The 72,089-nt window shown below is 37.7% G+C and overlaps 1 protein-coding gene across 1 annotated transcript; it reads right to left on the bottom strand.

Moving 5' to 3' along the window:
• Nucleotides 1-10,886: 10,886 nt before the first annotated feature.
• LOC149225638 (NADH-ubiquinone oxidoreductase B18 subunit) lies at nucleotides 10,887-54,677 on the bottom strand. The gene is made up of 2 exons (XM_089377216.1): nucleotides 54,203-54,677; nucleotides 10,887-11,167 (listed from the first exon to the last, which is right to left on the bottom strand). The coding sequence occupies exon 1, from the start codon at nucleotides 54,510-54,512 to the stop codon at nucleotides 54,210-54,212; it is 303 nt and encodes a 100-aa protein (XP_089233342.1). The 5' UTR covers nucleotides 54,513-54,677; the 3' UTR covers nucleotides 10,887-11,167; nucleotides 54,203-54,209.
• Nucleotides 54,678-72,089: the final 17,412 nt, after the last annotated feature.

Raw genomic sequence — 72,089 nt, forward strand, 5'->3', positions numbered from 1 at the left:
ATGGCATTGTTTTTAAAACTTTTGTTGAATATCATGATTATCATAAAATTGTTTTAACAAAACCTTAAGCTTTTGAAGAATCTAGTTTATTCAAAGTACCATATTCAAAATAAGAGGAAATGCCCTTTAACCTTCATATATTTCAAATAAAACAAATTATAAAACCTCACTGGTTTTTATTTATCAAAAATACCTAATATCTAAAACCTATATGTCAAATTAAAAGAATGGCTCTTAATCGTAACATAAGTAATTCAAATAGTTCACTAAACTCATAAACTCAAAAAGCCTCTCAATTCTCATTGTTCTAGGGTAAGTCATAGGGTTCACCTAAGTTGGCTCTTTAAGTTCGAATTATGGTGAATTTGAAAGCCGTCAAAAAAATTCGTCAAACATTTATATCAATTCGGCATTGTCTTACACATGTTTTCAAAGGGTGGAAAGTTGACTCATGAAGTTTTCGAGAACTTGAAGCATGCAAGTTGAGCGTGGATTGAGAAAAGGGCCTACACAAATGAAGGTTAAAGTCGAGGTTGAATTGTGAAGATATGAGTTGTTTTTAGTGTGATTTTTTGGAAGTTTTTTGGGTGTGTTTTTTTGGTTTAATAATTCTAAAATCTAGCAGGAATTTATTGAAATTACAAGCTTGATGGGTAATCTCTGCACAATCAATGTGCCCTAAGGGTTTTTCACGTTGTTGAATTCATACATACAATCAAAAAACCAGTTTAAATAACACAAATCAAGATTTCACCTCAAATTTTTCCACTGGATTTCGGCGCCGAAAAGTCCAAAAAATCGCACTAAAGACAACTCCGTGCAAATATGGGTGAATTGCGAAGAGATCGATCACAAATTAAGCACTAAACAAGACACCAAGTCAATAAAGTTTTTATACGGTTAACATATTTGTAATGGTAACTATTGTGTTTTAAATTTTTAAGGGATTAATATGTTTTACAAATATGGTTAAGGAACCATATAGATAAGCTAAATACAATTTGATACAAATTATGATATGTTAAGTTATATACAATTAATACATTAATATATAGGTGTAGTCTAATTAATAGATGAAATGGCTTTTTTCAAGGCATTTTTTCTAGTTAATTTTAACCAAAATCTGTTGAGATTTTTAAAAAATTGAGTTTAAATTGTTTAATCTGTAAAATTTCACTACCGCAAAGGACATCCAAGGTGGTGAATTCATTTATGCATTCAAAAATATATGTTAAACAACAAAAAACCACAATCTTGCTTGAAATGGATTCCGTTGAAATATGTCATTTAATTTATAAGTTAGATTGTGACATAATTACATAGGCTAACTATTAGATGAAATGGTCTTTTTCATATCATTTTTCCTAGTTAATTTTAACCAAATCTAGCAAAAAATTTAAAAACTTGAGTTTAATTTGTTTAATTTATGGAATTCGAGTGCTCAAAGGGTTTTTCACGACGTTGAATCCATTTATGCATTCAAAAATGTATTTTAAACAACAAAAAATCACAATCTTGCTTGAAATTATATCGTTGAGTTTTGACAACAAAAAAAAATCATTTTGTCTATAAGTTAGACTACGCCATATATAATTTGTGTATTAAAAATTATATATGTTATAAAATTCAAATATAAAAGCCCCAAGGTTTAGCTCAGTTGGTTGAGTTCCTGTTGCTAAGTACCTCGCTAGTTGGGAGGTCACCAGGGCAAATCTCCTTGACGCCATTGGTGTTAGGCCCTACTTGTTTGGCGGGCAGGTAGATCCCTTTGGGTTGATCTGCCTAGATTTTTCCCATAGATATAATGGATACCCATTGTCTGTGTACCACCCTTATATATATATATATATAACAGATTTTGTAACAATCTATATAGAATATAATGTGTTCAATATATTGACATTATTTCACAATTGCTCATAGCTTATGCTACTAGAATGTTCTCAAGACTAAATGTGAATAACCCAAAATTACCAAGACCAAAAATGTTAATAAATTAAATAATGACAAAAGAGTCCAGGAAACACTTGGACAATTTGTTCATCATGCACATGATATGTGTTGGAAAATTACATGGCCCAAATAACATTATTGACCATCATGTAACCCTTGCTTAGTTTTAACCTGTTGTCTTCCATGAATCTTATTCTTGAATCCAGACTCAATGGTGCCTAGCTTTAAAATCCAACATAGTGGGATACCATGCACAATAAAACTGATAATTTATATAAATGTGATTATTGATTGTGGATATAGCGATTCCCCTCATTTATAATATCACAACTCCTAATCTGTAAGGTAAGAATAACAAGTGTGATATGCAGCGTTGTTGATTAGTCCCTGCTTCTTATGCAAAAAGTAATTGATCGCTAAAATTATTATCACTGAGACAAAATGAATTTTAAGATATTATAAAAAAGATTTACTATATATATATATATATATATATATATATATTGAAAGACATTTTGCTTACATTTTTGTCTCGTCTTTTAAAAAGTACCACTTAAAATTACTATTGGTCTTGTTGTAAGTTTTTGAAAGACCCTTTATTTATGTTGTTGTAAGTTTGAAAAATTCTTTAATTAATTTTTTGCTAAATCTTGATTGTCCTAGAATATTTGTTCTTTTTAAGATTTCCAATAGCTTCAGAATCCTTTATAAATTTATTTTTGATTGAGCCCAACTAATTCATCTTTTTGGCATCTTTCTAGCAATTGTGATGACCACATAGGATCTCAAAAAAGTGAAAAATTATACCTTATAAAGAATGTCAAGTGGTCGCTAGTTTTTGGAACATTTTATCCATAAATTTAAAATAATTAGAAGAATAATTGCAAAGTAATTAATCTTCGGTTGGAGATTATGTATTGAATTTTGAAAAGCAATCTATAAAGTTGAGATTTAAAATTTGAAAATGGAAATAGTTTATCTTTAAATCTAACTTGTTATTATGTTTAGATAACTCTATAGTTTGCAATTTTTATTTGTTTTAATAAAAACAAGTAAATATTTTCATTTAGAAAAATAATTAAAAAAACTAATATGCAAAATAACAGGAATGAAAAATATTTATTAATAACTTCATTACAAAGAAATTAAAATAGTAAAATAAAAAGGCACGGTCTAACTAATAGATGTTTCGTTTTTTAGTCTAAATTTAGTGATAGAATTTTCTCAAGAAATTGTGAATTTTCATTGTTTAAAATGCATTTTTGAATGCATATATAGATTCAACGCATTGGAAAACCTTTAAAACATTTGAATTCTAAAAACAAAACTCAAACTTGGTGGTTTAAGAAACCCTTGCTAGATTTTGAGCAAAATCTATATAACAAAATCCTTGAAAATTACCCCAATAATCTGAAATCTAAAACATATAATAAAAGTAAAAAATTACCTTCTTATAAATAACTATTTAATTATTTTAAATAGCATAATTTTTTCTAAAATTAAATAATGATTATACGTAGTTATTAATAAACAAATTAAATCACAATTAAATAATGATTATACTTATTTATTAATAAACCAATTAAACCATGATTTTTCCAATAAACAATTATCAATTTAATTATAATTAATTTGATAATATTAAAACTTTTTTGTTTTAACCATTTCTAAAAGAATATTTCCATATTATTTGGATTTTACTTACCAAACATGGTTTTAATTTTTTTGGATTTTACTTACCAAACATGGTTTTAATTTTTTTTAAATTTAAAATTATCGATAACAATTAACCATTGATAAAAGGAGTATTTGAACTTACAAGTGGTTAGTAGAAATCCTTGTATTTTCAATAACAAAAAAATAGAGAAATTGATACGATCTATATGTAGACAGAAAGTGATTGTACAAGTATTATAACTGCAGGGAACATGTTGGTGGCAGCGTCGTAATGTACGTCATCGGGTAGGCAACCTTGAAAACCTTCCAATATTTGTTAGGAAGGCACGTCTAAATGGCCAGCTTTAATTGCTATGTTATAGGCTCGTAAATGCGTTGGGGCAATATATGCCCACCGTTAAATCGAAACAAGTACATTATCTAGCAGTGTGCATATACTGCTCAGGCGCATTTACGAGTCTATAGCATAGCAAATAAAGCTCGCCGGTGTAAATTCCCAAAATAATTTATTTAAATTGTGTACATCACTATGTATATGTACAACAATAAAGACTATGAGCCTGCGTTGACAACCTTCCAATATTTGTTAGGAGGGCATGTCTAAATGGCGAGCTTTCATTGCTATGCTATAGGCAATAAAGACTATGAGCCTGCCTTGACAACCTTCCACTGTTTGTTAGGAGGGCATGTTTAAATGGCGAGCTTTAATTGCTATGCTATAGGCTCATAAATGCGTCTAGGCAGTATATGCCCACCGTTGGATTGAAACAAGTACATTATCTAGCAATGGGCATATACTGCCCAAAGACATTTGCGAGTCCATAGCATAGCAATTTAAGCTCACCCGTCTAAATTGCCAAAATAATTTATTTAAATTGTGTACATCACTATGTATATGTACAGCAATAAAGACTATGAAGACTATGAACCCGTACAACAATAATTATTGTGAACCAGGTATAGCTAGCATAGCAAATAAGGCTTACCCTTCTAAATTGCTATTTAAATTGTATATTATTTAAATAGTGTACATCACTATGTGTGTATGTACAGCAACAAAGACTATGAACAAGTACAACAATAATTATTATGAATTAGGCGTAACTATAAAGCTTTTTATATATTTTATAAATAATAAAATAATTTTTATACAAATTTATACATAATTGTGTACATCATTATTTAAATGGTGTACATCACTGTGTATGTACAGCAACAAAGACTATGGGCCGTTACAACAATAATTATTGTGGACCAGGTGTAGCTACAAGGCTTTTTATAAATTTTATAAATAATAAATTGATTTTTATCTGACAAATTTATACGATAATTATTGTGAACCAGGTATAGCTTTTTTTATAAATTTTATATGGTATACATCACTGTATATGCACAGCAACAAAGACCATGAGCAGGTACAACAATAATTATTGTGAACTGAACCAGATGTAGCTATAAGGCTTTTTATAAATTTTATAAATAATAAAATGATTTTTATCTGACAAATTTATACCATAATTATTGTGAACCAGGTATATCTAAAAGGCTTTTTATAAATTTTATGAAAAATAAAATGATTTATCTGACAATTTTATCTTAAACCGGATAAAAATTGTCAAGTCAATGTTTTGCACCAATTAAAAATAAGAAACTTTAGAAAAGTTGAAAAAAAAAATCAATTTTTAGAAACATTATAAAAACTTCATAATATACTTTAGATTTAATGGAAGTCAAAGTAATTTGACTTCTAACTGATTAGAATATAACCTGCTTTCAGCAGGTATAATAATCCCACATATCCTTACATGTCAAATAATACTAATAATAATAAAAATAATAACCTCACATCTCCAACATTTAGAATAATAAAAATCTAATTTTAGGTCGCGCTCTAGCCAAACAACCCCCTCCAGGTTCGAACCTATCTACACTAACGTATGATTAATAGAAGGACCAGTATTCATAAAAGAAATAATTTGCCGAACTCTTAAACTCTCTAAATTCAATCAGGTTCTTGAGACGAGGATAACTGATAATGGCCTACGTAGATTTCATGTTTACCTACTGCAAATCCCAAATATAATATGTGCTGCTTAGAAAACTAATATTTCTTCAAATTTTAATATCACTTTGTGCTCCTGGAATGCACTCAATATTTAACCCTGAATGTTGTATATCCTTTTTCTGATAATCATTAATATCATTTAAATACGCAATGACAGAAGAATCAAGGAAATGTCTCAGTACTTCATTCACCAAGCACATAGAAATAATACATAACCAAAGTGACAATACCAACCATTCATATAATCCTTAATTTTAAAAGTTTTCTGCCGTGTATCTTCTTCTGGAATGTGGACCCATTGGTACCAAGATTTTAAATCCAACTTGGTAAAATACCTTGCACCTTAACACTGATCAATTAAATCATCCATCCAAGGAAACGATAACACTGATCAATTAATTCATCCATGCAAGGCAAAAGAATATACAATCTTCGCAGTGATTTTGTTCAATGCACACAAATCCATTCACGGTATTGATGCAGCAGCATCTCTTCAAAGTCGACAAGACCTCCGCAAGGTCTTACCAGATTTACGAAAGGGAGTGAATCCCCTTAATTTAATTTATGAAGATAGGACTAAGGGGTTTGTTTTCCAAAAAAAATGGAATAGCTAATCTGATAAAGATTGATACAGAAATGAGACATACAATCTCGCCGTGATTTTGTTCAATGCACAAAAATCCATTCACGGTAGTGATGCAGGAGCATCACTTCAAAGTCAACAAGATCAAATTTACTAAATGGAGTGGATTCCCTTAATTTAATTAATGAAGAAAGAATTATGGGGTTTCTAGTGGTTTCGCTTAATTTAATTAATGAAGAAAGAATTATGGGGTTTCTAGTGGTTTCGCTTAATTTAATTAATGAAGAAAGAATTAGGGGTTTGTTTTCCAAAAGAAGATGGAATAGCTAATCTGATAAAAGATTAATAGAGAAATGAGAGATTTATTTCCCATCGACATTTAATTCACTATTTCAAGTGTCTTGTTAAGAGATTTTGTAATTTCAGGTTGGATTAGATATTTTCCCTAAATAGATGATTCTATCCATTTCTAATGGATCATAGCCAAACCATCATATTGTTTATAGAGGCAGTGCGAGTTCTAAAATAGGCAGAGGAGACTGTGAGATAGTAGAGAGTGTGTAAGAGGGGAAAAGGTCCAAGGAGACCAGAAGGGGTAACAAGGCAATAACACTACAATCTTGTAGACATCCACCCTTTGTTTCAATCAATGAATAAATGAGAGAGTTTGGTTGTATGTCTGGTTAAAGGGAAATTTATGTGATTGTATTCATATGAATTCCACTAAGCTATTGAACTCTCTTACGTGTGATTGTTGGGTTGGTATTCCTCTGTTGAATAATCGCTTTGCACCAAGCATTGAGGCCCATCGGGACTCCATACCCAGGAGAAGTTATGGTAGCGACAGTGCTAACCAGTCAAGGTTCCAACTTCGAAATCCAGCATTTGGTTTTATTTGCCTATCAGATAACCATTTACCGCGCAGTTCCAAATTTGGGGTTTATATGTAGTCCATCCATTGATAAGTGAAGGCCTCTGTAAAGGCACAGAGCTCTTTCATCTATCGGGGAAAACCCTGAAACACATAAATTCATGTTTTTCCCAAGTTCCAGTGGAGTTTCAGTTTACTAACGGAGGATTGTATCAAAAATATTACCGACAGCTGCCACCAATCTACCAGAGCCTGACCTTTTGATAGCAAGATTTTAGTGCAGGCTTCTGCCCCAGCCTTGGCAGTTCAGTGATTGTTTCCTTTGTATTGAATTTCAGGCAAAATTCCAATACCTGATGTCTGTCGTTGTTAACTGACGGAAACTCTCAACAAAAGATTTGATAGGCAGAGTTACGTCGATCGGACCAATATCATATATCGGAGATTTGTTGAAGTTTTGTTAAACGTCCATACCCATACCCAGATGTACATTGATCACCAATACCCCAAAGGAGTTGACCTTCCGGTGCTGTCAAGTGATGTAAAGCTGTCTAGAGGCGTTAGTTAATGGGCAGTTAAACCAGGCCCATATTAAGAAGGGTTATGTGTCAAGTCCAAAACCCTGCCTCGCCAATATACCGATAAAATAAAAACTTGGGCACGATACTTAGTTCTGGGTGCTTATTTGGTTAAGCACTTGCTGCTAAGGTCCTAAGAGTCCTTAGTGTTTTTGCGTGGTTATAGTGTTAACTGTAGAACAAGTATGGTGCTCAGTACAGTATGATTGGCGCTTAGTGCTAATCTTATAGGGCTTGGCAATACTTACTTCTGGGTACTTATTTGGTTAAGCGCTTGGTGCTAAGGTCCTAAGAGTCCTTGATGTTTTTGCGTGGTTGTAGTGTTAAGTGTAGAACAAGTATGGTGCTTAGTACAGTATGATTGGCGCCTAGTTCTAATCTTATAGGGCTTGGCAATATAATGTGGGTTATAACTTATAAGGTTGGGCTGGCGCTTAAGCACTCTAACAATGTTGAAGCAGGAATTAGCTCCCAACCAGTTGATAAAAGGAGGGAACTTTGATGGGAACTAGATGTCAGAAGGTAAGTGTGGTGCACCCAGCATCAGGTATCATGTCACATCCTTCTTCGGCCCCATCATATCAATTGATCGACGTATTAAGCAGAACTTGGTTTAACTACCCCTATTCGAAAAGTTCTTAGACTTTTAATCTCTTCACATCTAGCAACAAGTTGAAGCACTTACTGCAATACAAACCGAGGTTCAAAACCCAACAACTGCACTTCTATGAAAATGCAATAGGTTGAGTCTCTTCAAGGTTTGGGTCATTTTAAAGCAGGCACACTGATTTCGTGACAGAGCGGATGTATTGTTAATGGTGGTCCTCTTGCCACTGCAGTCTTGTTTGCAGATGAGCCCAAGTGCAATTCTTGAGTGATTCAGAGTCCAGACAAAGTAGATGCACCTTTGTTGCAGCTTCATAGCCAAAGTTCTAGATACAGAGATGATCTTGTAAGGAATTCCATACCCTCTTCAATTGAAGACTGATTTACCAAACCAAAAAAAATGGTTCAATATCTAGTAATGAATTCCATACCCTCAAACACCAATTTACCAACCATAACAAAAAAAAAGGTTCTATCAAAAATTAAAACCCTGGTTCAAAAATTTTGAATCAAATAATAGATCAATCTCGTGTTAACAGATCCACCACCCCTGTGTGTAGGATCTGCCCCTCGAACAGATCACATGTAAAATAAAATAGATCCTGAAATTTCAAAACGAATCTTGAAACTTCCAGTGCTATTTTGACTCACCGATCCCAAAAAATATTGATTATTTTGTTTAAAAATTTTCCAAAACCCTATACCCCATTCCTAGTGATCTGATCTATCCTTATGTTAATAGCTGCTCTGAAGGTCTGATCTTTCAAGGTCTACTCTCAAGATCTGCTCTATCAAGGTTTGATCTATCATTTATGGTCAAAGTCTGCTGTCAATGTCTAATCTATCCTTATGTGCTATGTTGTTGCTCACTTCACCCACATTATTATTTAGTCTTGCCGTAGCCTTCAAGAAAACAACTTTATTCACCACTAGTATGGACATGGAGATGAGACTCTCACAAAAATTAGTTATGACCTGCTCATGTTGAATGGTCTTCAAAATTATCTATAATCAATGAGAGATATAAACTAATCAAATTATCAGGCCAACAGTATATGGATGTCAACTCTCCTTTTTGGTTATAACCAAAAGATCTACTATTGTGATTCCCGAATGGTTTTGGTTTTTGACTCTTTTTTATTTATTATAAAAATAAAAAATTATACTTTTTTGTACTTGCCATTTCCCAGAGTGTCCAGATCCGGGCTTTTCACAAAATTGGCGGATCCATATCCATATCTTGGTAACTTAGGATCAATCTCATTTTGAATTTGCACTTTCCAGAGGCAACACTCTTGGCTCCAAGAAACCATTTTTGTAGTGTACCAACAAAGATTGCATTTATTATCGTTGCTCTAATGTATGTCCATAAATCTGATCCACTACAATCTGCTTTCGACCTCCACCCATCATAAAAATTAACAATTCACATGTGGTTCTGTGCCGTCAACATTGATGAGAGTTTCTCTTTTCCTTGATTGCAATTTGCCAAATATGATTTCCTATCCTTTTTAAATAATATCAGTTTGAACACCTAATGAAAATGGTATCTCTGCCCCCCCATTAAATTGGACAACCCATAACCACTTCACAAGCATTGCAGGGAACAACTTCACAATCTATTTCATCAATGAAATTGGCTGAAATTGCAAATTTGAACTTACAATGCTTAGTCACCTCTAGCTTGATATGTTCGTGAAATTATCCTAATGAATATGGTGATGGATGTTTTGTAGGCTGCAACCCAAGCTTCTTCACTAGCACAACATCTGAAATCAGATTTATTTGACCACCAAATGAAGTACTGTCATCACTATTGTCTTCTTGATTTGAATTTTTCCATGGACCAATTTCTCCCATCCGTTTGCATCTATAATTGGTAGTTGCTAAGACACTAAATCCAACTATTCATGATTCTTTTTCTCTGTTGATGACTTGCTCTTTGAGCTCTTCTATATCCTCCACTTCAGCTACCACAATCTCTCTCCCTATCTTTGGTGTATATGAACTTATCCATGTTCACAAAATTGACATATGTGCTGCTTTTGCTCCATCTTATTGTCTTTGATTATTCTCTTTCAACTTCTTTCAGGTTTCTGTAATTGTAATGAAACACTACTAGATGGATTCTAGGTGTGCATGATTGTAGCTGTCATCAACCATTCCTCCAAGACATACATAGAGCCATATGTCAAAATTATTTTCTACAAAAAAAATGAGTGAATTCAGTTCCTTGAAAATCCAAGACTCGCAACATCATATATGCTGATAAAAGTTAAAGCACTTGACAGACACAAGCAATCCATAATGTATAGAATTACAGGTCTTAGCTACAGTAAAACTTGCCTGCAAAGCTCGTGGATACCCACTGGTTGATATACATAGATTTAGCCCTTCGATGCCCAATGTGGGTACAGGATCCAGTACAGCCCACATCATTATGGAATGAAAATTATCTAATTAATAGTTAGCATAAACACAGGCCCTATTAAATTCTTGAATTTCCTTAAGTAGGATAGATCATCTATAAAACACAATTGAGTGAAGAAGAGCTGAGCAGAAATCTTCTAACATTTCATACATTCGGGAAATATCAGAGAAGAAAAAACTGTTTCAGAGAACTTAGCAGAAAAGCGGTTTCAAAGATGGTCCCAAACATTATTTCAACTGCCATTTTATTCCCCCAGAAAATATAGTCTTTCAACTAAAAATTGGCTGTCTAACATCAAGTAAAGTTGCTGCCATTTTCACACATCAACTTGTAAAATAATCTCAGAAATCATAATATCTTGAAGCAGATACATGCTTAGAGATGGATCCCGAGCAACGAATATCTGCAAAGCAGAAGACATCCAAATAATCAGTTTCAAGTACTTTAAAACTATAAAAACCAATGCTAAAAAATTCAAGAGAACAATACCAGCAAAGATATAACTGACAGCTTTCATATCAAGAGGAATGAAGAATATCAGATATATTATGCATACAAAGGCAAGATGTAAGATGCCCGTGTGAATTTAAAAAAAAATCAGAATCTAGCAATAAAAATACCCATGAACATGAAAACTATTTTCTATTGATAATCCATTGTTTATTGTGACAGCGCAACTTGGAAGTAATTCAGTGGCATGACTTAATTGTGATGCACATTAATTAAACTTATGAAATAAATGCAGGTTACTGATCAAGGTCTATTGCCATCCCTTCTCTTAAAACAGTCAGCCATCCAAATCCCTTAACATATAACCTTTGGAGTCAATGTACATGTTACCCACCACCAGAGAGTGACACTATAGGAGAATTTTTCTCCTAGATTTGTCTTCAGCCGGCAGCCGGCAGCCCCTGACAGCCACCAGTGTAGCCAGTGTTGTGCCAGTTGATCTCCGCTCCTTGAGCCAGTCATATGTCCCCTCGCCCATATGTCAAGAGCGTATGTTTGAAGGTGGGTCATCCAATCCTAAAGGTATGTCGTTCACTATGTGATCGGGTGCTTATGCTTGTTTTTCTTTGGGCACACTTGGGTATGAATTATTGAGTAACTTGGAAGGAGGAAGGGTTTTGACTATAGTCTTGTTCCCTCACCTTAAATAGGGAATTATTCCTCAACCCTCATCCCGTGGGATCTCCCCTATTGGCTTATAGCTTCAGAATGGGCACTACTTGGGAAACCCTGATTTTTATAGTGCGGCCCCGTTTTCCTGTTCCACATTTTTCACTCCCCTCTGCACAATTGCATGCCCTATTTCATCATCTTCCCCCTCTAGGTCCACAAGGCTCTGGCACTCTCATCCCCTTGTCCACATGTCTGGGTCAAGCCTGGAACGTAGCCCCGAAGGTTGATGTAGTTAAAAAATAAAATAAAGGCATAGCATAGCCACATACAAAAGGAAATAATACCACAAAATGCAAAAGATGGTCGAGACAATAAAATTTAGCACATGGGCAAAAGCCAAACATGAGCTCTACCAAGGTCCCCCTTGAGTGCCCCCTGAATCATTAAGGAACCCATGTATGTCCAAACCCCTGGTGGGAGATAAACTGCCCCACCTTAAGGGGATAATCAAGGCTTGTATCATACACAACACGCTCTCATCCCCTGGAGCACCAAACAGTGTAATAAAAGAAAAATAAAAATAAAAAAGGCAAAAGGAAAATGAAATAGGGTGGAAAAGCAAAGGTCGGGGTAACTCATGTACCACAATTGCTCCCTCCTACACCTATACACCCAAATATGTGGACATCCCTCATCATTACCACTCATGAGTCCATGGCATTTGGCCTTGAGACCCTTGTGACCGAATCCACCTCATCATTATCCACATGACACCTACCACTTGAAGGATGTAACTTGGACATGTCTTTCCCTTTAGGGGCTAGGAACACATAACAGGGTTGCTTATTAGCCACTCCTACCTAGGGAGGTAGCACCATTACATGCTCAAAGCCCTAAATTTGGAAGGGAAGCCCATTATGAAGTCTCATTTGTGCCCTTGATTAACAAGCTTGATTCACTTAGATGCACTAATGAATTATTATACCTAAGGGTGAGGAGACGCATTGGATCTTATGCGTAATTGGCAGGTGGTTTCGTCATGAGCTTGGCAACTTAACTGGGGCCCAAGCCCACTAGAGTATCATATTGGCACTTGTAGGGGATGCACATTAAGAGCCTTGGGACTCTCTCTTGTGATATGGAATTATCTCATCTTATGGGCACCCTCCGCACCTTCACCAGATGATGCACTTGCACCAGCAGTGCCCCCAATCAGGTTAGGAGTACATACAGGGTTTGGCAGTTGATCTAACGCATAGAGGAGGTTTGTCTCATCCTTTAGACATAGGAGGGCAAGAACCATCTTTTGTGCCCTCATTTAGAGTAGTCTACAGCAGTGTTTTACAACCAGGCCGAGTCAACTCCGAAACGGCCGTTTCGAACCGAGCCATTACCAAAATCTTTGACCCGGCCAGCAACCCGGCTCGGTTGACCGAGTCATAGTTGACTCGGTCAACCCGGCCGGGTCCGTATTGACTCGGCCGAGTCAATGAAACGACGGCTGGGCAGCGTAAAACATGAAATTTATTCACTTTTTTTGTGATTTTTGGTAAAGTTAAAATCAGTTTATGGATTCCAAAGGGTAATGGTAAATTGTTAAGTGCTTTTGGGGTCCATTTCCCCCTCCCAAACCCTATTTAAGACAGCCAAATGCTCTCATTCACTCACAGCAGTCTTATGCATTTGAGTGAGAGTCTTCTTTGAGAATTAGTGAGCAGTTCTTGAGCTTGTTTTGGAGCAGCAGTGAGGAGTCTTGGAGGAGCATTGTAGCTGGAGTGAGGAGCTTCTTGGGCAGCCATTTGGAGCAGCATTGAGGAGCTGATTTTTGGAGCAAGCTTGAGGAGGCAGTTTGTGCCTGGAGGTATTTTTTTCCACCTCTACAAATCTGTTTTTGCTTAGTAAATTTTAGGTGCATATCAAGAAAGCTTAGAGAGTGTTTTTTGTCAAATAAATGAACATTGAATCAATTTTTTTATTTTTTTTTCATTTTCAGATTGTTTTCCTAGTCAAAAAATGGCACCTAGAGCAAAAGATCCTGCTTGGGCATATGTTGAAATGGTTGATAGTCAGATGTGTTGCAAGTTTTGCCATAGGAAAATTAAGGCAGGTCCTGGGGGGATTCATAGGCTGAAACAACACTTGGCAGGGATTAAAGGCCAAATTACCGCATGTCCCTCTGATGAAATTGAGGAGATTAGAAAGAATTTGTTGGCCAGCTTTGAAAAATTTAAAGAAGATAAGGCTAGGCAACAAGAGATACAGGCTGAGATTGGGAGGAAGAGGGAGATACAAAGAATGATGGCTACCAACCCCCACTATGATTTTGAGGGTTCTTCCTCTATCCCTCAAACTAAGGCATCCAACCCTTTCCGTTATGTTCCTCCCTCTTTTGGTTCTGTTCAAGATAAGGGAAAGGGTAGAATGAAGGGTGATGTGACTATCAAAAGTTATTTCACTCCCTCCTCTCCATCAGATGCACATGGTCCTGAAGTTAGTAAAGGTCAAATTCAGCCCACTTTAGATGACCATTGGAAGAAAGAATTGAGGGAGACTGCTTGTGACTACATTAGCTAGATGGTGGTATGATGCTGATATCCCCTTTAATGCTGCTCGTTCACCATATTATGAGCCTATGTTTGATGCCATACATGCTGCTGGAAAAGGCTTCAAAGGCCCTACTATGCAAGAGCTAAGGGGGTTTCGTTTGCAGAAAGAAATTCAATCCATTAATGAGTATTTGCAAGAGTTCAGGGACTCATGGGCAAGAACAGGGTGTACCATCATGTCAAATGGATGGACTGATCAAAGAAACCGTACCATCATAGACTTTCTTGTCTTCTGCCCACAGGGAACCATGTTTTTAAAATCAGTTGATGCATCTGATAAGGTAAAAGATGGCCACTTGTTGTTTCAGCTATTGGATGAGGTTATTGAGGAGGTGGGGGTGGCTAATGTTGTTCAAATCATCACAGACAATGCCTCTAACTATGTTCTTGCTGGTAAACTGTTAGAGGAAAAACACAAGACCATCTTTTGGACCCCATGCGCTGCACATTGCATAGACCTCATGCTTGAGGATATTGGAAAACTAGATTGGGTCAGAAACACTGTAGATAATGCCAAAAGCATAACAAAATTTATCTACAATCATATACTGGTTTTGAGTCTCATGAGGAAACACACTGGAGGCAAGGATATTATTAGGCCTGCCATCACTAGATTTGCTACACATTTTTTGACATTGCAATCTATGCTTTCCCAACATAGAAACTTGCAAAAGATGTTTTCCAGTGATGAATGGAATCAAACCAATCGGTCTAACAAACCAGAAGGCAGAGAATTGAAAAGGAAAGTCCATGATGAAACTTTTTGGAGAAAGGCAGCAGAGATTGTGAAGCTTGCTGAGCCACTAGTTAAGGTGTTGCGGTTGGTGGATGGGGAAAGGTTGGCTATGGGCTTCATTTATGAGGCTATGGATCAAGCAAAGGAGCAAATAAAGACAGCATACAAGGATAGAGTGGCAAAGTATGGGCCCATTTGGGCAATCATTGATGAAAGATGGAACAATCAACTCCATCGCCCTATACATGCAGCTGGGTATTTTTTGAACCCACGGTATCATTATAGAGCTAAGGAGTCAGGAGCTTTGAGGGGGGAGGTCAGAGATGGACTGGTTGATTGCATTGAACGCATGATCCCATCGGAGTCTGATCAGCTGCAGATACATCAACAGGTCACATCCTTCAGCAATGCAACAGGTACCTTTGGGAAGAACCTAGCAAAGATTGCAAGAGAAGCAGATGAGCCAGGTAAACAAAAATTTCAATTTTCAATTTCTTAATGGTTTTACAGTTTTACTTTTTTTATTAAAGACTAAAGTTTGTTAAATCATTTATAATTTGAAAGTTAGATATAATTTGTAATTTTGTTGAGCTTCAGCCTTCATCTAACTCATAATTCATTACACTCCTATGTTTTTTGCAGCACAATGGTGGGAGGCCTTTGGTGGCCAGTGCCCTCAATTGCAAAAGTTTGCAATTCGTATTTTGAGTCAAACTTGCAATGCGTCTGGGTGTGAGCGCAATTGGTCTGTCTTTGAGAGGATTCACACAAAGAAGAGAAACTGTTTGGAGCAAAAACGGTTGAATGATCTAGTTTTTGTCCAATACAACCTTCGGCTCAGACGGAACCAATTGCTGAACAAAAGCCCTGATTCAGATCCCATTGTGTTGGAAGACATTGATCCAACATCAGATTGGGTAGTGGAGAGTCGTGCACCAGAGTTTGATCCTGATGAGGATCTTGATGAACTTTAACTGGGTCTGGAACATCAACTTCAGCCTGTTCAGTTGAATGCAGATCCCGATCCACCAGCCTCAGTCTCACAGCCAGCAAGGACTCCGAGGAGTAGGACTCCAGTTGTAGGTGCTTCCTCTGCTCAGCCACGACAGAAGCGCAGCTGCATATCTACTCTATCTCAGCTTGCATCTGCTGCACAGCCTGCTAGTGGTACTGGCACCACTTCTACAGTTGCAGTTGGAGACGATGATGATGAGGAGGAGGCATGGGGCCCCTTGTCTGACTCTGATGATGATGATCCAGAGATTGGTCGAGATGATCTTGGCTCCTCTGGCAGTAGCTACTAGCCAGTAGTACTAGTATTGGAGTCTGGTCACCATCACAGTTTACTTTTGTTGTAGAGGCCATTTCTAGCCTCCTTGGTTATTTGTATTTTGTTTTGAGTCTTTGATCATGTATGACAGTTGACTATGTATTGCCAATTTGCCATTGGGTACCATTTTGATATAATGGATTGGTTCATGAGCCTACTTTGATCATATGTTGTCTTCCATCTATATTATAATGCTGTGTGTTTGGAAACATGAATGAAAATCTTTAAAATTATGTTTAAAATATTTAAAATTATGTTTTTTTATAAAAAAAAAAAAATATTTAATGTAATTTTTACAACGACCGAGTCATTGAAATCAAGCCGGCCAAGTCATTACCGAGTCGGAGTCGGAGTCGGAGTCGATCCTCGGCCGAGTCGGAGTCGGAGTCGAAGTTGTAAAACATTGGTCTACAGGCTTATTTTTAACCAGGAGACCCATGAGACCATTACTTGTGCCCTGGAGCCACTTTGGAGCACCACATGATCATTTACATGGACACTAAGGGGCCAGCCCTTTATCCATCATTCATGGAGCCCTCTCCTTCATTATGGCACCTTGAGGACTTAACTCGGCCTTCCAACAACCCTTCCACATCACGATTTCAACATTTCGGCTCACTTATGGATTCTCTCTTGTAGAACTTCGCACTTCTTCTTGGATGTCTATTGGAGATCTATTGATTCATTTCGATATATTTGGGAGTTGAAATATGTGTTCTATCTTGGAGCTACTTCTTGTTTTATGGTTGGTTACATCTCTTGTCATCTTGTAAGTGCTATATTTTGTTGAAGATCTATCTTGAATAATGTCTAATGTTTGGGATAATGGGATTGTTGTAATTAATTAATGCTTTTTGTGCCCTAATTTTATTGAATATCATTATAAAAGGTTATTTGATTGGCAATTACACATTTTACTCATTGTATGGCAAGTAGATAAATGTTCCTAGTGGTTTAGAATTGAATTTCTTCCATGAAAATCAATAGAGCTTGGATGGGTAATTGTTAAAGAATGGTTGCTAGGGCATCGCCTTTTAGCCTTCCTTGAAGACAATTTTGGCGAAATTTTAAATCATCATAGACTCCATAGCCCAAGGATTAGGCATTGATCCAAGTATAATTGGTGGTCACCATCTCCTCACCTTTCTTTTTCTCTCTCCAACAATTTTTAGCCCCTCCTAGATGACCAACTAGGGCTGCTTGCGAATTGCAATAGAGGAGGTGTCTAGCAAATGTTATTGGACAAGAAGGTGACTCCAAGTTTAAAGCAATTCCCACAGTCAGTTTGCTAGAAAACTCAAGCCCTAATTGCATCTTTGGAACCCCGTCTTCAATGTCTTGGGTTGGTGATCTTCTTGAGGGTCATTTGGACATAGAACTCAAAGGAATTGATCATTCTTGACCCTTTCCCTATCTTATCTTGACCTAGTGAGCACAATGGAGGAGTTCTTCCCACGATCACTCATAAACCCTAGGTCTCACATAGGCTTCTTTCTAGGTCTCTTTAGTGAAGCGAAATTCCTCTTTCAAGTGACAAATCACCTTGTAACGCTTCCAAAGAGGTCCTATATCACATTGGAAGTCTTGACCCTAGGCATCATCATCATCATTGAATATATTTATGCTAGGTCTAGACCTTCCTCCTAGGTCTTTCTTGGAAAGCCCTTAGCTTCTCTCAAAGCATTGAGCCCTAATCGAGTCTCTCCTTGAATGGGTCTTGGGAATCACTTCATACCTTATCATTAATCCCATCATTATTAGTGATTCCCTTCATACCGAGACCCATCTGTGAAAGTTTGTAAAGAGCAAGGGACACTTACTGAGGTGATAGTGGGTCTTTGTCCCATTGTTGTCATTTCGTCTAGCAGTAGTCCCATAGGTTCACCTCCTAGGACCCCTGCTAGATTGTGTGGCAACAATACACATAAATGTTAACCCAAGACACAAGCAGAAAAAACTTACGAATGTTATCAACGAACTATCGTTGAGGGACTAAATAGGAAAGCAAGAACTTAGATGCCTCTAATTTCCCTGCATTTGATTTTTTAATTTTTTTAGTTTACACTTTGAATGATCAGCAAAAAAATCATGTTTTTCTCCCACATTCCCTCCATATCAGAGTTTCTTAACTGGAATTATCCCAATTTTCATCCCCTCATTAATAACTCTGAAATAGTAATTTGGGAAGGAGTAAATATCTCATGTCCATCTCCTCACGTGGAAATATTTGATGTTATTTTACACGTGAAAAATTGTAGGTGTTATAAAACAACTTATTTTATGTCATAATCAATCTTGAAATCCATGGTAATTATGTGGTCTTTTTGCTGTAAATATTTCAATATTCAACATGACTAAGAAATGTTTTTAAATAACATTCAGATTCAAAAGTCTCCCCTTTGAACCTTAAATGTCATGTTCTACAAGCCTTTGCATTTGTTTCTTTTGAGTGTCCTTTTCTCGGTAATGTTGTTGGGATTCAATATTCAATAATCCCTTAAATCCTTTAGCAAACTGCCAACTCTGCTTAGAGGCAATATTCTTATTTTATCCTAAAACATAGAAAGAGTCATGATCTAGAAGAATGATGAGTGGACTGTTGATGCAGAACAAAGCCTCATCCACTTGCAGGTGCCACACATCCAAATTGTGTTAGTTTTCTAAAACCCAGCTAGCTAATCTGCGAATTTTTGCTATGTAAAGAGTTGAAACTAAACTTTAACCTTAATTCACAATTATGATGAGTTTCCTAACTATCATGCAGCGGAAATAAGGAACAATTGAAGACAAACATACAGGTGAACAATACACACAAATTTACCCAAGAAATCTTGGTGTTTTTATATTATTCAACTCAACAAATCTTCAAAAAGAGATTACAATCATGAGGGAAAAGCTTTCCTTTGCCTCTGCAAACCCTCTGCGCATTGATTTACGCCCTTCTCACAAACTCGGCCTCACTTCTGCGCCCCTATACGAACTCGTATGGCCTATACGGCCTCCTCTGCGCACTAATTTCAGCCTCTGAAGAAGTCTATGAACTGCTGCAAGTGATCTGAGGTTGATTCGACCTCTCTTCTCTCTCTAATTTGTTGATCTGAAACCCTAGCGTTGAGTTGAATACGCCTCTCATTCGTTGAGCTGAATACCAAGACCTTCTAGTGCATAATGACCAAGTTTTGCGCCCTTTTCCCTCTTAAAAGTCGACTTGGGCCCACCACTGCCAGGAATGGCTGAGATTAAATATCCTTGGACGACTAAGATCACTCTAGTTTTTTACTACAGGAAAATTTAAATTTTCTTAAGTCAAAAACAATAGAAAGTAATTTTTGCGCCTTCGCCCCACTTGTGGGTCCCTCTGCCAAATTTAGCACACCTGCTAAATCTAGCAAAACCCTTCCTCCTTTAACTTCATTTAACACCCGCTCTTAGAGAGGAGGGTGTTCTAAACTACACCCAGTTTGTCCCTGAAATAGACAAAGATCCCTCTAGTCAAATCCTTAGTCAATTTATCTTCTTTGTTGTAGGAAAGTACTGAAGTCTGATCTTGCCCCTCTAAGCACAGTCTCTGATATGATGGTACATGATCTACATGTGCTTGGAGCAGTCATGGAACATTTTATTGTCATAGAGCTTAATGCAGCTCTGATTATCACAATGTATGATTATAGGCTCCAACCTCTGACTAAAGAGTCCAGCAAGCAACTTCCTCAACCAGATGGCCTCACAAGTTGCAAAGTTGTCAGACATGTATTCAACCTCTGCTAAACTCAGTGCCACTGATCTCTGCTTCCTGTTGAACCAAGAAACAGTTGTTGACCCAACAATGAAGGAGCAACCTGAAGTACTCTTTCAATTTGTGTAACCCCCTGCCCAATTTGCATCTATGAAACCTTCCAACTTCACTCCATCAACATGTCTATACATCAACCCATAATCCACTATGCCTTTGACTGTGATGTGGCTTAAGGGGTTGGTTGAGCCTCCTGCATAGGAGCTACAAGCTCCTCCACATGTGTTGTAGCCTGCTCACGCTCTAAGGACTTCATAAAAGTCGTTTCCTCCTGAAACTTGACATCGCACCTAATAAATATATTCCTTTGTGTTGGCATGTACACCTTGTATGCCTTGGATGTCTAACTGTAGCCCACAAAAATCCATTTTTTGTTGTAGGCTCCAACTTCTTCCGGCTCTCAGAAGGCACATGACAGTAAACCATACTACCAAAAATCCAAAAGTGTGAGACATCTGACTCCTTGCCAATAAATGCCTCCTCTAGTGTAACTCGTCCAAGTGCCTTATGTGGACTCTTATTCTGCAGTGTTGCACGCCTCTGCCCAAAAAAATAATGGCATTCCTTGGTCATGCAATATGGCCTTGGCAGCTCCAACAATGCTCTTGTTTTTTCCCTCTAAGCAAAGACTTAGTCCAATACATGCCAGTGTGTTTTCACCTATGATAGGTGGGAGATTTTCTTCATTGATGGCTGGTATGTGGTCTCTATTCAACAAAAGTAATAGCCAGAACAACGTATGATATGTGGTTGACTTGTCCTAATACTTACAAGTGTCTGGAGTTGATTGATGTATGTGATACCCATGCTTGGCCATTTTGATTGTTTGTTGATGTTTTGGAGCCTAGGATGGGCTGATTCATTGTGTGATAGATTGATTTGTGATGGCAACTTTGCTCAGTTTCAATGGTTCTTGCAAAGGGAGAGAGCTTCTAACATTACTCGTCAGGTATAGTATTGGTTGAAAATCATGTACTCTTGCGGAGAGATTGATCATGGATCATTAGCTAGAATATGCTAAGCTATTGGTGATCTTGTGCATCTGTATTTGTGGTGGTGGAATCAGTGATTGATTCTAAGCTTATAGTTGTTGGGAGTAGTAATGAGTACTAGGGACAAGGTTGTTGGATTCTCTTAGCCCGAGGGAGTTGACCATAATGTTACTCTTGTTTAGAAATGCCCTAAAATAAAGGGAGTTGACCATGATGAGGTTGTTGCTTCAGTGGTTGGCAATGTTGAGATGTACAAAAGGGATTCTCATGTTCACATTTGATTATGACTATTTTCTTGTTGTTGCTTGTTTCCCTTGAATCTAATATTTCAAGTTTGATGAGTAGAGATGTATGCAGATTCCATCTTGTGCTTTGATGGATCCAATGTTGGACATTGGGTTCAACACGCCCTGTGTGTTTCGCGACATGGACAAACTACCTCTCGTGGATCCTAACTCTAGCAATTGTAGAAAAGATAATGCCTACGGGTTTGGGTTTAACAACAATCGTGATTCCAACAGCGCTAGGGGGGAGATTGTTGGACATTGGGTTTGGTGCTCACCGTGTGTTTCGCGACATGGACTAACCGCCTCTTGTAGATCCTAACTCTAGCAATTGTAGCTGAGATGTATGCCTACAGGTTTTGGTCCAACGGCAATCGTGATTCCAACATCGAATACATTTGTCTTGGTCTTGTATAAAGACATAATAATCATTGCAAGAGGTCATGAGCAACTCTTGATGTGGTGCTAGAGGACTTTGTCTCATAATGACAACTTTAGAGATGTCAGTGCTTTTGACAAGTTATTGTTGTTATATTCTTTGTTCTAGAGTGATTTCAAAGTTCAACGAGAAGCAATGATCCAAGATTATGTTTCTTTAGTTTCACAACCAGTCATCGTTCTTTTGGAGCCCCTAGTAGAAGTGAAGAGGGAGTAGTTTGGTTTGATGGAGTAAACCAAGTTATCTTGTGATATTTTACTTAAATGTTCACAATCAAAAAGTTGAGTTGCAAAGTGCTTGGTTGATTGCTTGGAGAGAGGCACACCTTTCCAACTAATGATTGCTTAGACGCTAAGGCGTGCATACCTATACTTATGGGTGTGACTCTTGTAGAGTAGGTATGGTGTTTGATCATGGTTCATGATGGAGTATTATTTCAACTTTTTAGAAACATAAGAGTTACATGTTGCAATTTCGAAGGGAGTTGATGGGTGTTAAAAAAAACACTTCTCTTGTAAGGAGGTAATGTTAATTGTTAAGGTTCCTCCAAAAGTGTTTTCACCTTGCTAGGATGCCATTGTGTTTTAAAGCCCCTTGGCAAAGCTTCAAGGACATGTGTATGGCTTGGTTTGGGTGGAGCCTTGACCTTAGTTAGAGTGTTGATATGGATTCTTACCTAGGAGATTGATACCCTCATCAACATCTTTACTAACAAATTGGGTGCACAAAATGCGGGAATTGGTTGCTTGATCAATGGAGCTACCTACTTAGGAGGAGTGTTTGGGACTTGGAGGAGGGCACATAGCCCTTTGAACTTGGGACCATGTGATATTTTGGAAGTCAGACACTTAAGGATGCTTAGGTCAATGGACCTGCACATATATGTTGAGGAAGAGCATTGGAGCTTAGCAGCCACATCAATACACACAAAAGTAGCCTTTGGCACATGAGAGGGCGTGTGGCACATGGAGGAGGAGTGTCTTACATGAAACCCTTGAATAATATTTTAATAGACAACCATGGAAGTGGGAGTGTTGGCCTAACACCTTGTTACATAGTGGACCCTCTTGAAGGAGGGAGGTTGAGCCCAAGATTGCGACTTGAAGAATGTTTCACTTTGACAATTGGATAAGCCCTAGTTTGACACATGCATCCTTGTATTGTACAATGCTCCATGTGGGCTTGCCTTGTTGCATATTTGTATGGACATGTCTCTTTATTTTATGTTAACCTCCCTCAACTACTTGTATACATAAGGCTAGAGAGAACTCTTGTATTCATTCATTATGATTCTACTCTTCTTTGTACATACCTTGGAGACATTAAGGTTCATGAGAAAAATCTAGAAGTCAGATGTTAGGATTCATGAGGAAACCTCGAGAGAATAGCTTAGGTGACTCTAGAGTTTGCTCTTATTGTGACTAGGGCTTGTTCTATACATGTAAGACCCATATCCATAAGTATTAGATCGTATTGATCCATAAGTGTCATTAACAACAACATGAAGCAAATAAGAACTTGTTTTTCCAAGGTGAGTTCTAGTTGCTAGACCATCACTAGCATATCGACCAGCTTAACAAACAAGATATCCCTATATATGTTGTCAATATCAATATGGTGGTAATCATGGCTATGTTGTTGAATCAATTACATAACCAATTGAATCAACAAGATCAATTGGACCTGCTACAAGTGGATTAGCGAAAAACATGAAGATAACGGTTCTTATGGCACTTGTTGTAGCACTAGGGTTTCTACCCTAATAGAAGACATGGAGAGTGGAGCTAACAAATTGCATGGTTTTGAAAACTTTTTCTTTTGGGATGTAAGGCTAGGGAAAGATAAGGAGTTCATGTATTATTGAAGATCCAGAGACTTTGTACTTATGATGATGCATTAAGTGGAGGCCTCAAACCCTAAGATGGACATATAGAATTGGAAGTTAGCACTAGAGTTGTCTTGCCATGTACTTGTGTGATGCAACATGGCTAAGGTTTGAAAACCCTTGCAAAGAAATTGTGCTAGTGTGTAGAGCTTGTCTAATACAACCTTTTTGTTGAAGCCAAGAACTTGCCATTTTGATGCTTGCTTGTTGGCGAACTTTGGTAGTGGCTAGGGTTTCCATGGTTTCCATATGTGAATTTTAGGCAACAATGGTATGTTCTATGCTTTAGAGCAATTTTACTTCTTATTAGCCCAATATCAATATCCAGTTTAGCAATCACATCAACATGATAGTAAAACATAGATAGAACACGAACATAAACAGCAGAAGAAAAGCCAAGACAAGAGGACACAATATGTGGCACCAGCCAGTGAAACAGGAATCGCCGATTCTGGTGATTAATCGCGAGTATGACTCGGCTCCGCGGCAAAAAGGCTCGACTTGAAACTCCGCGAGTCAACTCCCGTTGACCGAGTTTGACTCGTGGTCAACGCGAGTTTGACTCGCGATTCTGCCAATTTACGCGACTCTGCGTTTTTTTGGCGAGTCCCGCCAATTTTGCGTCGGGTTTTGGGTTCCGGTTTGTGACTGACGCGTTTATAACGTGCGTCGTGAACGGTTTAACGGTGATACTGATGCGCTGTTTCATTGGTTTCTCGGTGATACTGATAGCGCTGAGGCAGAGTGATACTGATAGCGCTGTTTCATTGGTTTCTCGGTGATACTGATAGCGCTGAGGCAGTGAGCGTGCGTAACTGGTGAAGGCTGTGAAGCATTTCTGCGGCAAGGATATTCTGGTAGCAGTGAACTGTGATTCATAGTCCCGACTCCCGAGTCCGCAGTCTTCAGTCGACAGACTCGACACCGCAGAGCCACAGAGCAGCTGCCAGCATTCGAAGCCGCAGAGCCTGCATGAGCCTTCAGCGGCCAGCCTTGACGTAACAAAGAGGTAGCAGTTAGCAACTTAGCACTTATCTTTTGTTCAGCGAGCTTCAAAGGACTGTTTCGGGTTTCCTATATCAAGCCTTTTATTGCCATTGTGATTGGTTACGCCTCCTGTCATCAACCGCGTCTTACTCGTCAAAAACAAAAATAGAAAACAGATCTGCCTCAATAATTCATTTATTTAATAACGTCTGGACTCTGAATGCGAAGTACACAAAACACAACACAGGAAACAAATCTTTCATGGCAATACCCAGGTCCCAAACTAATACTAACATCCATTTAGCTCAGATGTTAACATAATGAGTTATTGTTCCATCAAGAAACTCTGGACCTGTGCACCTTCCGAAACACTACGAAGCTTATAATTCATAGGTCTACATAAAATGCAAAATATGTATAAATAGAAATCTCCAGATAACATTATATAACCGCACCAGGCAATCTGATGTACAGGTCGAGTTCTCCTAAAGAAGGGAATGCTCAAGCACAACATATGGAATACATCATCACTTTTCCATTCATCGCTAGTTACAGATGATTTTATAATATCTAGAGTCAATAGGTTCCCAGGGGAACGTACTGGACCAGCTAGATCAAGAGATGAAAAATGAAATCTGCAGAGACCAAGACTGTGAGTCTCGGTTTCTTTCTTATCCACTGATCCATAAGGTAGCTTACCCCACACACTAGTTATATGGGTACTGGGTACTGGAAGAAACTCGTGTAGACAAAAATAATGTGTCGTTGTGACTCTGATTGGTTACATTGGTATGATTAATGATATCATTTGAGATTCTGACTGCTAGAGCCTAGTATGGAACCAAGACAACCAATGCTATTGGGGTGGTGAAGAAGTGGAGGTGGTCCTCCAAGTTTACACTAATATAGGGTTGGAAATGGTATATCTATCCCAAATTCCAATGCCTCCTAATGCCCCTAGTAGAAGGGAGTGCCATTAAAAATAAGAAAATAAAAGTGATTGACTAATTGGAACTTGGAAGTTGGTCCAAGAAGCACATGTGGATGCAGCTGGAGGATTAGGTACCTGAGCTGAAGGGTATCCTTTAAGACTTGCACCAGACTTTAAAAACCCTCACTGCCAAGATAGATCATCATCAATCTTTTAAAGCCCACGACCAGACAAGAAAAAATATTTATTTCAGGCCCTTTGTTATTAAATTTCAGATGTGATAATCCTTAGAATAATAGTTTCAGATCTGGGGTGTTAGGCCCTTTTGAAAGCTTATGAGTCATGACCAACCTCAGAGCTCTGTTGTGCTCCATTGAATAAAACCAGGGTTCTGTTGCCTGCATGTTTTCTGGTTTTATTGAAATTTGAAAGGCAACATTTCTATATGTATTATGTTCACTGACATCTGTCTTGACTCTTCATTTAATTTTTTTAATTTCTATCATATTTTAAATTTTTGGATAATTTTTAAATTTGATTTTTTGTTGTCTTTCACAGGAGCCACAAATTAAATAGAAGCCAGACTCCAAATCTTAACAGAAGCCACAAATTAAACACAAGTTCAAAGCAACAACAATGCCGAGAGAGCGGGACTTTGCTTGGGCTTATTGTGACAAGATTCCCGGAAAATCCTTGCTCCTTTGTAAATTTTGCAAAAAGGAATGCAGTGGAGGCATTTATAGATTCAAGTTCCACCTTGCAAAAATACCTGGCCATGATATAGGTATTTGCGGCAGCGTTGACGACAATGTCCAATACCAAGCAGCCTTGGCCCTTGATATGTTAGAGCAGCATAATGCCAAGAAAGCAAAGAAAAATGTTGAAATAGGAAATGTTGGAGTTGATACTTTTTCTGCCACTAGCCCCATGTCACCTCAATCTGTTGAATCCTCAATGCCGTTCCCAAGTTTTCCACACATGCCTCCAAGGCCAAGTCAAACTCAAAGCCATGCCAGTCCTTCAACTCCTTCCTTCAACACTGGAGGTGGAAACATAAACACCTTTTTTGCTCCCCGCACAAAACCCGGTTCCCAACCTACCTTGGATGGCACTGGTTGGAAAAAAAATATCCATAGTCAGGCAAGGAAGGCCATTGCTAACTTTTGGTACTATTCTGACATACCTTTCCACTGTGCCAAAAGTCCTTATTGGCAAGCTATGATTGATGCAATTGTTGCTGCAGGTTCAGGGTTCAAAGCCCCTACATCAGAGAGCCTTAGGACAGATATGTTGTTAGAGAGTGTTGAAGATGTCATGCTTGTGCTAGCTGAGTTTCGTTCATCATGGGTAGAAACAGGGTGCACCATCATGAGTGATGGATGGACAGATCAAAGGAATAGAACTTTAATAAATTTCCTTGTATCTTGTCCCGCAGGCACAATGTTTCTCAAGTCAGTGGATGCTTCAGATAAGGTTAAGACTGCCCAACTTATCTGTGAAATGATGGAGGAAGTCGTTCAAGAAGTGGGAGAAGAAAATGTTGTACAAATTGTCACCGATAATGCAGCGAATTATATGGCTGCTGGTAGACTTTTTGAGATGAGGCACCCCACTATTTTTTGGACCTCTTGTGCTGCCCATTGCATAGATTTAATGCTTGAGGACATTGGTAAGCTTCATTGGATACATGAGGTTGTGGAGAAGGCAAAATCCATAACCAAATACCTATACAACCACACTATTGTCCTAAACACTATGAGAATATATACTGAAGGTAAAGAAATTGTTCGACCTGCAGTGACTAGATTTGCAACAAATTTCATATCTTTGCAATCTGTGGTTGAGCAAAAGATAAATCTGAAGAGGATGTTCTTGGGACCTTAGTGGATGGGATCTAAACATTCCAAATACCTATACAACCACACTATTGTCCTAAACACTATGAGAATATACACTGAAGGTAAAGAAATTGTTCGACCTGCAGTGACTAGATTTGCAACAAATTTCATATCTTTGCAATCTGTGGTTGAGCAAAAGATAAATCTGAAGAGGATGTTCTTGGGACCTGAGTGGATGGGATCTAAACATTCCAAGACCCCTGAAGGCATCGAAATTGCTGCACTTGTGTTTAATGATGGCTTCTGGAAAGATGCTGAAGAGATTATTGTTGTGACGGAGTCCCTTGTTAGAGTTCTCAGGTACTTTTAGTCTTTTAACTTTTTCATTTTTTAAATTTCATTTCAAGCTTCTTTTTATTTACAATGTTTCATATTTCTTTAAATTTGAATGCTTGAACTTTCAGGATGGTTGATGGTGACAAACCCGCTATGGGTTACATTTATGAGGCGATGGATCTCGCAAAGGAGGCCATCAAAAGAAGATATGGGGATGATGAGACAAAGTATATGCCTCTTTGGGACATTATAGATGCACGTTGGGATAGGCAATTGCATTCCCCCTTACATGCTGCTGGGTACTTCTTAAACCCACAATATTTTTATGATAAGAGCAAATTTAATGAGGATGGGGAGGTTGGCAGAGGACTTATGACATGCTTGGAAAGGTGCTTCCCTGATCCAGAACAACAAAGTCGTGTCTTTTCCCAACTACAAGATTGTAGGGCACCATCTAAATTGTTTGCCTATACCAGTGCTATAAGACAAAGGTCAAAGATGTTGCCAGGTACCCAGCTTGAAGGCTTCATCAATTCATTAAATTTGTTTAAACTTTATTTTGTATGTTAAATGTTTTATTAAATTTTCTTTTCTTTTTAAGTTTTTACTATTTACTAATTTGGTACTTCTAGTCTTCTACTCACAAACCCTTACCACTTGCTAGGTCTTTGGTGGCAAAACTTTGGTAGTGATACGCCAGATTTGAAGAGATTTGCCATTCGAATCTTAAACCAAGCATGCAGTGCTTCAGGTTGTGAACGCAACTGGAGCATGTTTGAGAAAATACATTCTAAGAAGCGCAACCGATTGACACAAAAACGCTTGAATGACCTTGTATTTGTCCATTACAATCTACGACTTCGCAACAAACAAATACAAGGTGAGATTCGAGAGCTTGAATTTGAAGGTTTCATAATCTAGTTCGTACTTTAAAAGTTTAAAGTTCAAACTTCAAAGTGAAATTTTAATTCACATTTCAATGTCTCATGATAATGACAGGTATGGATCATTCACCAATCGACCTTGAAGAGTTAGATTTGCAAGCTACAAATGCGGCAGAATGGGTTCAATTAGATGAGCCGCCTCTTTTCAGCTTTCATGACTTGGAGAACTTTGAGAGTCAAGCAAGCGAAGGAGTGGAAGGAATCGCTTCTAGTTCTCACTCTTAAGAGCCTTAGACTCTTAGTTGCTGATTTTTTTCTGATTAGTATGCAGTTTTTAACTTTTTTGTAAACTTTTAGAAGCATATGCTTCTAAGGACTCAAGACTCAGTGCTTTGGATCATGTGTGGACTCATAACATATATGAGATACTTATTTATTCATGATATTTTGGACATCTATTGATATTATGCATTGTTTGGACATACCTTTACCCAATATTAATGAAAAATGGTTTTTTTAATTCAATATATGTGTATATTTTTATTTAATGAATTTGCCGATTTTTTCCCGATTTTTTCCCGATCCAATTAAAACTCTTCGCTCTTTTGCCTCGCCAATTTTTTGCCGATTCCGAGTCTGGTAACATTGGCACCAGCCAAGGACAAACCCCAATGTGGGGAAACCCTTGATCAATTTTTCTTTTATTCTTCAATAGTTCATCAAAGAGAGATAGTACAATTTACAAATCTGATATTTTGTAACAGCAGTAAACGAGCCCTAAACAGAAAAGTCAACATTGGTCAACAACGCAGATTTGAGCCTCAACAAAATGGTCAACTTCAATCAACTTCGACCTCCAAACAGCAAGATGAATCAGCGCTCAAAACAACCCAAAACAGTCCAGTCAAACCTGGTCAAACAGCCAACCCTGCAGTCAGCCCTAGCTGCAGTGAACGCTGGACAAAGTCAACGTTTGACCTAGATTTATGTGCCCAATAATGTGGCCTGCCCAAACAGAAGTATCTCACCCAAAAACGCAGTCAAACAGGTCAACGCTGGTCAACAGAATTTCGTCATCCTTTCCTTCACAGGTGTGAGAGAGAAAGCTGCCCAGAAAATGCGTAACCAACCAAATGAGGAGAGAGAGAGATGTGTGAGGATGAATGCGTCCAAATGAGGCTGAGTCATCATGTATTTATAGCAAACGTTGAGGATGAATAGACATGACTGTTGGGCTTCTGAGCCTACATAAGTTTGCTGGCTGACCTTGACAATTTGTCCATAATCAAAATAAATTCATAACTTCATTTGTACATGTTGGAATCGTATGATCTTTAGATCAATCCTACACCTCTCGGAGAGAGGAATCCAAGAAAAATATCAGCTGTCATAAATAAGATGACCTATGTGGAGTTTGGCCCTAGTTGCCAATTTTAACACCCTAACTAGGATTTTGGAGAACTTGAAAGAATGTACCAGTTAGGTGATTATATGTATATATATGAAATTTCCAGCTTTCCAAAATTGTCACACATAAAAATTTGATTTTCAGCATTCATTATCTTCCTGAATTGGTAATTTTCAGCAAATATTTTGTCATGCTGATTTAATATAAGTGAAGTTTGAAATTGTTAAGTGATTTGACACTAATACAGAGGATAATAGGTCAGTTTTAGTGCTGTAAATCTGCATCAATTGTAGTGATTATATATCACATTTTATGTTTGGGCATTGTGGGCTGAAACTTGTTGACATATGTTTGGTATCCTTACTCTTGAATTGCCTCATACATTGGGAGTTGAAGTGAATTGAAATATTGTCCGTTGTTTGCTGCTGTAATTCACATTTCAGATCAGCCCTAACACTGCATATTCATAGAGTTTGGATCTGGGAAACCTCCAATGTGAGGTGAAATTTCAGAATTGCATTAAATGTGACGATTCTGAAATTTCTGCAATTACATGGGCACTCTTGTTGCTGCACTTCCTTGCCATGAGTTACTAGTTTTATATCTTCTTGTTGACACTCTTAGAGCTGAAATCTTCATTGTTTGTGCCAAAGTCTTCATCCTCAATATTGTCTTAAGGGAACTCAATGTCTCCTAGCTTGGAGCTCCCACTTGTACTGCAGGATCTCCATCCTCCTACATCTTCCTATTTTCTTGTACATTCTCCATTCGGTCTTCCATGACTTATTTCTAACCTCAAGAGCCTTTTCTTGCTCTCCTTGAGTCATATATTTGGACTTGTTAACAATACACTTCAACCTGATAAATTTTGTTGCAGAGGGGTTCTTTTATTGGAAGGATTTGCAAAAAATGATTAGTTCATCTAGGCATCTAAGTATGATATATAATAGAAGCAGAATTTTATTTATTTTGAGTGTGTATTTGTTTTTACAAAGCTATTTTCAAAAGGTTTATAGGAAATTCTTGGATCAGTCCCTAGTTACAGGGTCAATATGTGTTCTCTTGGGCAAAAGAATGTATGTAGGATTGCATTGTAACAAAGTTCAGATTATGCAAGAGCATTTTTTCAATTTTTTGAAGACGAAATTTTGAATCAAGGAGACTTTTGCCGCATCGAGCCAAGAAGCGTGAGTCGTCAAGAAATTAAGTATGCCATGAGGTTTGTTTTTCCAAAGGGGGTTTGCCAAGCATAGCATCACAAAGGGCACCAAAGCTCACCAGCATTTGCCTCCAATAATTTTTGAATTTATTTATTTTCTTCAGTGTGCAACTTCTGAAATGTGTTTTAACAATTTCCAATACAAGCTCTTTCAATTTTATTTATTTCGTTTTTGAAATGGGTTCAAGTGATATTTTTGGTAGTGATCCATGATATTTGTATTCATAATTGTTAGCTTTAGAACCCTTAAGCCATGGGTTCTAAACCCTTTGAATTTTTATTTGTATAACCTTTGGTGGTGAGCCAACCTACTTTGGTCATTGTATTCTTTGACTCATTGGAAGTTAGGATATAATGGCAAAACAAACTCAACATGCACATGCGGTGGTCCAAGACTCTCCTTTCCCGTGATACTTATAGAGTTTATTCTCTACTTATATGTGTTTATTCCAATGTTGTGAAAAGCGCGAGCGGGATTAAATCGGCGCGGGGAACAAATCGGAAAAAATCGTTTGGTACAAAAATATTCATTTTTTTTCAATTTTTTTAATATCTAAACCATCTACAACATAAAATAAATACATTGACACATAAATATGATTAAAAAACTAATATATAAGATGTTTAATATCATTTCTAGTGCTAAAATCACACATAACATTGAATCATGTCCTGAATAATAAGTCCTGACCCCTGAGTCCCAACTCAGCCTCAAAATATCAACAAAAAATATGATAATGTATCTCATCATGTCATAATGTCATATACAATAAAATGAGGTCTAATCCTATTGATTTCCTCTGCCCCTCTTGCGAGAAAATGCCACAGCTTTCCCTTTCCCTCTAGATGTAGATGCTGGTGCTTGTGCTGGTGGAGATGGCAGTGGAGTCTGATGTGCTCTAGAAGCTGAAGAACTAGAAGTAGGAGCTATAGGAGGTAGACCACGTCCTCTATTGGTGGCAGGAGTAGCCCGAGCAGGTGGTGTCACCTGGAAACATTACAATCTCCCAATCCTGAAATCCTGAAAAACTGATAAGTCTGCTGGATTTTAAATGAAATCTAAAATTCTACTTTCTCCATATGAAATCCAATGACGCTGGAACTACTCTCAAACATCCTGAGTCATTTCATGGTAATGTTAAAAATTTAAGTAAAAGGATGAAAATGAAGATTAAGGAGAACGTCACTTTTACTTTAAGAATTTAACATTACCATGAATAGCATATCCATACTAGGGCCTAGACTTGATCATTAAGCTGCCCCACTGAAAAATTATTTGTTTCTTTCAAAAAAAATTGCATGAAAAAACCCAAATGACCAAATGAAAAACCAAAAAAAAAAATATAAAATCGTGTTGTCCCTGCAACCCCGTGCTTTTTTTGGAAAATCGCGCTTTTTTCGAAAAAATCGGCAAAAAAATAGCCGATTTTTTCGTATAAAAAGCGCGATTAAATTGGCGCGGGGAAAAAAGCGCGATTTAATCGCGCTTTTCACAACACTAATTTATTCTCTACTTATATTGTGACTCAAGATGTGGATTGACATTATAATCAAAGACTCACTCACTTTCTCAACTCGTGCCTTTACAAGAGGCTCGCTTATCCACCTTATCCCATGGTAGAATTAGTGTATATTTTGATTTGGGTAAACTACAATATCTTGTAGTTGCCATAAAATGATTGCCATTATGTTGCAAGGGGTGCCTTTACAAGAGGCTCACTTATCCCCCTTATCCCATGGTAGAATTAGTGTATATTTTGATTTGGGTAAACTACAATATCTTGTAGTTGTCATAAAATGATTGCCATTATGTTGCAAGGGGACTCTTTTATTGGACGGATTTGCAAAAGTAGATTCGTTCATCTAGGCATCCGAGTATTATATGTAATAGAAGTAGAATTTTATTTATTTTGTGCGCTTTTATGAAGCTATCTTCCAAAGGGTTTATTGCAAAATTCTTAGATAAGTCCCTAGTTAAAGAGTCAATATGTGTTCTCTTGGGAAAAAGAATGTATTCAAGGATGCGTTGTAATGAAGTTCAAATTACGTAAGAGCATTTCTTAAATTTTTTGAGAGAGTATTTTGAGTACCAAATCATTGCCATTTGCCCACTACACAAGCTTTCCTAACATTTATCCCCTACTTCCGTCGACAGGAATATTGAATCAGGGAGATTTTTGCCACATCGAGTCAATAAGCGTGAGTCATTAAGAAATTACCTATGCCATAAGGTTTACTTTTCCAAAGGGGGATTACCAAGCATAGCATCCCAAAGGGCACTAAATCTCACCATGCTCACCAACGTTTGCCTTCAATATTCTATGAATTATATCATTTTCTTCAATACGCAACTTCCAAAATGCATTTTCACTGCCAATGCAGGATCTTTCATTTTATCTATTTCGTTTTTGAAATGGATTCAAGTACTTTTGGTAGTGCTCTGTGATGTTTGTATTCATAAATGCTAGTTTTAGAACCCCTTGGCCATGGGTTCTAAGCACTTCGAATTTTTATTTGTATAACCTTTGGTGGTCGGCGAACCTACCTGTGTTATTGTATTCTTTGACTCATTGGAAGCTAGGGATATGACAACAAAAAAATACCAACATGCACATGAGGTATTTTAAGACTCCCTTATCCATTATACTTATATTATTTAATCTCTACTTATATTGTGACTTGAGATGTGAATTGATTTATATACATAGCTATGTTGTATGTATGTTGGGCCTGAGCCCGTTTCTGGGCAAAAACAATACACAAACGCATTTGGTACGGCCTGGAAACGTGTTTCAAGTCGTACTACCACATTTCACCTAGGGGAAACATGGCCCAGTACGGCCTGAAACGCGTTTCCAGGTTGTACAGCCATGTTTCTACGATAGAGTAACTTTTTCTCAGTTTTTTTTTCATTTTTTTTTCACTCCCTGCCAATTCAGGAGTCATAGAGGGAGCTATTGAAGATTGGAAACAAAATTTTTGGTGTGTGGCAGCCTAATGTTGAAAGCCTATGGCCCTAGTGTTGATACGCAGTTCATGGTAATGTTAAATTCTAACATTCTTTCATCCTTTTACTTAAATTTTTAACATTACCATGAAATAACTCGAGATGTTTGAGAGTGGTTTTGCCCTCATTAGATTTCATATGGAGAAAGTAGAATTTTAGATCTCACTCAAAATCCAACAGACTTATCATTTTTTTCAAGATTTCAAGATTGGGGGGATTGCAATGTTTCCATTGGATTTTGTCGTATACTAAGGTATGGAACTTGTATTTAACCAAGAGAACCAAGCCCTCTATGTAGGGGAAACTCCCAATAATCAAGAGCACCTAGGGTACTAGGGTCTGGAACTTGTATTTAATCAAGAGCACTACAATCATTCGACTATGCAGGAGGAGACTCCCAATCAAGCACAAGACAAGAAATTAGAAATTTCTCGTGGTTGATTTTGGATATTACTATTTTCATTATGTGATCATTCATAAGTAAATGTGATGTAAATTTAGAGACTTATAATTTATGCATTAATATTGGACAATTTAATCATAATGTAATAAATTATAATGTATCATGTATGCTCTATGGTTGTACATGAACCCGTTTTGGAACCCCGTGCCTGTTTTGGAAAATCTTGCCCGTTTTGGAAACTCGTGCCCGTTTCCCCGTATCATGCAACTTAGATAAATAGAGACTCGCTCGCTCTCCCAACTCGTGCCTTCCCAAGAGGCTTGCTTACCTACCTTATCCCATGGTAGAATTGGTGTTTATATTTTGATTCAAGTAACTACAATATCTTGTAGTTGTCATAGATATTGTAGTTGTCATAAAAAATGATTGCCATTACATGCTTGTCCCTACTTTACTTTATTTCATGGATTTATTTGCATTTGCAGCGAGGTGTTAGTCTTTCATTGTTACAAGAGAATACTTGCAGATAATCTTTACTATCATTGAATAAAAATATAAATTGATGGTTTATAATATCACTTGGACAATGTGCTATATAGCATTTAACTAGTCACGAGTGAGAGGGTACGGTATGCACCCTTTACTAACTAATTATTTATCATTTATTGTTTTATTTATATCATTAATTAATTAATTAGTATTTTATATGTAACAATGCCGCCCCCTTTAGAATTGCTTTGTCCTCAAAGCAAGGGTAATGAGGGGTATTGTTGGCAAAAATTCTTTGTTTTCCATGATGCATTTTCATCTAGAAGGTTTTTCCATTAGATAAGGTATGCTTTGATGGTTTTGGAAGATAACACATTTTTCTCAATTGCAACAATTCCTTCTGGCTTCAAAATAATTCTTCCTTCATCATCAAAGTCGGGAATCTTTGTTTGAATAGGTTGAGTTTGTCCCAACACGTTGAGGCAAGACACATGGAAGACATTATAGATGTGACAGTTGTCCGATACCTTTAATCCATAGGCTATTTTGCTATTTTTTTGTTCATTTGAAAAGGCCTATAGAATTTTGGAGACAATTTCGTTTTTCCTTGTTGTTTAAGTGATAACTGCTTGTAAGGTTGGAGTCTTACAAACACTGAACCTTCTTTCTGATCTATATGTTGGTCTGCTTGTTGTTTCATTCTATTATGAGTTGCAGCTAAATTTTTATTTTAATATTTTGATGATCTTTTGCTCTTTATCAAGTTGATTTTTCATTGCTTGGACCTTAGTCTTAATTAGTGCAAATTCCTTCCATTTTAGTGGTCATAACCATAAAAGGATTGGAAGGGAGTCATTTTGGCAAGATGTGTGGTAAGTAGAATTATACCACCATTCAGCTAAATGCAACCAATGGGACCATTTGTTCTACTTATCTATCACAAAACAACGGAGGTAAGTTTCCAAGCATTTATTTACAATTTATGTTTGTCCATCTATTTGCAAATGGTATGTTGAACTCATATTAAGAGAAATTCTGATTTGTTTGCAAAATTCTCTCCAAAAGTTCCCTTTAAATTTTGGATCCCTATCGCTCACAATGACCTTCAAAAAACCATGCAATTCAACAGAATACGTTAACAAATTTTCTTGTTGAATCTGTTTTTCTCATAGTTACACGGGTACTGCTCCCAGGGATTGGAGAGCACGTACCATAAGCTCCCCTGCTCCTGGGAGCTTGGGAGCTGGTTGGAAACGCTCCAAAACCGTCAGGAGCTTCAACGGGTACTTTGGAGCTTTTCGGGAGCTTCACTGCAACAAATTTTTGACATTTTGGGAGCTTCAATGCAATGAATAATTGCAAACTTAGGTGTATTTGACGTTGCAACTCATGGAACTATGCGAAGGGAAGGGTATGTTGTTGGTTTAGATCTGGATATGGGTCTAGAACTAAGAGAAACAACCCATTTATGGAATGCCATTCTATCCAAATGAAGATGAGGAGCATGGCCTATCCTGATCTTTGTCATTGCAAAGCTATTCATTCTCCTCATATACACGGATGGTGGATGGATATAAAAGCATTTAGACAGATTGTTGGCCACTAGAAAAACAATCATTATCGCCCGCACTGAATGGACAAAAGATAGAATACTAAAGAAAAAAAATAGTTGAAATTATGAAATATAAATTAAAAAACATTTTTTAATTCAATTTTCATATTTATTTAAGTATAAAATATATATTAACTCGGAAATTTAGAATTTTATTAAACAAACTCTCTTCAAAATAGCATTGGTTTTAAACTCTAGTGTTTTATTTTTTTTAATTATTATTAATAGATATTTTATTTTTTCTTATCTCTATTATATATATATGTGTGTGTGTGTGTGTGTGTGTGAGGTTACATCAAGGGTGAGGAATTGACCCAGTGACTTAACATATAACGTTGCATTAAATCACTTAATAATCGAGTAATAACAACCTTTTTCCGATTTGGGAGTTCTGCATGTTTCTTTGCTCGAAAGGAATTTGATTGGCAAATTGTTGATAGATTAATATTTTGATTTTTTGGCGGTGTTTCAAAATTCAATCTTTTACATATTTCTTTGCAAGATAGAATTTCATTGGCAAGTTTTGGATGGAAATAAATTAATTATTTTATTTTTATTTTTAATATATATTAAATTTTAATATATTATATTATTGTCACTCCCAACTTGGCATTTCCTGTAAATTTGGGCAAAACTTCTAGCCATGCCGGATACTCGTTCCCGCATATCCAAAGTACCCGCGTACCGGAAACTTATGCAACATAGGTTTTTTTGATTGCCATAAAATGAGCATATTTAGTTAATCTATCAACCACAACAAAAATCTTATTTTTTCTGTCAAACATGGGTAATCCTTCGATGAAGTCCATCGAAATCTCTTCACATTTTTGGTTAGGAATATGTAAGGGGTGAAGTAATACCAGTGTCAAGATATTCTCATTTTTATTTCTTTGACATATGTCACATTCAACAACAAACTTTTGAATATCTTTACTCGTCTCTTTCCAATAAAAAGATTGTTGTGCATTATAGTATGTTTTCAAAATCCAACATTAAAAATTGTTAGGGAACTATGTGACTCCTTCAAGGCTGAAGATGGAATTATATAAATTCTATTCTTGTGCCATAAAATGTCATTTTTCCATTCAAATTTTGGATTTTGATCCAAAGTGTTGATTATGGAATAAGTATTCAAGATCCTTGACATATTCAATCTGAATTTCATCTAACCGATCAGGTATCACAATTGTTGTTGCACATGTTATTTCATCATCCTTTTGTGACGATGCATGAGCAACTACATTGTCTTTCCATTTTTTGTGTAATATTTTCAATATCAAAGGTGGAACGTTTTCCATCCATTTTTGTTGTTCAATGGATAAATGTATTATGTTGTGACTATTGTGATTCATACGTATTAAGAATTTAGTACCTAAGAGGTATTGTAACCGCTTGGCCAATGCATGGATAATGGCCAACATCTCTTTATCATATGTAGATTTTAGGCATTCCTTCTTGTTGAGTTTTTCACTCACAAAAGTTATCAAATGGTCATTTTGCATTAATATTGCGCCTGTCCCAAACCCTGAATAATAACATTCTACCACAAAGGGTTTTGTGAAATCCGTTGTTGCTAACACAAGTGTAGAAGACATAACCTTTTTCAATGCTTCAAAACACTCCTCTACTTGGTTACTCCATTAGAAGGAATTTTTCTTCAAGAAGTTAAATAATGGTGTTGTTCGCTAAGCATAGTTCTTAATGGACCTTCTATAATAACCCGTTAATCCTAGGAATCCCCTTAGCTTTGATACGTTATTTGGCCTTGGCCATTTCATAATTGCTTTGATTTTACTTGAATCTACCTTAACTCCTCCTTAAGATATGACATGGCCTAGGAATTCAACTTCTCCCTTACGAAAAGTGCAATTTGATATTTTTTGCATATAATTGATTTTCTTCAAGGAGAGAAAGTAATTCCTCCAAATAGTTAAGACATCCCTTCCATTTCTTGATGTAGATAAGAATGTCACCAAAAAAGACTAATACAAACTTTCTTAGGTAGAATTTAAAGAGTTCATTCATAGTTTCCTAGAAGGTGGTAAGGGCCTTGGTTAACCTAAACGATATCACCTTAAATTCGTAGTGACCTTCGTGAGCTCTGAAAGCAGTCTTTGCCACATTTTCTAGCCTTTACTCGAAGAATACCCTAACCTTAGATCTAATTTTGAGAAATATTTTACTCCATGAAGCTCATCCAACATTTCTTCTATAAATGGGGTATGAAACTTGTTTTTATAGTTATCTTGTGTTGGACTCGATAATCTACGCATAGTTTGAAGGATCCATCTTTTTTCTGCATATGGGCTCCTGCTCGTTGTAATAACTCCACACCTTAATAGGTCCTCAACTAATCTTTCTATTTCTATTTTATGGTGGTGTGGATATCGATATGGTTTGATATTCACTAGTGTTGACTCTAGTTTAACTTCGATTATATGTTCTATCCTTCTTTCTGAAGGCAGCGTCATAGGTAAGTCTTGAAATACCTTGTCATATTTGTAACATAATATTTTGATCTCTAAGCGTTGAAAATGTGGTATTTTTGGTGCTACTATCTCCATTTGATGGCATTATGCGATGTAGACCAATGCCCCCTTTCTAATTAGTTTCGTCATTTACTGAGAAAAAACAATTCATATTTTCTTCCCTCCCATTTTAATTTGATGAATTGTTTTTGGTGGTTTGCAAAACAGGTCAAGGGTTTGCAACGATTGAATTCCCGATGTGACGTCTACTCCTCCCGAGGACATAGTGTAGAATTTGAATTCTAATTCATAATCTTCTAACTACAGCTTGACTTTGTGGCACTTTCTAACTCCATCAATCATTTGCCATCTGCTACCATCACTTTTATGTCTGCAATTGGATATACAAATAGATATAGTCTTTTTGCAATATTTATATCTATGAAGTTATGGGTGCTCCCTATGTCTATGAGTACTGTTAGGGTCCTATAATTTATAGGATCAACTGATGATTGGATATTTTCTTTCAGTATTTCAAATTGTAAATAATATTGCATATTGCAAATGATTTCCAAAAAAAAGATATATAAATGAAAATAAAAAATGAAAAGAGGGTATATATTAAAAAATAAAGAAAGAAAAAGAAAAAGAAAAAATGATAAAAGAACCCCACAGAAAAGAAAAAATGTGAAAGTGATGCCAGTTGAAGTGCCACTGATAGTACAATAATTTCTCAAGAATAAATTCATGAAATTGTGTGCAGCTTGTTCAAAATGCCACAATACTTCCTCTTGCTTGAAACATATTGTTTAATCATGTTCAAGCAAATTTCAATTTATGTTAATTAGATTAGAATGAATAAATTAGCCAAACAGTGTAATCTTGGCTAAGATTAGATTAGGTAGATCAGGTGAATAAATTAATCCAACTGTGTAATCTAGATTAATGTAATTGTTAGATTAGTTTTGAATAGGTATTTAGTCCTTTAAATTGTAAAATAAATGAGGGTTTGCACTCCTAAATGCACCCTAGTTGTTGATTAGTTAGATTAGCTTAGAGGAAAATGGAATTTATCTTAAAAGAGTGCTATATGTAATATGATCTGTCCAAAGTTTGGACCTTATTGTAAAAATATGTGCGCAATGGGTCAATTTGTCGCTAGCGTTTAAACGCGCTCGTCTCTCCCGGTCCTGATCATATCCCCATCTCATTGAACGGCTCCCAAGGCCTTTTCTTGCCCTTCTTTCCCTTGGCTTTGTTGCCTTTGCCTACCAAGGCAAAGTTCTCCTCTTCCTCTATCTTTGTTGACCTTCCATCTCTCGTCCCTCACCGGATTTCTTCTTGGACGCAATCACTCCATAGCCTTTCCCAACTGGAAATATTCTCTTTGCCACTGATTGCATCCTGAAAACTCTCCCAAGACTTATTAAGTCCCTGTAGAGCAAACTCACAAGGTCTTTGTCTACTACGGTCTCGCCCACTTCGGATAGCTCATCCCAAACCTGGGTGAACTTGTAAAGGTACATTATGATGGGCTCTTCTTTGCCCATCCGAATATTTCTTAACTTGTCCTTTAATGCAAGCTTCATGGCATCATTGGAACCCTGATACAAATCTAAGATGGCTTTCCACATCTCATATGTTGTCTTCTTCCCATGGAGATGAGGGATAATATGATCTTTGACCCCCTCAAGAATGATCCTCCTGGCCTTGGTGTCATTCTTGTTATGTTGGATCAACTGTTGAGCATCTTGAGGTAGAATTATTTGATTCGCCACAAATTCTAGCATCCCATTATCTTCCAATACCACTGAGATTTGCTCCCTCAAACAAAAGTTAGAGGCTCCCTCTAAACTATGATCTACCCTTAATCGCGTTGGAAAAGTAACTAGGTTCGGTCTTCGTAATTGTCCTAGTTCTCATCATGAATATGATGTAAAGAATATAAGAAAATCATGTATTTATAAAGCATGGGTTTCATGCTTGTGTCATTGGTCAAATAGGTCAAGGCATCCATTGCATGCCTATAGGAATTGTCATGAAGAGTCAATATAATTTGTAAGACCCTCTTGGGTATATTGTCATATTGTCTACATAAAGTCAATTAGACCTCTAGTTGCAAGTCAACCTATAGAAGAACTACAAGTCAACCTTAACACTACTACAAGTCGGTCTCAAGACCACTACACATGTCGACCTAGATCCTAAACATGTCAGCTTTGTTTTAGCTTTATTTGACACAAGAAGATTGGTATATATAACATAAGCCTCGAATCCTTTTGGGGCATGATGAGTTCAACACATATGTAGTTCAGAGAACAAGATAAGCTTGAATACAACACTGATAGAAATATAGAAGACCGAAACAGAAAGAAGTTTGCTTAGATCAAAGGTACAGGGATATCTTGGAGACCAGAGAATTACAATGAGAAGTATAGTAACTTGTCACAAAAGTCTGAAAATTGCGACATAGAGGTCTGAAGGTGCAATAAGAAGTACAGAAGTCCAAAAATTGCAGAGGTCTGAAAGTGCACTAAGAGGTACAAAAGTTCAAAGTTTACAGTAAGAGGTACAGAGGTTCAAAGTTTGCAGTAAGAGAACTCTTGGAGTAGTGTTGAACCTACTCCTTGGGGATTTGAGCCTACATTTGGTGTCTTGTCTCTTGTATTTACATTGTTGGTAATTGCTTGACGAAAGAGAACTAAATTAACTAATAAAAAGAAAACAAACTTCACAAGTAATTATCAAGATAAGGAAAATCAACATCAACCTACATCTGCCTTGATTTTCTAACATGGTATCAAAGCTAAGGTGAAGAAGAGACACCACATCTAGAGAACAAAAAGAAGATTATCAAAATAGCAATCATTTTTGCAGACTTATTTAAAGGCCTCTTTTAATAAGCAGTTCACCTCCAAGACTTTATGTCCAATCCAATGGCTTATACATGCAAGGAAAGCAATAGGTTAGAAGGAGCATCCAACTACAAGGCATGGAAAAAGAGAATTGAATTAGCCCTTAGAGAGAATGATGTCATGAAGTACACTCTTGGAAAGGTCCATTTTCCAAAATCAGAGGATGAAGAAGAAGTTGAAAAATATGAAAAAGGGGAAGTCAGAGCTCAAGGAATTCTCTTTGACTTTATTAAAGACCAGTCACCACCTCATTACATTTGTGTCAGAACTATCCACATCTAAAGAAGTATATGAGACTTTGGTAAAATTATACTCAGTCAACACAACATGTCACATGATTGCCTTAAGGACTCAATTATACCAATAAAAAATGTCTACAAAAGATGCCATACCTACCATTTTCATGAAGCTATCAAAAATCAAAGACTAACTTCAAGAAGTTGGTGAGAAAATATATGATCCAAAATTAATTACAGTAGAAATTAACTCTCTACCCAAGGAATGGGATGACTTTCCAAGCAACATCTGTGCAAGAAAAGAACCTCCATCATTTGAAGAACTAAGGGCTCAATGCTCAATCAAAGAATCCACAATAAAGGCTAGAAGCAAATCCCAACCTACTGATGAAGTTACTAAAGCCTTTACAACAAAATCAAAGAAAGCTTTTGATAAGAAAAAGAAAAACAAATCTAGAGGCATGTCCAAAGTTCAATGCTTTGGTTGTTGTGAATATGGACACATCAAAGCAAATTGTCCTCAGAATCCTAAGAACAATAAAAGGAAGGAAAGGTTTGAAGCGTTAACAGCTAGAGATGAAGAACCCTCAAAGAAGAAGAAGGAAGATGTCAAGAACCTCTACTATTAGAATGATGATTGGTGTATCATACACCATGTTTGCAACATAAGGGTTTAGAAAATGATCTAGCATGAAGACATGCTTATAAGAATTGTTTTCTCTCTCATCATAACTAAAAGGAAGAAGAAGGAGAGCATCTTGATTTGCCATTGCTCTTAGAAGAATAGAAGTGACAATACCCTGGATTGTGATGAAGACTTTGTAACAAGCTTCCATTAATCATAAAGGACTAAGGTATGTAGTCCTTGAGGTACATATAATTGTTTTTATGCCTATAAGGTCTCACATGAAATATATTAGGGTTTTGGGACATGTTTGGTTCTAGGGTTTGTAATCTTCATCTTGTTGAAGGTCGTTGGTATCTAGGATTTTGTAAAACCTTAGTTGGTACTTAGAAACCCTAGTCAAGAGAGAAACCCTAACCCTAATTTGTTTTTCCCTCATAGAAACCCTAGATTTTGGTCTCTAAGGTTTTTAGGTAGTCTAGGGTGTATAGCAAACCCTTGTAAGGGTGGAACTGGATTTGAGATTCAAACCCCAGGGCTGATGTTTCAAAGGGAACTTAGGGTTTAGATTTGAAAACCCTAGGATTCTCCCTCTCTAAGATACCATGGAATCTCGAGATTATAAAAATTATAATCATGCTCTTGTACTTGTATATTTTGCTTGTTAGTGCTTGTCAATGAAGGTCCTCCCTGATTGAGAGGGAGTATGGTTGGACATTGGTTCTCCCTCTGTCATGTACTAGACCAGGACTAACAATCGTAAGTCTAGTAAATGCATCACAGATAGGGAGAATGATGACTTGTTTGGTTCTCCTTGTGTCAGGTACTATGATGGATTAGGATTGATGTCCTTACAAGAACATGGTTAAGGAGAATGTTGGATTGAATAAGCATCTTGGACAAGCATTCTTAGAGTCATGTATTGTAATGGATTAGGATGAAGATCCTAAGTCACATGGACTTGGATAAGAATGGTCCGATGATAGGATTAGTCCAGGTATTCTAGGTGGAATATGTACCAAGATGAGGCGGTCTGGTGTCCTATGGAATGCCTCCCAGCATTGTGCTATGTTCTTGTAAGAGATAGTGTACCTATCAAGGCCTTGGGTAATGTGACAATGTTGGCTATGATGAAGTGATGCTTATCAATCTAAATCCCTTCTTATGAGAATATTTCAACTTGAGATAGATTTGTTGAGTCATTATGAATACCTCCCTATTATCCTAGTTAAGAGGGAGTGTTCGAAAAGTGACTAGGTTCAGTCTTCATAATTGTCCTAGTTCTCATTATGAATACGATGTAAAGAATATAAGAAAATTATTTATTTATAAAGCATGGTATTCATGCTTGTGTCATTGGTCAAATAGGTCAACGCATCAATTGCATGCATATAGGAATTGTCATGAAGAGTTAATATAATTTGTAAGACCCTCTTGGGTATATTGTCATATTGTCTACATAAAGCCAATTAGACCTCTAGCTATAGGTCAACCTATAGAAGCACTACAAGTCAACCTTAAGACTACTATAGGTCAGCCTCAAGACCACTATACATGTCAGCCTAGATCCTGATCACGTTGACCTTGTTTTAGCCTATTTGACACAAGAAGATTGATATATATAACATAAGCCTCTGATCCTTTTGGAGCATGATGAGTTCAACACATTTGCAGTTCAAAGAACCAGAAGATAAGCCTGAATACAATATTGATAGAAATATAGAAGACCAAAACATAAACATGTTTGCTCAAATTGAAGGTACAGGGATATCTTGGAGACCCGAGAATTGCAGTGAGAAGTACAGTAGCTTGTCACAAAAGTCCAAAAATTCCAACACAAAGGTCTGAAGGTGCAATAAGAAGTACAGAGGTACGAAAATTGCAAAGGTCTAAAGGTGCAATAAGAGGTACAAAAGTCTGAAGTTTATAGTACGAGGTACAGAGGTCCAAGGTTTGCAGTAAGGGAACTCTTGTAGTAGTGTTGAATTGTAGCTAAAAGGTTTGACTTGGTCTTTGGGTCTTGAGAAGTCTCATTTCGATTTGATTCTATAAGAAGGAGATTGTTTGGGTTTTCCCTAAGAGGTGGGGTTTTTCCCTAGCGTGGAGCTTATATTTGGTGTCTTGTTTCTTGTATTTACATTGTTGGTAATTGCTTGATGAAAGAACTAAATTAACTAATAAGAAGAAAACAAGCTTCACAAATAATTATCAAGATAAGGAAAATCAACATCAACCTACATCTGCCTTGATTTTCTAACAAGTCCTTGGAACGACATACTGCTTATCCAAAGACTGTTCTTCAAAACTCTAGTGCAAACCTCCTGCTTAGACTACACTCTTCATTTATTGAACAATTTGATGTTGGTCATTATGTTGATCTTTGCTCTGATACCATGTTAATTTCCCTTGAAACTATCCAACTACTTAAATGAATTACTGAAAACAAAATTTACTCTCACCAAGATATAGAGTTTCTTAACAATTTATAAGCAACGAAAAAAACACCAGAGATAAAAACACATGCACACAAATTGACATGCTTGTTTACCTAGGAAAACCAAAAGGGAACACCTATTTTCTTTGTTGTGGTACTTTATTGATTGATCTTGAGCAATTGGATCTATTACAAAGCAATGTGTCTCTAAGAACACAAATGTTCTCATTTTGAACTAGCCTTGACTAGCCCCACAAATTCCCTAATCCCTGCCCCTATTTCCTTGCGCACTGGAGCCCCTATTTCCTAACACACAAGAGCTCCTATTTCCTAGCGCACAAGGGAGATCCTATTTCCTAGCACAAATCCCCTATTTCCTTACGCACTTGTGGCCTCCTATTTCCTAGCACACAAGCTCCTTGATTCTGCTCACACACACACAAAGAATGATCTCATAAGAATATGATGATCTTGTGCCTTCGTCCTCCTCTTTATAAACCCGATTTGAGCTCGCAAAATGGCCTAGCTCAATTTAAAAGTTTGATTTATGATTGCAAGCTAACTGAGACTTCTACTCGTCCTCTCTCCAATCAACACTTGGAGTCTTAACTCGTTCTCTCTCCAATCAACATTGAAGACTAACTCGTTCTAACTGAACTTATAACTACCACCTCGTTCTGTAGTCAAACTGAAGAAGACTCCACGTAACTGAAGCTCCAACTCTACGCATGCAATCTATTGAAATTTAAGGGCAATTTTAAGAGCAAATTATATTCACAGTAGTTAGCTTTAGGAAAACAAATTTAGCATTAGCATTATTTATCATCAATTCACATTTAGACATTAAATTATCACAATAAGAACAGCAATAGTGCAACAATGAGAGACAAGAGACACAAAATTACGCCTATGTCCAGGGCAAAGCCCCAACAAGGGAAAACCCAGAAAAACTCCCTTATGAGAGAGAATTCAGATCAGTTCATAAATCCAAAAACAGAGAGAAATAAGAGAAACAACGGACCTAAAAATCACTTCCCTGAAATTTCGGCCCTCCTAGAAATTCAAGCTCCTGAAACTATGGCCCTCCTTATCCTTCTTTTCATGTGGCTAAATAAGAGCTCTTCCATTAGAAATTTGTATGCCCAAATGAGGAGCACATTTCTCCTAAATGTATACATCATTAGAGGGTTGAAATGGTGCCACAAAGTGGCCCAACCGACCTGTCAACTATTGGAACCGACTTGACACTTTAAGGACGCAAAAAAATTATTGAAAATTTGATTTTCTTCCTCAACGAAAAATGCCAACCATGGCTACCCAAATTCCAACACTCCCTCTTAGTCAGGGAGGTATTTTCCATTCTCTCTCACATCATAAGGAAGGGTACATAGCATCAGAGTCATAGAGTAACATGAGGCCACACTCCTGACCTATAAAGATCAACCAATGTCCAACTCCTTAGAGAGTATTGGTCCTTCCCATCCTTACTACAGGTTACAAGGCAAGCAGCCAAGGAAGGTCCATACCACCTATCTTCCTGACCCCACTATGGGTTACAAGGTGCACCCCACCTGAAGGAAGATAGAAAACTGGATCCTAGACCAATCATCCTGGTCCCAGGTACATTTCTACCCTGATGGATCATAGTAGGCCTCAAAACTCCCTAGTACATTTCTACCTAGGGAGCAGTGTTCACAACCATTCACCTTGGTTGTCAGGTACATTTCTACCCTGAAAAGAACACTACAACATTCCAACGCCTCGATGTATCCCACCAACATGGTGACAATCTTCCCATCCTTACAACAGGTTACCAGGTGCACTCCACCCAGGAAGATTGTCATCTTCATGATGCTAGTACAATAACTTCAAGAATATATCAACATTTGGAATAGCCACGCTGGTTTTTCGAAGAGATCCATCAATCAAACTATTTACTCAATATCGGTTGAGACTTATCACAGAAGGGGCATGGACAACCACAACAACAGGTGTCTTCTCATCACCAACAATGCTCAACAACAGACATACAAGCCAGCAACCAACTTTCAAAGCTCAACTTTCTTCATTCATGCAGTAGACACATCGGCAAGCCGAAATGAAAGGAGCAAAAGTTTTGTAGTGTCTTTCATCATGTATGAAGTCCATTGATTCACGGTCCATATACATCAATCAAGGTTCTTCAATTAATTTCTTTCGTAATAGTCCAATGTCATCATCATAGACTTGAATCAACATGTTATTCCTGTCAGCTCCCTTTGAGTCCAAATCTTCTTGTCACTTAGTTTCTTAGTCACTTTTCATGATTGCCATACTTCCAATCAACTCCCTCTTACACAGAGAGGCCTTCAATTCATGCTACACTTGGACTGGTGCCTCATTAGGTGATTCATCCATTGTTGCATCTGCTTCTAATCTTCATCAATTTTGTAGTCTGGATCTTCAAGCTGTCATTGAGTAATCCATTAGGTTTTTTAGCTGACTGCACAAAGTCTTCAAGATCGTGTCAGTTTCTTATCGTCGAACACCAACTCAATGCCAAAGGATGATGTCATGAACCAATTAGTTCTTCCTAATTAACACGAGCAATCTCGACCTCGTATCCTTTCCATCAGAAGTGAAGGAGCTACCATTTGCAATACTTGACTGGAAGAACACATAACCAAACAAGATGTATATAGATGATATATTCATACTGAAATATTAACAAACAAATAGGTACATATCTCTTAAGAATGCGTTAGCTACCTCTTACTCTTAGCATTCTTATACCCAATCAATATTGTTCTCATTTTGTCCTTGTCATCACCAAAGTCAACAACATTAGAAGTCCTCATCATCAAAGAGTCCATGTTATCAACCAAGGGTCCATGACATCAAAGACTTTATGTCAACAACAACAACAAAAATATCATTGTTATCATCTCATCATCGTCATCATTAGGAAAACGATTGTCAAGAATTTAGGCATCATCATTATTCATCATTGCAATCAATGAGACAATATTAACCATTTCATCAAGGAATATGCATCCTCACAAATCCATATCTACATTCACAAATTTTAAAGAGTCCACACTATCCAAAGAGTTAGAATTTCTAATTTCAAGTGATCATAATATGAACCATATCCCAAGATTATACAAGTCATGACTCATAAGCAATCAGAAAAGAAGATACGAAGGAAAACTCGAGGGAGTTATCTGTTAAAAATCATGTTTGCTCCCCCTTGCTCTGGACTTTCATGTATCCAAACTTGTCCATATCATCTATAACAAGGAAACCATCAAAGAATCTAGTCATGTTATAAAATACAAATTATCAAGAAGTATTATCATTTTTCCCAAGGACCCTGCATCATCACCATGTCTCGGCCAATCATCTGGCCTTTTACCAACTTCTCATCTTCCAATCAAGCTTCCAAGAAAATAATGGCGATACCATCATGGTCATTTTTTCTTAGAAGAAATCACTCTGACATCATAACAGGGATCTTTAAATGATCCTATTATTTCATCAATCAATTAGTAACATGAAATTTTATACTTACTAGATAACTGCTGTGACATGTGAACAATATCTATATACCATGAGACACCATAAAAACCATGATGTTGTGCGTTCTACCAATGCAACTACATGCCTTTAACTGTATGGAAACATCATCACAGAGTCACTTTAGAAGAAGAGATCCTTGTGATCCTCTTCCCTTGGCTTCTTATTCTCAGGTTCATTGGTTTCTTCGGCTACATGTGCTCCATTCTTCATTAATCAAATTCGCAAGATGACCTTCTCAGATAGGCATCCACATTCATATGATCAATATATCAGAGTGTCCATGGATCCAACTTGATTAACATCCTTCTTTCTTTACTCCCTGTACCTGTAGTGGCCTGCAATCTCGGATGCCACGCTTTTTATTGTTTTTCCTTCAAGGTGTGTATCAACTTGACGTATCCTTCTCTGTCTTTTCCTACTCCATCATACTATGCTCTTCTGCTTGTTCATCAGTGATGCCCAAATTTCAGAGAGCTGTCTGCAACGATATACCATTCCCATGATGGAATAGATTTCTTTCTTTCACAAAATGGTGATCCCACATACAGCCTCTTGCACAGCAATTTTTCGTCTATGTTAATAGACTGTTGTCCCTTTGCTTCCACTTTAAAATACACAAATTACTGTCTCTTCAAAGTCTGTAACCCTTTTGCTTCTCTACTAACCATTTTGCACAGATCATACTAGACTTGGTCAATGTTAACACAGGTCGGATTACTGACTTAGGGTGAAATTAAATAGTATCTACATATATGTGTGTCCAGAACTGCTTTCTTCGACACAGAGCCTTACTATTGCCTTCTAGAACACAAATTTCAACCTGTTTGTGGACAAGTACTGAAGAATGTTGTGAACAGACTTCTTAATGATATACCCAGAAATAGTAGGTCAGCTCTTTTGATTGTTTGAGCTTCAGAAAACAAATATGTATATGTTTGGAGACTTCATTCTTGTGCCATAGTGTTCTTGTTTTTCACAAAATCGATCTTACAAAGGGTATAGGGTAACTATGTCACAAGGATATATGATTGCAAGATTTGCTTTGACTGTAGGAGAGATCCACCCTCCCAGAATGCCTTCAAAATTGCTCTAGTTCTGCAAAGATATAGATGGATCTTAGACTTTCTTTTTTTTAAGACGAAGAGTTCATACCCTTAATAAGAGTAGTATGCCCAGTACTACTCGGATCCTTCACTGAGTGTTATAAGGTTGAGCATCAAACCTTTAATGTTGCACGCGTGCTCAATAGGCCCACGAAAATGCCCAGAACTTTGGATTGATTTCATGAGATGGTGAAAACAGACCTTTTAATCAGTGTCTAGAAGCTCCCTCCCTTTTCCAAAGGTCTCGGCCTTCTTATAGGATGACTGTGATTACACTTTTATGCTCAAGTAGGAGAATCGGTTCCTTTCTCCAAATGACTGTAGCTTAGGAAAATTAGGAGTTTAACATTCCTTGAGAGGCCTCTTTTGACCTTCGCTCTTCCATCAAAACATGTGGCTTTCCTTGGGCTACTGGACTAGCTTCTTGGTTCCTCCAAGAGCAAGATGTTGTAATTTGTACCTAGCTCAGCTAAAGTAGGTCTGTGGTCTAGTTACAGAAATCAGGGCTAGAGGTGGTGCCAAAAATCTCTGTGGTGCCAAAAATCTCTGATCTTCTTGTCAATGGATGCGGCTTAGAGAAGGCTATTGTATTAGCTTTTAGGTCTCCTTGAATAGCGTTGAAATGTCCTCAAAGTGTTCTTGCTTGCCTTATACTGCCTGCAGCCTTACCTCTGCAATTAGGGCTGGTAATTATGCCCAGAACTTTGATCTATTTGCCTCCACAAATTCGGTCTATGGTAGTTGATTTCCTTGAGATGTTATAACACCAAGCTGATCTTCTTTCTGCCCTCTGTTCAAAGCCCTAGCTCTGATACCATATTGAAATTTAAGGGCAATTTTAAGAGCAGATTATATTCACAGTAGTTAGCTTTAGGAAAACAAATTTAGCATTAGCATTATTTATTGTCAATTCACATTTAGACATTAAATTATCACAATAAGAACAGCAGTAGTGCAATAATGAGAGACAAGAGACACAAAATTCAGGCCTATGGCCAGGGCAAAACCCCAACAGAGGAAAACCCAGAAAAACTTTCTTATGAGAGAGAATTCAGATCAGTTCATAAATTCAAAAACAGAGAGAGAAATAAGAGAAACAACAGACCCAAAAATCACTTCCCTAAAATTTTGGCCCTAAAAATCCTATACGCTGTCATGGAATGGATGCCTAATTCCTATACGCTGTTATGGAAGCCTAAATCCTATACGCTGTCATGGAATGGAAGCCTAATTCCTATACGCTGTTATGGAAGCCTAAATCCTATATGCTGTCATGGAAGGGATGCCTAAACTATACGTTGTCATCCTTATGCTAAACGCTGTCATGGAGGATCTAGTCTCCTAGATCCTAGCAAGAAGGGACACTTATACTCTGGTTTGAAGAGGCTTTCATCTAGCCCTATCCGCAATAAAGGAGGTCCACTCTCAGCTGAAGATACGCAGCCCTAGCTGCACTAACCACAGGCCTGATCCGTAGCTATTGTACAGCCCTCACTCTCAGTCCAAACAAGGTGACTACAACGCTGTCATATCTGGCCCATCCGCTGTAAGGAACAGCACCTAACCTCATCAAGTGAAAGGTCACTTGGCCACAGTAAAAGAGGTTTCAACGTTGAAGTGACCTGAGGCCTCAAGATGCTGTTAAGGGGTTCTAAATTCACAATAGATGACAGCATTGTACCAAGGTAATGAATAAGCTTGTTCCAAGATTTATCTAGGCCTGTTGAAAGAATTTACAAGTTACAGCTTGCTGCTTTGCTAGGCTGCAAGCCATAGCAAGCAGCTAAGGCTGTCCTGAGGTCACAATGCAGCATGTATTATATAATGGTGCAGCATAGTGCACAGTGATGGGTACAGCACAGTGATGCTTAGTGCAGCATGATGCATAGTGCAGCATGATGAATAATACAGCATGATGAGGTACAGCTCAGCGATGGTGCAGCATGGTGCAGCGCAGTGATGATGAACATGGTGATGGTGCAGCACAGTGATGATGGACATGGTATGATGGTGCAGCATGGTGCGGCACAGTCATAGGTACAGCAAGGTGATGGAATCACCTGTGTTCAGATCAGCTACCTCATGTGACATATTCTTAGAGAAGATCTCTGCTTTTATTTTGACAAGTCAAAGTGTTGACTTCTGATGTATATGTACTATGTCTCTCTCTGCTGAACTATTGAAGAACATAAGAAGAATTGATCAAGGGTTTCCCCACATTGGGGTTTGTCCCTGGCTGGCACCACATCTTGTGTCCTCTTGTCTTGGCTTGTCTTCTGCGATTTATGTTTATGTTCTATCTGCATTTTACTATCATGCTAAATGTGATTGCTAATCTGGAATTGATATTGAGTTAATATGGAAAATTGAAGTAAATTTGCTATCAGCATAGAACATACCTAAAACTAACAGAATATTCGTCATATATTATAGATTATAAAGTGTTTAGGAGTATAGAGTAATTTTGTATAAGGATAAATGCAATCTCTGTTTTAGGCTTGCAGTGGGACTTTTTTTCTATTTAGTGGCTATATTAACTCTGTGGAACAGTACTGTGATTTAATATCTGCTGCAGCATCTGCTGTAATTCTATATTAATATAAAATTACCTAGTATTGTTAAAAAAAAGGGCCAAGTTTAATTGATTCTTAACTTCTTCTGTGACAAAAATACATTTCATAAATAAAAATAAACCACAATGAATATCGACGTCAATCGAATTCCATTCAGTGCTTCACTAAAACAAATGTTTCACCATTTTTCAAACGCACCTATCAAACAACAACGGTTATTTTAAAATTCGATCAAATGCAAAACACATTCCACCACATCTTATTTCCAACGGCATACCTTTGCACCATCCGGGGCAAATGCTAGTTTTGGCATTTTGTGATCTAACATTTTCTCTAACTAAATCTAAAAAACCTTACTTAAGAAGTGGATCTAGACAATGGGGCAAGCAACAATGAAAATTTCTTGCCCTCATATTCCCCGCTCCATAATCATCAGCGTTGATTGTGATGCTATGAAAGGAAGGTTTGGTGCAATTCCAAAATACAAATTGCTGGCAGTATGAAAATCATTTTCTTCCTTGACATAATAAATTTTTATTTTTAATTTTGCTCTCATTTACACATCGCTAATTTAAATATAATCATAAAAGAAATTAATGTTTTCACTTTAAGATCCCTAGTATACGGATGATGTTCATAATATTGATAAACGATCAGACAGCCACCCTTGCATAAACAAGGGTCAGTTTCCTCAGTTGCACCAAAAAGAGCCATTAAACAAAAGAAATTGATTCTTGAAACCTTAGAAGGACGCAAACCTAATTAAGCCCCTCAAAGGGAAAAGATTATTAAAAAGGAAATATTCAATCATTGCATTCAAAAAAAAAATGACAACATCGAAGAAACAGGAGGCGCATACTGTTGGGTATGTTGGCCAGAGCGTTCCTCGTACTTATGCAGCATTGGATAACAAACAGGGGTTTGCACCCTCGTCCTGGCAAATGCTTCTCTTCAATAAAACCACGATAACACATTTGTGCAATAATGGCTTCTCTAAACCCTAGCATAGATCTTACATCCTAAGTTAATCAGATCCAAAACCCTAACCAATACCTTGAATTTGCAAAAAAATATCGACAGTCAATTTACGAATTGAAGACTATATTTTTGGCTTCTTCGAACCCTTACAATTCTCGTTCGGTTGAAAACCATAACTAGAAGCTTGAGTTTCATAAGAATATACAGAGTCAATATACGCATCAAGGGCATGAATTAAAACACATACTTGAAAATCAGGAGGCATTGGCCTGCTCGGCCAGTAACTGCATTGGCTTCTTGTTCTGCAACTTGGCCTCCTTCTTGATCTTCTCCATCTTTCTCACCCTCTCCATGAACAGCTCGTACTCGCATTTCTCATAAGTGTGCCTCTCGTTCTCGCACTTCCATGGCAAATAATATTCTTTCACCCTGCATTTATTGAGGGGAATTAGCAGATGGGCGCACTGATCCCTGTAACCCAATGGCACGCGGGCTTCTACCATCTCCTGCTGTGTAGCAATCTGCTTCTTCGGAGCGATTCCTTCCGCCATTTTCATTAATTTTCTGATGTGTATATGTTCTAACCAATTCTATGCTCTGCTCCGCCTTGGAAATATATATGAGTATATTTGCAGTGAGGAGCTATTTCGTATAGTCCCCCTCCAACGCGCAGGCTGGTCTTTGGCTTTGGTTGGTTTTTCCAGATTTGGAGGTGAGGATATTCTGGATAAAACCTTATTACCCAATGATTTAGTTCATACCCTGTTCTTAAGTGGGATTAATGAGAATATTGAAGTAATAATTTTATTTTATTGTTTTTAATTGGAATTATAAAGATATTAAAATTAATATAAGTTTTTTATTTGAAGTTATTATTTTGATGATGATATTGGATTTGAAGTATGTTTTGAAATTGTTTACGTTCCATTAAGAGCTTGGTTTTTTTAAGGAAATAGGTTAACAGTCCAAGACCTAGATGCATCTGGCGGGAGCAAAAGTCTTCCCCCTTAGAGATCACTCGTGAGTAATTCTTGGTGGCGTGGTTTTCCTTAAATAACAGTCTGCATTTGTGGATAGCAATTAGTGATAGTTATCCACATTGTTGGTTTGACAATTGAGTTATGATGGAATTTCCCACTATGTGAAGATGACTCACTTATGCTTAACTCAAGGTTAATTAAGGTTAATTCTTAAACCCGCGCATAGTAACCATACACTCTTATTCTGGTCTCGGATTTACTCAACACTAATCATACCATGGTTAATTGCCCTTAATCCGCTTTATTTCTATAATAACCTCATATAATAGAAATATACATAAACCGCATTAACCTTACCTTTCCACTTTTTCCACGGCCTTAACACATTTTTCGACGCCCACCTTTATCAGTTCAATCTCCACCATCGATTTCATTCCATCAGATCAAAGGTTGTCGCGTGATCTGTAGTGTACCTAGGGGGGGATAATATGGGGTACAAAGGGAGGTACCCAAGGGAATAATGTAATAATGGGATGGGCCATAGTAATAAATAAGGTAGTTAACCCATATCATGTAAGGGACCACAAGTAGTTAGTAATAATGTAATGGGCCCATGGTATTAAATAGATGGTATTGAGGGAACCATGGTAATGACCCATGGTATTGTATGTATGAGGCCTATATAGAGGCTAGAGACTCCACATTGAGGGGTGTGAAGGAATATTGTATGAACAGGCATATGGCTTGTGGAGTACTCTCCTTCCTTAAGGATTGAATGTATGGTGTTGCCCTACCTTAAGGATTTTGATCAATAGAGAAGCATTATGATCTCCGCTCGTCCTCTAGAACTCAAATAACTTTAACTCGCATCGATAAACTTCTCGGGTCCGCTCAGCAATTGAACAACAACCGGTCCCACGTTTACTTCCCACGTTGACTTTCCCTTTTTGCACAAGCGCTCCACTCTACGCTGTTGATCAAAGCGTGCTGGATCCAATGGTTCACAACGATATCGACGAGGGAACTTGTGCGACACTTAACCACCCTTACAGAGCTGATAAGGATTTTAAATCTTAAATCTATAAAAGTTCGGGTCCGGATTTGAGATTATCGTCCGATCATCTTAAAACCCGATATCCATTGGATAATGGAGGCCATCAAATCCTACAGCCTGTGGCCCTTCAACTAGCACGTGGATTACCAAACATCTCAACCCCTGTAGTTGACTTCGACATAAACGTTTGAAATTTAGATCGACGATTGTGATTGAGTGCGGGCCTTCGACCATGATCAAGACATCCATACACTCCTATTCCCCGCAGTCTATTCCTATGCCATTTTTATCCTGCCATTCATATCTGTCGATCTAAATGATCTGACGGTTCTTGTTCTTTTCCGCCTACTTCGCGTTTAGGCCATTTCTTAGTGTTCCTGTGGTTTAGGGTTTCTTCCAGGGTTCTAGTCTTTAGTTGTTCTGCATCACAACTTCCCCCCTGAGCTTACTCCGTGTATTCTTATTCACTACCATTCTTGAATTTCACTTGGATCCTTTGAATGGATTCATCGATCAAAACCAGATCCTACATACTCCCTTTCTTCTCTGTGTTCTGCTCGAACCTCACCTGCATACATATACTATGCAGAATTACACTAATTACATAAAACTCATAACTCCATGCACACCATAAACTCAGAATCGAGTTGTTTGTATTAATAAACAGGTATTTACATAGTTTCTTCCCTTAGGCCTGATTTCCAATATCAGTGGCCTCTGTTTCACAATCTGCCCATAGGCTTACAGTCAACTTCTTCACACTCTAACTCCCTAACTAACTAACTTGACTTGACTAACTAGCTAACCAGCTAACTATCTAACCCCTGACTATGCCTTTTAGGCTTACATTTATACAAAAGGATTCTATAACCAATTTCTGGTTTAGATCCATAAACTTCTCAACAAAATCCTAAAATCTCTTCCTTATCTCTAAGGATCCTCTCTAATCCACAAAATCATGAACTAACTCCTAATCTAAGATTTGCAATTAATTCTCAAATCTTTCGATCTCTCAACTATCCTGATTCTCTCATGCTCCCCTTCGTTCGAGAACATTTACAATATGCTTCACAATACTTAATTAATTCCTATTTTCATTAAAATCACTCAAAACCTAAGTAATTACATTAATTCAACACTTAGGAAACCAACTTCCTTAAAACACAAGACCCCACTATGTCTACTTAAATACAATGATATTGTTGAGCTAAATGCTCCTGCATTACATGTGGATGATTATTGTTGTTGTTATTGAATCTTCAATGAGGTTCAAACCTTCCAAACTCTCCATTCTTCTTCTTTGATCTAGCAACAAAAGCTTGATACTTTCCATTGTTGGGTTCAGTGTCATCCTTGGCCTTCAATCTTGTTTATTTTAGAATACATAAGGCTCATAGCTCATTGAAGTTTGGAGTGCCTTCTCTTGAATAAATGTTGGTCACAAAACAACTCCATTATGAAGGTAAAGCATTGAGTACACAAGTAGTTAATTCAAAATTGAAATGAATTCTCCAAGTCCTTGTAGTTGATCCTTCAATTGTGATATTTTTATAAGATATGAATCCAATTCTTCATCTTTTGATATCATGGTCTCGTAAAGTCGATTCCTTAAAGATATTTTATGACCTGTTGTACTAATAGAATAGAGTTTTACCAATTTGTCATAGATTGCTTTAGATGTGCCCAAATCTACAACAAAAGGGGATAAATAATATTTGATGGATTCAATGAGAATACTTTGAGTCCTAACTTCTCCTTTATTGTACTTGACCAATTCTTGAGCCTTATCCTTCTTTGGTTCTATAAATTTTCCTAAAACGTGGTCCATGACTTCATTTTCTATCAACATCAAATCAATTCTCTTCTTCCATGCTTGAAAGTTTGATGACACATCGAGTTTGTTGATATTGGTTATAGAATCCTTTTGTATAAATGTAAGCCTAAAAGGCATAGTGAGGGGTTAGATAGTTAGCTATTAGCTAGTTAGTCAAGTCAAGTTAGTTAGTTAGGGAGTTAGAGTGTGAAGAAGTTGATTGTAAGCCTACGGGCAGATTGTGAAACAAAGGCCACTGGTATTGGAAATCAGGCCTGAGGGAAGAAACTGTGTAAATACCTGTTTATTAATACAAACAACTCGATTCTGATTTTATGGTGTGCATGGAGTTATGAGTTTTATGTAATTAGTGTAATTCTACATAGTATATGTATGCAGGTGAGGTTCGAGCAGAACACAGAGAAGAAGGGGAGTATGTAGGATCCGGGTTTGATCGATGAATCCATTCAAAGGATCCAAGTGAAATTCAAGAATGGCAGTGAATAAGAATACATAGAATAAGCTCAAGAGGAAGTTGTGATGCAAAACAACTAAAGACCTGAACCCTGGAAGAAACTTGAAACCATAGGAACACTAAGAAATGGCCTAAACGCGAAGTAGGCAGAAAAGAACGAGAACCGTCAGATCATTTAGATCAACGGATATGAATGGCACGATAAAAATGGCGGAGGAATAGACTGCGGGGAATAGGAGTGTATGGATGTCTTGATCATGGTCGAAGGCCCGCACTCAATCACAACCATCGATCTAAATTTCAAACGCTTATGTCGAAGTCAACTATGGGGGTTGAGCTGTTTGGTAATCCGCATGCTAGTTGAAGGGCCACAGGCTGTAGGATGTGATGGCCTCCGTTATCCAATGGATATCGGTTTTAAGATGATCGGACAATAATCTCAAATCCAGACCCGAACTTTTATAGATTAAGGATTTAAAATCCTTATCAGCTCTGTAAGGGTGGTTAAGTGTCGCACAAGTTCCCTGGCCGATATCGTTGTGAACCATTGGATCCAGCACGCTTTGATCGACAATGTAGAGTGGAGCGCCTGTGCAAAAAGGGAAAGTCAACATGGGAAGTCAACGTGGGACTAGTTGTTGTTCAATTGTTGTTCAATTGTTGTTCAATCATTGTTCAATTGCTAAACGAACCTGAGAAGTTTATCGACGCGAGTTAAAGTTATTTGAGTTCCAGAGGACGAGTGGAGATCACGCGACAGCCGTTGATCTAATGGAATGAAATCGATGGTGGAGATTGAACTGATAAAGGTGGGCCTCGGAAAATGTGTTAAGGTCGTGGAAAAAGTGGAAAGGTAAGGTTAATGTGGTTTATGTATATTTCTACTATATGAGGTTATTATAGAAATAAAGCGGATTAAGGGCAATTAACCATGGTATGATTAGTGTTGAGTAAATCCGAGACCAGAATAAGAGTGTATGGTTAATATGCGTGGGTTTAAGAATTAACCTTAATTTATGAGGGTTGAATAAGATTCCGCTTGAGAGGTTAATTAAGGTTTAGACTATTGAATAGTCTTTGAAACATTTCCACATGAGATTTTATTAAGGGGCCTTAAACCGTAATTAATGAAGGGTTGACTAAGTAGGGAGATTGAAATTCCTGGGATGAATGAGATTATGCATTTCATATGCATAATGTGGGTATTGTCGGCGTAGCCCAGCATCATTTTGGTATCAGAGCAAAATTGTGGTTGAAACATTTGGTATCGGAACAGCAAAAAGAAATCCTGTGTGAAAATTTCTCTGAGAAAATTTAGAACAAAGTTATGTGTTAAGATGTGTATGCACGCAAGAGGAGATCAGATTCTAATCTAACAAACAGTAGGCACACAGGGATAAAGTGTAGCAGAACTTGCAGATGCAAGGAAACAAAGGACAATCCATTCAAAGTGCAGGTGAATGATAGAAGAAGATCATGTAGAGGTCTTGAAGGTGAGGTGATATGTTTTGTTTTAATTTGATTTGAAGATTGGAGAGCATGTGGTCTTTATATTGATATACAAGTAGCAGCATAAGAAGGTGAGAAGATTGCAGCAACCTAGAGCAAGGAGTGCTCAATTGGTTCCAGAGGAAAGAACCAAAGAAATGCTAAAATACTGAGCTCATAGGAGAGAATCTTAGTGAGGCATATGTAGCAAGAAGGAGACTTGTTACTACAGAGGTATTGTTGCAGCTCACAAAGGCAATTCCACAGAGGATGTGGGTAGAATTGCTAAGGGATAAAAGAAGCTGGTAAAAGTTTCTGAATGAAAGTAGAATGTGGCAGAACCTTGAGGAATTTCAACAGAGGTTGGATAAAGAGGACAATTGTGTTCTTAGAAGATGCAGATGAGTTGAAGCCTAGAAGGAGCAGAGAAAAGTGCTCAAAAGAGGTTCTAGAGATAGAGAACCAAGTGCTTGCCAAAAGACCAAGTACAGAGGAAAGCTTGGTGAGGTAAGTGGCAGCAGGGAGGACTTGCTGTTGCAGAGGCTTTAATGCAGCTCATAGTGAATGAGTGAGGAACTCATAGAGATGGAGAAGAAGATGACTACTGATAGTCATAGTGGAGGTTTTGAGGAAGACCATAGTAGAAGAAAAGTGAAGAAAGAGAATGCCAAGGCAAATGGCAAGAGAATGAGTCAAGAGGAAATTGACAAAGAGATTGTTGAGATGAAAGAACAACTCAATGTATTAATGATGATACTTGAGGAAAGCCAAAGACTAGGTTGGGTCTTGAAGAAGAAGCCAGTGAAGTGGCATAAGTTACAGAGAAGGCTACGACAGAAGCAAGTAAAGTGGCTGACAGAAAAACTCAGAGAAGTTGAGTTGGAAATGGAAGTGTCCATTTGTGAAGCAGAACAAGGTGAAGTTTTGGGTGAAGATGAAGACTTGAAGACTGAAACTTCAAGTGAGACCAAAGGGTCACATGATTTTAAATCTGACAATTTGTGTATGTTTGCAGGTGAAACATGTGAAGAAGGACAATTTGCTGATATTGACATAAAGGAAGAAGACAGGCAAAATCTAAATTATGTTCTAAAAGAAGAAGTAGAGAAGGATATCAAGCAATCAAGTGAAGGACTTGATGAGATTGAAGAGAAGACCATTGAAATATTTATGCGTCATGTAAAGGACTTGGAATAGCAGGAGGACTTGGTGATTGAATCATCAAATGAGATCATGAGGTCTTGTGGTTTTACAACTGACAAGTTATGTGTGAATGCAGGTATTGCAGAAGATAAACCATCTTATGGAACTGTCTTGAATGAAGTTGAAATTTGCCAAGCAAAGTATGATGATGACTGTCTTTCAAATGAAGATCAAGTTGAGTTATTACAGCAGAAGGAGTTCATAAATTCCTTGCTTAGTAGAAGAAATATCTTCAATAGAGATGAGACAGTTATGTCTTATGATAAGGAATTTGCTATTGATGAGGACAAAGAGGAATTGATTTTCTTAAATGGCCAAAGGGAGAGTTATGGACAGACAAGAAGTTATACTTGTGACAAAGAAGAAGATAGTGGGGATTGTACAGAGCTTTTAGGAGAAATTCCAAGTGAGATGGCAAATTTATGGCATGAGTTGTCTTTTGGAGAAAAGGCTAGAAAACCAAAAAGTAAGTGTTCAGGTTGTAAAATCAGACCTGAATGAGAATGAAGAAGTTCACTACAGTGGACAAGGACAAGAATACATCATTGAAATAGATGGTGTGTAGGAGAGACTAGTTGATAGTCTCATGAATTCTGTTGAGAAATCAAATCAGTGTACTAATGTGCTGACAGAGGAGGAGAAATCAGAGCAGCGTACTGAAGTGTTGCCAAAGGAAGGAGAGGCATTGAGGCCTTATGTTTTTTATTTTAATAATTGTTTTGTGAGTGCAGGTTTATTTGCAGATCCTAGAGAAAATTTGGCACAGATGAGAAGCCAAATAAAAATGAAAGAGGAAGATTCTGTGGAAGTATTTAATGCATGGAACAGAGATGTTCAATTGCTAGAGAGAATGTTGGACAGTCAGGATTCAATACAGAAAGAGATGATCATGAAAGAGGGTAAGGATGAAAGGGAGGCAGAACAAGTAAAAATAAGCGAAGAAAAAGTAAGAGTAGGAAAAAGAGTAAGTGATAGAATTTAACAACTTCAAAGAGAAGAACAACAGTTTGAAGAGTTAGTAGACAGCAACAACAACCTGAAACAAAGAGAAAGAGGTAACAGTAAGTGGCAGAGTATGGACCAGCCCAAGGATGTGTTGGAAATGGAGATTGAAGAATTATGGCAGTTGATATTGAAACAGTCCATATGGAGAAGAATGACAGCAGGAAGGATGATCAATTAGAACTTGAACTTGATTGACAAGGAAAGGAAGATGAAACAGAAGACAACAGACATACAGCAGCAACAAAGGTGCAGAGCATTCAGACGACTACAAACTAAAGTTTGGGACCCTGGAGGTTTTCTATCAACATCTGAAGGCACATTATCAGGAGATCATGAACATTTTCTACTTTGGGAGTCTGATGCGGAAGCATTCAGCTCAACAATATCATTGTATTTTAGTAAACACAGGGGGGTCTTGTGTTTTAAGGAAGTTGGTTTCCTAAGTGTTGAATTAATGTAATTACTTATGTTCTGAGTGATTCTAATGAAAATAGGAATTAATTAAGTATTGTGAAGCATATGGTAAATGTTCTCGAATGAAGGGGAACATGAGAGAATTAGGATAGTTGAGAGATTGAGAGATTTGAGAATTAATTGCAAATCTTAGATTAGGAGTTAGTTCATGATTTTGTGGATTAGAGAGGATCCTTAGACATAAGAGGAGATTTAAGGATTTTGTTGAGAATTTTATGGATCTAAACCAGAAATTGATTATAGAATCCTTTTGTATAAATGTAAGCCTAAAAGGCATAGTGAGGGGTTAGATAGTAAGCTGGTTAGGTAGTTAGTCAAGTCAAGTTAGTTAGTTAGGGAGTTAGAGTGTGAAGAAGTTGACTCTAAGCCTACGGGCAGATTGTGAAACAGAGGCCACTGATATTGGAAATCAGGCCTGAGGGAAGAAACTGTGTAAATACCTGTTTATTAATACAAACAACTCGATTATGAGTTTATGGTGTGCATGGAGTTATGAGTTTTATGTAATTAGTGTAATTCTGCATAGTATATGTATGCAGGTGAGGTTTGAGCAAAATAGAGAGAAGAAGGGGAGTATGTAGGATCGGGGTTTGACCGATGAATCCATTCAAAGGATCTAAGTGAAATGCAAGAATGGCAGTGAATAAGAATACACAGAGTAAGCTCAGGAGGAAGTTGTGATGCAGAACAACTAAAGACCAGAACCCTAGAAGAAACCCGAAACCACAAGAACACTAAGAAATGGCCTAAACGTGAAGTAGGCAGAAAAGAACGAGAACCGTCAGATCATTTAGATCGACGGATATGAATGGCAGGTTAAAATGGAGGAGGAATAGACTGTGGGGAATAAGAGTGTATGGATGTCTTGATCATGGTCGAAGGCCCGCACTTAATCACAACCATCGATCTAAATTTCAAACGCTTATGTCGAAGTCAATTATGGGGGTTGAGCTGTTTGGTAATCCGTGTGCTAGTTGAGCTATTTGGTAATCGGTGTGCTAGTTGAGCTGTTTGGTAATCTGCATTCTAGTCAAAGGGACCCGAACTTTTATAGATTAAGGATTTAAAATCCTTATTGGCTCCGTAAGGGTGGTTAAGTGTCGCGCAAGTTCCCTGGCTGATATCATTGTGAACCATTGGATCCAGCACGCTTTGATCAATGACGTAGAGTGGAGCGCCTGTGCAAAAAGGGAAAGTCAACGTGGGACCAGTTGTTGTTCAATTGCTGAGTGGACCCGAGGAGTTTATCGACGCGAGTTAAAGTTATTTGAGTTCCAGAGGACGAGCGGAGACCATGCGACAACCGTTGATCTGATGGAATGAAATCGATGGTGGAGATTGAACCGATAAAGGTGGGCCTCGAAAAATGTGTTAAGGTCGTGGAAAAAGTGGAAAGGTAAGGTTAATGCGGTTTATGTATATTTCTATTATATGAGGTTATTATAGAAATAAAGCGGATTAAGGGCAATTAACCATGGTATGATTAGTGTTGAGTAAATCCGAGACCAAAATAAGAGTGTATGGTTAATATGCGTGGGTTTAAGAATCAACCTTAATTTAGGAGGGTTGAATAAGATTCTACTGGGGAGGTTAATTTAGGTTTAGACTATTGAATAATCTTTGAAACATTTCCGCATGAGATTTTATTAAGGGGCCTTAAACCGTAATTAATGAAGGGTTGACTAGGCAGGGAGATTGAAATTCCTAGGATGAGAGAGATTATGCATTTTATATGCATACTATGGGTATTATCGGCTTAGCCCAACATCATTTTGGTATCAGAGCAGAATTGTGGTTGAAACATTTGGTATCAGAACAACACAAAGAAATCCTGTGTGAAAATTTGTTTGAGAAAATTTAGAACAGAGTTGTGTGTTAAAATGTGTATGGAGGCAAGAGGAGATCAGATTCTAATCTGACAAGCAGTAGGCACACAGGGATAAAGTGTAGCAGAACTTGCAGATGCAAGGAAACAGAGGACAATCCATTCAAAGTGCAGGTGAATGGTAGAACAAGATCATGCAGAGGTCTTGAAGGTGAGATGATATGTTTTGTTTTAATTTGATTTGAAGATTGGAGAGTGTGTGGTCTTTATATTGATGTACAGTTAGCAGCATAAGAAGGTGAGAAGATTGCAGCAACCTAGAGCAAGGAGTGCTCAATTGGTTCCAGAGGAAAGAACTAGAGAAATGCTAAAAGACTGAGCTCAGAGGAGAGAAGCTTAGTGAGGCATATGTAGCAAGAAGGAGACTTGTTACTACAGAGGTATTGTTGCAGCTCACAAAGGCAATTCCACAAAGGATGTGGGTAGAATTGCTAAGGGATAAAAGAAGCTAGTAAAAGTTTATGAATGAAAGCAGAATGTGGCAAAACCTTGAGGAATTTCAACAGAGGTTGGATAAAGAGGACAATTGTGTTCTTAGAAGATGCAGATGAGTTGAAGCCTAGAAGCAGCAGAGAAAAGTGCTCAAAAGAGGTTCCAGAGATAAAGAACCAAGTGCTTGCCAAAAGACCAAGTATAGAGGAATGATTGGTGAGGTAAGTGGTAGCAGGGAGGACTTGCTGTTGCAGAGGCTTTAATGCAGCTCATAGTTAATGAGTGAGGAACTCATAGAGATGGAGAAGAAGATGACTACTGATAGTCATAGTGGAGGTTCTAAGGAAGACCACAACAGAAGGAAAGTGAAGAAAGAGAATGCCAGGCAAATGGCAAGAGAATGAGTCAAGAGGTAATTGACAAAGAGATTGTTGAGATGAAAGAACAACTCAATGTATTAATGATGATACTTGAGGAAAGCCAAAGACTAGGTTGGGTCTTGAAGAAGAAGCCAGTGAAGTGGCATAAGTTACAGAGAAGGCTACGACAGAAGCAGGTAAAGTGGCTGACAAAAAAACTCAAAGAAGCTGAGTTGGAAATGGAAGTGTCCATTTGTGAAGCAGAATCGGGGGAAGTTTTGGGTGAAGATGAAGACTTGAAGACTAAAACTTCAAGTGAGACCAAAGGGTCACATGATTTTAAATCTGATAATTTGTGTATGTTTGCAGGTGAAACATGTGAAGAAGGACAATTTGTTAATATTGACATAAAGGAAGAATATAGGCAGAATCTAAATTCTGTTATGAAAGAAGAAGTAGAGAAGGATATCAAGCAATCAAGTGAAGGACTTGATGAGATTGAAGAGAAGACCATTGAAATATTTCTGCGTCATGTAAAGGACTTGGAATAGCAGGAGGACTTGGTGATTGAATCATCAAACGAGATCATGAGGTCTTGTGGTTTTAAAACTGACAAGTTATGTGTGATTGCAAGTATTGCAGAAGATAAACCATCTTATGGAACTGTCTTGAATGAAGTTGAAATTTGCCAAGCAAAGTATGATGATGACTGTCTTTCAAATGAAGATCAAGTTGAGTTATTACAGCAGAAGGAGTTCATAAATTCCTTGCTTACTAGAAGAAATATCTTCAGTAGAGATGAGACAGTTATGTCTTATGATAAGGAATTTGCTATTGATGAGGACAAAGAGGAATTGATTTTCTTAAATGGCCAAAGGGAGAGTGATGGACAGACATCTAAAACTATCACAGAGATGGAGGATCAGAATGAAGAAGTAGTGTCAACAAGAAGTTATACTTGTGACAAAGAAGAAGATAGTGGAGATTGTACATAGCTTTTAGGAGAAATTCCAAGTGAGATGGCAAATTTATGGCATGAGTTAAGTCTTTTGGAGAAAAAGGCTAGAAAACCAAAAAGTAAGTGTTCAGGTTGTAAAATCAGATCTGAATGAGAGTGAAGAAGTTCACTACAATGGACAAGGACAGGAATACATCATTGAAACAGATGGTGTGGAGAAGAGACTAGTTGACAGTCTCGTGAATTCTGTTGAGAACTCAAATCAACATACTGATGTGCTGACAGAGGAGGAGAACTCAGAGCAGCATAATGAAGTGTTGCCAAAGGAAGAAGGGGCACTGAGGCCTTATGTTTTTTATTTTAATAATTGTTTTGTGAGTGCAGATTTAGTTGCAGATGCTAGAGAAAATTTGGCACAGATGAGAAGCCAAATAAAAATGAAAGAGGAAGATTATGTGGAAGTATTTAATCCATGGAACAGAGATGTTCAATTGCTAGAGAGAATGCTGGACAGTCAGGATTCAATACAGAAAGAGATGATCATGAAAGAGGGTAAGGATGAAAGGGAGGTAGAACAAGTAAAAATAAGCGAAGAAAAAGTAAGAGTAGGAAAAAGAGTAAGTGATAGAATTCGACAACTTCAAAGAGAAGAACAACAGTTTGAAGAGTTAGTAGAACCCAGCCACAACCTGAAACAAAGAGAAAGAGGCAACAGTAAGTGGCAGAGTATGCACCAGCCCAAGGATGTGTTGGAAATGGAGATTGAAGAATTATGGCAGTTGATGATGAAATAGTCCATATGGAGAAGAATGATAGCAGGAAGGATGATCAATCAGAACTTGAACCTGATTGACAAGGAGAGGAAGATGAAACAGAAGACATCAGACATACAACAACAACAAAGGTGCAGAGCATTCAGACAACTACAGACTAAAGTTTGGGACCCTGGAGGTTTCTATCAACATATGAAGGCACATGATCAGGAGATCATGAACATTTTCTACTTTGGGAGTCTGATATAGGAGCATTCAGCTCAAAAATATCATTGTATTTTAGTAGACATAGGGGGTCTTGTGTTTTAAGGAAGTTGGTTTCCTAAGTGTTGAATTAATGTAATTACTTAGGTTTTGAGTGATTTTAACAAAAATAGGAATTAATTAAGTATTGCAAAGCATATGGTAAATGTTCTCGAATGAAGGGGAACATGAGAGAATCAGGATAGTTGAGAGATTTGAGAATTAATTGCAAATCTTAGATTAGGAGTTAGTTCATGATTTTGTGGATTAGAGAGGATCCTTAGAGATAAGGAGGATATTTTAGGATTTTGTTGAGAAGTTTATGGATTTATACTAGAAATTGATTATAGAATCCTTTGTATAAATGTAAGCCTAAAAGGCATAGTCAAGGGTTAGATAGTTAGCTAGTTAGGTAGTTAGTCAAGTCAAGTTAGTTAGTTAGGGAGTTAGAGTGTGAAGAAGTTAACTATAAGCCTACGGGCAGATTGTGAAACTGAGGCCACTGATATTGGAAATCAGGGCCGAGGGAAGAAACTGTGTAAATACCTGTTTATTAATACAAACAACTCGATTCTGAGTTTATGGTGTGCATGGAGTTATGAGTTTTATGTAATTAGTGTAATTTTGCATAGTATATGTATGCAGGTGAGGTTCGAGCAGAATAGAGAGAAGAAGGGGCGTTGTCAGGCGGAAAGAGTCGATTGTGCGGACACAACCAACCTCCCTAGGAGCCTAAGACTCTCTAGTGACAAACAAGACAAACAAGAGCAATCCTTCTCTAAACATGCATTTACTATACGGGAAATCAAGTGTTTAGATCCTACCTGTAATCCAACGTTGTTGTAGCAGTCCAGCTCCGCTGATCCGGATGAGCTCCTCCTTCACTTTGAAACCTGCATACACTAACAATCAAACGATTAAATAGCACTTGATAATCTCATAGAATAAAACATATTTAACACATAGACCAAGGAGTACATGAAACAACTCATAAATAAAAAGTTATTGAGAAGAATGGACTCATTTGCATTAATAGGTAACAAAAGGAACAAATACAACCTGAGCCTTGGTGTTGTGCAAGTCCCTCCCAGGGTCCATCAAGAGTTCTCCTTTACTTTGACAAAGCTCACCCACTTCCAAATAGAACAAGCAAAGATGGCAATCTCTCCTCACAAGCTTCTAAATGGGAGTCCTAATTCCTGCAACATTTACCCTTAGAAATGTATAGCTTTCAACCTCCTCTCCTTCTGGCCCAATGCCTGTATTTATAGTGCTCAAGAGGAAGTTAATCAGGTCCACCATCAATGGGATAATCCCCTCTTTGGATGGGATAGCTCCCTTATTGATGGGATAAGTTCCTCTTTGGTAGGAGTGCATGAACCATCTGGAGGCGCTCAATACACGTCGAACAACCTTCTAGAATGCTCTAGAAATGACCACAAGTGACTTTTTAAAGATGAAACTTGCGCATTTTAACCTTTACAGGGGGACGCACCTGCCCCTTTACATACAGAGCGTCCAAAGACGCAGCTTTTGTGAACATTGGGTGCGTCCCCGCAGGTAAGGTTGAGAGAACCTGCGTCCCCAGAGATAAATACATTTATAAAAGACTTTCTCTCTTTTTGGAGTTTGACATGGAGAGCAGAGGCATAAGACTTGCCTAAGAGGATAGCATGACTGTTGATTGAGCCATACTAACTGTAAATAGTCATGGTGACATTTTTTAGTGTAACAGATTGCCCCCTAAAGTGCGAAGTCTGTAATAGATTAGGTTTTTGTATTATCTAGGAAGGGTGAAGCGCTTTATCATTTCAAGGATTATCTCGTGGAGAGCCTGGTCAGAACCTGCAATTTTCAACACAAAATACATGTATAAGATTATATCATCATTGAGGTAGGCATTCCCATACTCAGATTAAAACTTTAACTAACAGACTAACTACTCTGATACAAGAATGATTTTGCAGTACATCATAATCATAGACTTTTGTAGACACAGTATGGGCGCAACCATCTGTTTATGATGAGTCTACTTAGATAATGAATACAAAACTCCTCGCAGCCTGGATGGTGGAAACTAGATCCAGGGTCTTCATTTCTACTTCCCGAATTGGTACGATTCTAGCCATGTGAATAAATGAGTTGATGTCGAACATGGTAGAAACCACTTGATTACCAGTCGATGATGTAAACTGTTAACAAGCGTGAGAGAGACCACCAGTAATGTCAATGGTTCTCAAAGTACCCAGTACAATCCATGAGATGTGAATGCATGAGTTGATGTCGAACATTTCACGGAATCCTTTGATCGAAAGTCAATGATGTAAACTGACGTCAAAGGCGAGAAACCTGCCATTGATGCATGCAAACTTCAAGGTACTGACGATTTCTAAGTCATCTCTCTAGATAATGTGCTGATGTCGATAGAAAGCGACCCGTTGCAGGCAAGCCCGCAACACGAAATCATTGTTCAAGTTGAAGAAATGTTGCTGTAAGGACTGACTCAGGGATGGTCAAACGGATGACAAGTATTTTGCAGATGAAAGTTTTGCTTGCAGACCTCTTGAACACATAACGACACGAAGATGGCTTGGTGATGAATAACTCAAAGTTAATCCCCGGAACCCGGTTAAAGACTTTCAAAGTGGTTTGATCAACTGTGAGGTAAAGGATTTCCCAACCCAGGTGAATGAAAAGTGTCGTGTTCAAGAGTGGTAATAAAGTTTCTTCTGAGACAAAAGATAACAAACAGGTTCATTCTTCTCTCTTTTCCCCCACCATTTCTAGCAAGTACCTCTTTATTTTTAACAAGCTTGAGGAGGATAACATATGCTTGATTATAAGCTCATCCTTCGGATGAGTCCATCCTAGTTTTGATTCGAACCCTAGGAAGGAGTGGTTCATTCCCGTTTGTAATTGAACAGGTCCTTTACTGTGAAATGTTTAACGAGCCCAGTATAGGAGAAACTCGGTGTTTTTCAATTTTAGAGAGTCTGAAAAACTTAAGAAGACTCCAAGTTGAACTTTTTCGTAGATTTGTGTCCCTCAAGCCCGAAAAAGTATAAAATAATACCTAGGGGAACCGCTTGATCTTGCGACCAAGGAGTACTTTCATAATTAGTGCCACTGACCTGAAAAGTAAAAAGCGATCAAGGGCACGTCGTTTTATTTCCGTATCGAGTTTGAAACGACAAAAACCCGGCAATCTTTTCCTGATTTTACGGTCAGAAAAGAGCTATAAGGGGACCGTCTTTTAATTCCGTTTTAACGAGTGTAAAAGAAACGCTCGGCAATCTTTTCATTTTTTAGGAGTCAGAAAAGGGCTTAAAAGATGACTCTGATATTTTGGTTTGTGAAAAATGACAATTTTCCCTCTAAATCCCTTTGTCCTGCACAAAAACGACACATTACTCATACCTGTTTAAGATAGGTAAAAATACATCGAAAAACATCCTTCCATGGTGAAAAATGAACAAATTCATCCAAAAAACCTATAAAAAGACTTTTTACCATGTCATTTTTACCATTTTACTGTTGAGGTTGAAAAAAGGGCTTTTGGCAAGAAACTTCCCGTAGTCGCTGCGGAAAATCCGACCGTCAGAATCGAACGCCGTCTCTTCCAGGTATTTTACAACATCCTACTCTTCAATTTCATCCGATTAAAATTGTATTTTAGGTTTTAGTTTTGTTTTTTGGGGGGTTTAGGTTTCAAAATGCGCTCTGCGGTGGACGCAGGTGCCCTTCGGGTGACCTGCGTCCCCCGACTTTTTCCTATACAGGAAAATGGTCGGGGGACGCAGCCCACCTTCAGGCCAGCTGCGTCCCGACGCCCTGTGTTCTAAACGTGGGGTGCGTCCTCCGTGGAATGCGGAATTTGAAACCCCAATCCTCACAAATAACCATTCAAATTTCCCCAAATTAATTCTAATCATTGTTTCTTGGTGTGTAGGGCACTCACCATGTTGGATTGGAGAGAAAGAGAGCACGAGGACGTTGATTTAGCTGCAATTGAACATCAACCTTCCATTGATGCCCTAAAAGCATGCGGGTTATATAAATACTGGGCCATACCAGGCATGAGGGCTCAGGTAAGATTCTTAGAATGGCTGGTTGAGAGATGGAACGTTCAAGAACAATGCTTTTACATCGGAGGGCACCAGCTCGAGATAGAGCCCTCTGATATATACTTTCTCACTGGCTTGCCGAATAGAGGTGAGCAACTCAATCTAGCCGGGACTAGGCCGGGTGGCCAATCCCTTGCTAGTCTCCAGGCAGATTGGTGCACACCCAATGCACACCATGCGAAAGGCGTGGAAATCAAACACATCTCTCTGCGTGAACTCAAAGTTATAGTTTTCACGGTTACCAGAATTTGCGGCGCAGCCGCTTTACATATTGCTTCCGGGTCCCAAATGCGGATGGCGATTGACTGTTACCAAGGCACCATTTTCAACTGGTGTGATGCTGTGTCGGCTAATATGAAGAGCCAACTGACTAAGGCAAAGAACGGACGACTGAAAACCTTTGGATATGGGCCTTTAGTCGTGAGCTTTGCCTTAGAGAGAGTTCCGATGCTGATCCCTCAGCAACTCACTGTTGATATCTTGGGTCCTCGGGAGCCAAAGCTGGTACGATGGGTTGCGGTGATGGCCCGGCATCCTGACGAGGGCGCGGCGGTTGTTCGATTCACTGATAGTTATTTTCACTGGTTAGAGGACCAGGTTTTTTCGATCCAGGACTTTCCGTATGCCGGAGTAGATTTTCGAGGTGATCCGGACACGGTTCTTCCACAGGGAGAACAATGGGATGACAGAGGTACTTTATTTTTCACAAGTTTTCAAATTATGTATTTTTTTTTGTTTTTTATATATATCGTCTCAAAACTGACAGTAAAAATTTTCAAAATGCAGATGTTGGTCCACAGCGCCCAGCCAACCTCCGGCCTTTTGAGAGGAGACATCCAGTTGCACCGGTACCGGCCCCACAGGACGC

This window comes from Pinus tabuliformis, chromosome J, assembly GCF_031772625.1.
Source record: "Pinus tabuliformis cultivar Carrire ecotype Pingquan chromosome J, CPIR1, whole genome shotgun sequence".
Taxonomy (NCBI): domain Eukaryota; kingdom Viridiplantae; phylum Streptophyta; class Pinopsida; order Pinales; family Pinaceae; genus Pinus; species Pinus tabuliformis.

Excerpts from the sequence above, each read along its gene's own strand:
- LOC149225638 (XM_089377216.1), bottom strand. The coding sequence starts at position 54,512 with ATGAAAATGGCGGAAGGAATCGCTCCGAAGAAGCAGATTGCTACACAG.